The sequence below is a fragment of the Nomascus leucogenys genome, chromosome 12 (genome assembly GCF_006542625.1).
Source record: "Nomascus leucogenys isolate Asia chromosome 12, Asia_NLE_v1, whole genome shotgun sequence".
NCBI lineage: Eukaryota > Metazoa > Chordata > Mammalia > Primates > Hylobatidae > Nomascus > Nomascus leucogenys.
Genome location: NC_044392.1, coordinates 78,222,175 through 78,294,263, shown reverse-complemented (window position 1 = coordinate 78,294,263; position 72,089 = coordinate 78,222,175). Strand labels below are relative to the sequence as shown.

The following is a 72,089-nucleotide window of genomic DNA, read 5'->3' as shown; positions in this document are numbered from 1 at the left end:
CTCCCACCATTTAACTCTAACTCTAAGACACTCCCTCCTTTATGCCTGGATTATAGATGTCAATCATTGAATATTGCCTGATATTTTCTATCTATCAAGAGTGGATTATCACTTGAAATGTATTAATTCCCTCCTTTGGGTTTCAAGGTTAGGTAGAAGATTTGAGTGGCATAGCAGTGTATTCATTTATTCTTTTATTGAACAAATATTTAAGAAACTGCCACTATGGGCCAGGCACTGTACTAACAACCAAGAATTTAACAGTGGGCAAAAAAATCCCACATTTTCTTCCCAAAGTTTTTACTTTAAAGCAGAGAGACAGAAATCCATTTTCTCTTGGCCTAGGATCTTTTACACGGTTGCTTAAGTTCCTCAGTATCTGATATGGTTTGGCTGTGTCCCCACCCAAATCTCATCTTGAATTTCCACGTGTTGTGGGAGGGACCTGGTGAAAGGAAATTGAATCATGGGGGCGGGTCTTTCCCGTGCTGTTCACGTGATAGTGAATATGTCTCATGAGATATAATGGTTCTTAAAACAGGAGAGTGAATATGTCTCATGAGATCTAATGGTTTTTTTTTTTTTTTTTTTTTTTTTTTTTTGAGACGGAGTCTCGCTCTGTCGCCCAGGCTGGAGTGCAGTGGCGCAATCTCGGCTCACTGCAAGCTCTGCCTCCCGGGTCTAATGGTTTTTAAAACAGGAGTTTCCCTACATAAGCTTGCTCTTTGCCTGACGCCATCCACATAAGATGTGACTTGCTCCTCCTTGCCTTTCACGATGATTGTGAGGCCTCCCCAGCCATGTGGAACTGTAAGTCCAATTAAACCTCTTTCTTTTGTTAATTGCCTAGTCTTGGGTATGTTTTTATCAGCAGTGTGAAAACAGGCTAGTACAGTAAATTGGTACCAGGAGTGGGGTGCTACTGAAAAGATATCTGAAAATACAGAAGCGACTTTAGAACTGGGTAACAGGCAGAGGTTGGAACAATTTGGAGGGCTCAAAATAAGATAGCAAAATTTGGGAAAGTTTGGAACTCCCTAGAGACTTGTTGAATGGCTATGATCAAAATGCTGATGATGATATGGACAATGAAATCCAGGCTGAGTTGATCTCAGATGGAGATGAGGAACTTGTTGGGAATTGGAGCAAAAGTGACTCTTGTTATGCTTTAGCAAAGAGACTGGCAGCATTTTGCCCCTGCCCTAGAGATTTGTGGAACTTTGAACTTGACAGAGATGATTTAGGGTATCTGGCAGAAGAAATTTCTAAGCAGCAAACCATTCAAGAGGTAACTTGGGTGCTGTTAAAGGCATTCAGTTGTATAAGGGAAGCAGAGCATAGCAGTTCAGAAAATTTGCAGCCTGACAATGTGATAGAAAATAAAAACCCATTTTCTGAGGAGAAATTCAAGCCAGCTGCATAAATTTGCATAAATAAAGAGGAGCCAAATGTTAATACTGAAGACAATGGGGAAAATGTCTTCAGGACATGTCAGAGGTCTTCACGGAAGCCCCTCCCATCAAAGGCCTGGAGACCTAGGAGAAAATGGTTTTGTGGGTCAGGCCCAGGGTCCCCATGCTGTGTGCAGCCTAGGGACTTTGTGCCTTGCATCTCAGCTGCTCCAGCTCTGGCTGAAAGGAGCCAGTGTAGAGCTCAGGTCATGGTTTCAGAGGGTGTAAGCCCCAAACCTTGGCAGCTTCCACATGGTGTTGAGCGTGTGAGTACATAGAATTGAAGAATTGGGGTTTCGGAACCTCTACCTGGATTTCAGAAGATGTATGGGAATGTCTGGATGCCCAGGGAGAAGTTTACTGAAGGGGTAGGGCACTCATGGATAACCTCTGCTAGGGAAGTGCAGAAGGGAAATGTGGGGTTGAAGCTCCCACACAAAGTCCCCACTGGGGCGATCCCTTGTGGAGCTGTGAAAAGAGGACCATCATCCTCCAGACCCCAGAATGGTATATCCACCAAGAGCTTGCACCGTGCACCTGGAAAAGTTGCAGATGCTCAACACCAGCCTGTGAAACCAGCTAGGAGTGAGGCTGTACCCTGCAAAGCCACAGGGGTGGAGCTGCCTAAGACCATGGGAACCCACCTCTTGCATCAGCATTATCTGGATATGAGACATGGAGTCAAAGGAGATCATTTTGAGGCTTTAAGATTTAACTGCCCTGCTGGATTTTGGACTTGCATGGGGCCTGTAGATGCTTTGTTTTGGCCAATTTCTCCCATTTAGAATGGCTGTATTTACCCAATGCCTGTACCCCCATTGTACCTAGGAAGTAACTAACCTGCTTTTGATTTTACAGGCTCATAGGCAGAAGGGAATTTCCTTGTCTCGGATGAGACGTTGGACTGTGGACTTTTGAGTTAATGCTGAAATGAGTTAAGACTTTGGGGGACTGTTGGGAAAGCATGATTGTGTTTTGAAATATAAGGACGTGAGATCTGGGAAGGGCAATGGGTGGAATGACATTGTTTGGCTGTGAACCCACCCAGATCTCATCTCAAACTCCCACTTTTGTGGGAGGGACCTGGTGTGAGGTAGTCAAATCATGGGGGCAGGTATTGCCTGTGCTGTTCTCATGATAGTGAATAAGTCTCATGAGATATGAGGGTTTTTAAAATGGGAGTTTTCCTACACAAGTTCTCTCTTTGCCTGCCGCCATCCATGTAAGATGTGACTTGCTCCTCCTTGCCTTTCACCATGATTGTGAGGCCTCCCCAGCCATGTGGAACTGTAAGTCCAATTAAACCTCTTCCTTTTGTAAATTTCCCAGTCTCGGGTAAGTGTTTTTCAGCGGCATGAAAACAGATGAATACAGTATCTAAATAATTATGAATGTGAATGTGAGGCTTCAGGTACCAAATGAAATGTTATCATTATTTCGGAATTTCTCTAGCTTACTTTCTGTATCATTAGTTTGGAATATCTCTCACATACTGTTAGTCATAATTTCTATATCTGTTTTATTTATCTGAAGAGATTATAAACTCCTGGAGGACAGCAGCCTCATTGTGTCATGAAAAGCCTTTCAGGCAAGAGGAAAATGCTTCTTATTTTGCAGTTTTTATTTAGGACTTCTTTTCAGGAGCCATTCTGAAGATGCCTGCTGCAACTGTAATACATCAAGAGGGGTTCATTCTGATTGAATGAATTATTTTTTATGAACTATAAAAATAAAAATGGGGAGCCTTATTTCCAACTGATCTTATGAAATTCCATTCTCAGAATTTCAAAACGTTTAAACATTAAATGAAAAGGTCTATACATTTTGGTGAGTATCAATGAAGAATCATCTAAAAGAAAATATAAAATAAGGAGTACTCATAGTCCAGTGGAAAGACTTCAGGATCATGATAGGGGAAATGTGTAAGCCAGAGATCAGACCCCAGAGATTTCATTTGTTCATTCAGCAAGATGGTCTGCTTGGATCAGGCTTCAGGGAAGATCAAGATGAGGTCTCTGCCCTTGCAGGACCAACAGTTTAGTGAGTTGCCAATATAGCAACGCTACCTCAATGGATGCACACGGCCATGGCAGGAATGACACAGAGCAAGTGCTCTAGACCTTCAACACCTGGGACATTTCACATCCAACCTATTGAAGAAGGAGTGGTTTTTAACCACTACATCATAGAGAATATTCCAAGACATTCCTTGATTGGGAAACGAGTGCTCTCAGCTGTAAAGAAGGATGAATTAATTATTTATTGTTAAAACCAGTCCATCCAAAAGGTCAGTTTTACTAGTTGTTCTCTCTTTTGTTGAGGAAGAATTGTTAAAATATTATTCTGACATGTAAATATTTTAAACTATGGTTTTTAAACTTTGCTCCTAGGATCCCTAAATTTTTCAGATGTGCCTCTGGGGACCCTGTGTGGTAGCAGGTTAGGGTTAGGAAGAGGTCTGCCTTAGTCTTGCCACCCCTTCTTCAACTTAAGAAACTCCATTTAATGTTTTAGGATTGCGGGGTGGGGGGGGAATTAATTTTACAGTTTAATATGAAATGGGTTTTCTTTGGCGGTGGGTGGACCCTGCAGCTTTTTACAGGGTATAAACCAGTGGTTTAAAAAAATGGAAAAGTGAGATATAAGCACATGTTTTATGTATTTCTATTTGAGAAGCATGTTGAATTTCAATGATGTACAGCACAGGATGCAAGGGGAAGTTTTTTGTTTTTTGTTTTTTTGGCCTTCATTTACGCAAGTTAGTGTCCTGAAGATTACTTCTCTAGTAGGTTGGGGTGCTAAATGATACTGTGGAATAAACATTTAGGAAATGCAAAGCTACTTGTCAAAATAACTTAATATCATTACTTAGTTTTCTCCAAGAAGATCCAGTGGAACTGGACATCATTGTCAAATACCATTTCCTTGCACTGGCAGCAGCACCCATATTGAAGTAAAACATATGCCAATTTTGACAGGAAGCCTACATATATAGAGTGTTTATGTAAGATAAAGATGTGTTCATTTCCAAAGGTAGTTTAAAATTCAACCAAACTAAAATACCATATGATATGGTTTGGCTCTGTGTCCCCAACCAAATCTCATCTTTAGTTGTACTCCCATAATTCCCACGTGTTGTGGGAGAGACCTGGTGGAAGATAATTTGAATAATGGGGGCGGTTTCCCCATACTGTTATCATGATAGTGAATAAGTCTCATAAGATCTGATGGTTTTATCAGGGGTTTCCGCTTTTGCATCTTTCTCGTTTTCTCTTGCTGCCATCATGTTAGAAGTGCCTTTCACCTCCCGCCATGATTCCAAGGCCTCCCCAACCATATGGAACTGTAAATCCAATTAAACCTCTTTTTCTTCCCAGTCTCGGGTATGTCTTTATCAGCAGCATGAAAATGGAATAATACACAGTACTATTCATTATTTCAGTTCTTTTAAAATTGTTATTATTTTTTTAATTGACATAAAATTTTATGTATTCATTCACACACAACATGATGTTTTGAAGTATACATACATTGTGGATTAACTAATTTTAGCTAATAAACTTATGGATTACCTCACATAGTTACGATTTTTGTGGTGAGAACACTTAGCATCCACTCTCAAATATATCAGACACAGAAAGTTAAATACTGCATGCTCTCATAAGTGGAAACAATAGTGTGTAAATATGAACATAGAGAGTAGAATAATAGACACTGGAGATTCAGTAAGGTGGGAAGGTGGGAAGGGGGTGAGGAGTGAGAAGTTACATAATGGATACAATGTTCACTATTTTTCTGGGTGTCCAATCTTTTCACTTCCTGGGCCACACTGGAAAAAGAGGAAGCATTGTCTTGGGCCCCACATAAAATACACTAACACTAACAATAGCTGATGAGCTAAAAAAAGAAAAAAAAATCTCGTAATGTTATAAGAAAGTTGACGAACTTCTGTTGGCCCACATTCAAAGCCATCCTGGGCCACATGCAGCCTGCAGGCTGAGGGTTGGACAAGCTCAGTTTAGATGATGTTTACACTAAAAGCCCAGTCTTCATCATTATGCCCTATATCCATGTAACAAACTGCACTTATACCCCCGAAAGCTATAAAAATAAGAAATAAAATTTTAAAATCCACTCTGTTAGCATTTTTCAAAAATACAATATATTGCTATTAACTACAGTCACCATGTTGTACATTATTTGAATTCTCTCATGCGTTTTTACTCCCTTCCAGTGCCTACTGTGAACTATTGCTACAGGGGAATTTAGATGTGTAATTGCCATTAACAATATGACAGAAATAGCAACTGTGTAGCTAATTCCCCACATTGTATGTATCTTCCGCTCACACTACATCTAACATTTTTCCTCATGATTCTGAAAGGAAGCAAGCAGCACACCACCCCCTTGAAAAGTGGAGCAAATTCAGAAATTCTTGTGTTTGTGTTGGGTCAAGTCTTGGTCATTGTATGTGCTGTGTGCTGTGTGCCCTATGCTGTGTGCTGCGCGTGCTGTGTGCTGGAGCCATTGTCTTTACATACACGCCGGATACTAATGCTGACATCTAATTATCATTATAAAACTGATTAACTCTCAATAAGGTCAGCACAAAGCAGAGAAATACATCTTTATGCAATCTATTAGGTCATTTGTTTAATACATTAAAATACTTAAGGAAGGAAAATCAGTCTGGCATTTTCTTCAGTCAATTCTCTTTGGCAGATGACTGAATTGCAGAGAAATTCGAAGAGTAGAGGCAACACTACGTTAAAAGCTCCGTAATGAAAACAGAGAGCATAAAAACACTTGAGCATTGTCTAACGGGCCATTTATCATCCAAACAGATACATTCATTAAGGGAAAAATTACCTTCAAATATCAGTAAAACAAATTGGGTCTATTCTGATTTCTTGTTTTTACAGCAAGAGTGTTCCAAACTATGGAAACAAGTATATAAAAGATGCTTCAGTGCAGGAGCAGGACATTTTGGACATTTAAGTTTATTGTGCAAAGCTGTTTGAACTGCTTGAAGATGGTAAATCAAACAAATATGGAACATTCCAACTGATAACATCTTTCTGGGCCAATTATTTCTCTTCTACATTTCGAAGACAGAGACTATTTTGTTATTTCATGGCTATTGTTATTATTAATGCTACAACTACTACTAATAAGAAATCATTTTCTGTTTTGCCTTAGCAACATGGACTCCAATCACTCACCATAGGCTCCACTTCTGTGGCAGGAAAACATCTCTCAAGCACAGAGCCAAAAGATTGGCCCCTCGTGCTGTCTCTCCTTATGTGAATTCTTGGTGCTGAGCTCACAGTCAGATGGCAGAGGGAATCACTCTGTACATGTGGTGGCCTGAGTCCTGTGCTCCATCAATTTGCATTACTGCTCAGAAATTAACACCAAGCAGCAGCGCTGTCATTGCCTTAAGACCATAATCCAGCCACAAACGGAATAAAAAACTTTCATAAATAAACAGGCTAAGCAGTAGCTCACTGAGTTGTGGCCCTCAGGCATGTGCAAAGCTCATCTTTTCCCTGCGGTTGAACTTACAGACAGCTGCTCTAAACTTGCTGGCACTGATGGTAGTAGTGACAATAATGGCTGTTGTTTACAGAGCATCTACTATGTGCCAAGCACTGTTCTTGTGTTGTCTCTAATCCTCAAAACAAATCTGCCTGTGGATATTATTATGATTTTACAGATGAGAAACTGAGGTTCAAACTCAGATGCCTGAAGTCTTTCCACTACATACACTGCTTCTCTGCTTATTGAACCCCAACCATAAAAATTTTCTACATGTTGATTAATAGGCTACTGAACATTTAGGTCATTTTATTTTGCACATGATAAAATGGAGGCAGTAATAGGTAAAGTGTACACCATCAGTTTGAAGCTGACCAGTTAAAGGTTGGATAACCCACATGAAGTTTTGGTGCATTGAGCCAGTCTGCTTCTATAGAGAGGGAGGCGTTGTAGTGACAACAGCAAGGACTTTGATGTCAATCTGACCTAAGGTTGCATCTGATTCTGTGATCTTTGGGAAATTAGTTAATTTTTCTGATCTTTATTTTTTCATGTATGAAATAATTACAATAGCTAAAATTTATTGAGCATTTACAATGTACGAAAAACTTTTTGAAGCCTCATTATTTATAATATCTAAATTCATTTCATCTTCTAAACTTTTCTAAGTCTCTTATAATATCTAAATTCATTTAATCCAGGGTGATAATGGCTAGGAAGTGCCAGAAGAGATGTTGTAACTCATATATTCTGACTCTAAATCCCGGGGTTATAGCTGTCTTATACCTCCCTGCCTCACCAGGCTGTTTTAAAGATCGGTGGTTATATACGGTATATGAAATACATATTCACATGCATTATGGCTTATTGAGACCATAGCCATATTTTGAAAACTTTTAAATGCCAATATATCACACATAATAATAATAACTACATTATGGTAGTTGTTTAGAGCAAGCTGACTTTGTAAATGAGTCCAAGAATATGCCACAAATTTACTGTATTAAAGAAACAACAAGCTCCCTAGAAGTCTTTATTCAAAATGTATATATCAGTGAGATAAAATGGTAAGTTCTTGAGAGAAGAAGCAGTGTCTTAAGTATCTTGTTAGCCTAGGAACAGTACTTTGCATTTAGAAAACACTCTGAAAATTGACTCAAGTTGTATTGCACAAGGAAAAAAAAAAGCATAAGCACTGTGTTTATAGTTTAGTCGTCTGGGGATGCAAAGATGAATTTGACATGACTCTCGTCCCTGAGGAATCCATAATCCAGTAATAGTAAAGATATAGATAAAGAAGTAAAATACAAACTTGAAGTGACATAGCTGTGATATGGAGGACTATATAGGAAGGAGTGGCTTACTCTGCCCAGGAATGTTGAAGAAGACCTCTTCAAGGAGGAAATTTTTAAGAACTGTCAAGAAAGATGATTAGAAAATATCTAAGTAGACAAAGAGGACTCTGTGTGCAACATAAATGCAGCTCAAGTTGTCAAAATTTAAAGATGACAATTTTAGGTTATAGATTGGACTCTGCAACCAAGTGTATACATTATTGGAGTAGAAGATGCATAATAATTAGTGGGGATCCAGAATGAGGTTCCAAAATTGACGCTAGAAAGGTAAACTGTGATCATTTTTAAAGAGGTTTTATGTCATGCTAAGGAGCTTATATTCCAACTACAGGCATCATGGATGTAGACAGGGCAGTGGGACTCCTCAGAAACAATGATGAGAATGAAGTGAGGAAGCCCCAGCAAGGCTCACGGCTGCCACTCTTAACCACCACTTTATATTCTCCCTCAGTGGACAAATTACTACCAGTAGTTCAATTTCAGTATTTCAAAATTTTCCTTTTACTTATTTCTATTTTAATTTAATATTTATTATTTATTTTTGAAACAGGGTCTCACTCTGTCACTCACTGCAGCCTCAACCTCTCCCACTTAAGCAATCCTCAAACTTCAGCCTCCTTAGTAGCTGAAACCACACACTTGACTAGTTTGTTGTTGTTGTTGTTGTTGTTGTAGAAATGGGGTCTCACTATGTTGCCCAGGCTGGTGTTGAACTCCTGGCCTCAAGGGATCCTCCTGCCTCAGCTCCCAATGTGCTGGGATTACAGGTGTGAGTCACTGTGCCCAGTCTCTATTTTAATTTTAAATTTACCAGTAACAAAAAAATCCATGAAGTAGTCAAAATAGAGCTATATGTGCTTTCTTCTACACAAACTCTCTTCTTGCTCATCGTACCTTCCTATCCAGTCTCTTGGGCATAGGTGTCTTGTTGATGGGGGGATGACAGAAGACGAGATATAATATGCGTTTTTATGATAACCGAGATTTGATTGGGAATGACTAGGGTAGGGTAGCATATGCAAATCAAACACCCTAATAGTCCCATGAGGAAAAGCCTAAGGACTAGTCTTATTTCTCCTACAAGCAGATGTATAGCCCCCGGTTTATGGATTTGCTACCTGTGTGATAATTGGGCAAGTTTCTCACTTCTCTGGGCTTTACTTTCTATATCTGCACAATGAGGGGCTGGACTGGATGATATCTAACGTACATCATGGCTCAAACATTCTCTGAGGTAGCTGTGGTCATGAAGAAGTTCAAAATCTCAGTGCCTTAACAAACACACAGAAGTTTCTTTCTCACACTCTGCCACATATCCCTCATGAGTAGTCTTTGGAGATTCTGCTCAGCAGAGTCACTAGGACCCAAGCTAATGGCATTTAATAGTCACACTGCCTGAAACATGTGATCTCTCATTGCTAGGGCAGAGAGAAAGAGGGCGCTGAAGGATCTTGCATAGGCAACTAATTTCCACTTACAGCTCACTGTCCAGAGCTAGTCACAAAGCTCTCTTTCCTGCAAAGAGGCCAAGAAGTGCAGTTCTTCCTGTGCTCAGATGGAGAGGACAACAGGAAACCAACAAGCACTTGAATTCTCCAGTATCTGGAGCAAGCAGAAGGAACGACATCAGGGCATCTAGAACATCCTGTGCTCCCAGGCTCTCTGGTAAAGAGATTGTAGAGTGGGTGAACAAGGGTAGCTAGCAAGGCACAGTGAAGAGAATTTTTCCTCCTTTCTCTACAGTCCTCTTAAGGGAAAAAAATTCAAACCATCTGAAATAATTATAGCACTAGCTCTTACTTTGAAGAGCAGCACACTGCCAGTCCGTATTTGGTTTGTTTTAGAGGGTTCATGATTTAAAACAAGCAGGTAATTTCCACTGAAGATTTTTTTTTAGGTTCCTTATACCTAAAGTCCATTTCTAAACTTGAAGGGTTTATTCAGCGTAAGAGCCAAATCACATTTTAGCAAGAGCTACATTGCATAACGCGAAATGCTTTGATTTCTCCCATCTAAGTTGAAAAAGTTGTCACAAAATACCAACAGATTCAAAACAGCTCTCAAAATGACTTTTGTTAAAGGCAGATTCCTGAACTATTCATCTGTGTTAAAATGCATTTTGCCTTGAATCATATGTCATGTTGCCAGCAAAGAGTTGTTTCCATGCCAACTAGTTTGCAACACGAGGGAAAAAAATCAAAGCTACTAACATCTGGAAGATGTCAGTACTGATGTAAGCCACTTATAATGAAAAACACAGGACTGTGAGTGCCTGCCAAAGAGACCCTATATAAGGGGGTAACATTTTATAATATAATTGCCTAACAATGTATTACTATTCCTTTTCTGGCTGTTTTCTTGATCTAAACACCGTTCCAGAAAAGGCTTGCAGAAAGGAAAAATTAATATGCTTCATATGCAGTGTTTTTCTTACAAAGCTAGCACATCTTTCTGACATGAGACTTTTAACAAGCCACTTAATTTTATGCATAGTCTTAAAAGTGGGACACAAAACAAATTGTTTCATTTTCTACACCTTTTCCAGCTATGGTCCTGCAAAGTCTCTTTTTAAATAGTCTATCAGTGAGATAAATGAGACCCGTGGTCTCAACAATGAATTGCATGACCAGCAGTTCCTACATACTTATTTCTCTTTTTATACAGTTCTGCTTTCCTTTGTCTGTGTGTGTGTGTGTTTGCCGGCAGGTGTGCACTGCTGTGCATCTACCTCTACAAATCGTTAAATAAAATGGATTAGTTTCTTTACTTCCTAAATGATAAATAATGTCACCGGCCAGAGTGGCTTCTCAGAAGTGCCATCCAAAGGTCAAAGAACCTAAGAACACTAAATTTTGAGATGACACTGAATGCTGTCAGAACAGCTCAGATCTTTCACAAGTGGCAAGGCCTCACTGACTACACTTACTTGATAATGGAAAAGCATGGGGGTTTTGTGTCATGACTTAAAAATGGAATATAAGTTTGTAGTAAACTTTAGCAGATAGTAAGCACAGAGAGGTTCATGTGAACAGAAATCATTTGTATTCCTTCCCCAGCCTTACTCAGGCAGGACTTCAGAGTTTCCTCTTGTCCTGCAAATACTTCTAGGTGTCTGCAGAGCATGCCTCATTCATGCACTCAAGAAAACTCTGCTCAGCTGTACTGTCAACAGTTCTTTTGCTCTTCTCCTGCTTTGCTCACTTTCATCCCTAGCAGGTGCCACCTCCTGCCAGATGCCAGATCCGCCACCCAGCATTGCTGCTCCTACCAACAGGTTAGGGTTTCGATGGGCCAAAGCTGCACCACTGTCTATTTCAAGGTGGGGAAGAATTTCCTGGTGGATGTTTTTCTCCAAAGAGATTCTACTCAGTGTTACTTGTTGTCAGAATATTTGGTGAAACAATTTTTAAATTTTTATTTTTATTTCAATAGTTTTGCCAGTTATATTAGTCTTTTTTCACACTGCTGATAAAGATATCCCCGAGACTGGGCAATTTACAAAAGAAAGAGGTTTAATGGACTCGCAGTTCCACGTGGCTGGGGAGGCCTCACAATCATGGCAGAAAGTGAAAGGCACGTCTCACACTGCAGCAGACAAGGGAAGAGAGCTTGTGCAGGGAAATTCTCCTTGGTATAACCATCAGATCTCGTGAGACTTATTCACTATCATGAGAACAGCATGGGAAAGACCTGTCCCCATGATTCAATTACCTCCCACCAGGTCCCTCCCACAACACGTGAGAATTCAAGATGAGATTTGGGTGGGGCACACTCAAACCATATCAGGGGTACAGGTGGATTTTGTTTACATGGATAAGTTGTTTAGTGGTGATTTCTGAGTTTTTGGTGCACCCACCACCTGCGCAGTGTACACTGTGCCTAATATGCAGTCTTTTATCCCTCATCCTCCCCATCCTTCACCCTGAGACCCCAGAGTTTATTGTATCATTCCTACGCCTTTGCCTCCTCACAGCCTAGCTCCCACTTATAAGTGAGAACATAAGATATTTGGTTTTCCATTCCTGAGTTACTTCACTTAGAATAATGGCCTCCAGCTCCATCCAAGTTGCTGCAAAGACCGTTATTTTATTCTGTTTTATGGCTGAGTAGTATTTCATGCTGTATAAATATCACATTTTCTTTATTGTTGGTTGATGGGCATTTAGGTTAGTTCCATATTTTTGCAGTTGCGAATTATGCTGCTATAAACATGTGTGTGCAGGTGTCTTTTTCATATAATGACTTATTTTCCTTTGGGTAGGTACCCAGTAGTGGGATTGCTGGATCCATAGTAGTTCTACTTTGAGTTCTTTCAGGAATCTCCATACTGTTTTCCATAGTGGTTGTACTAGTTTACATTCCCACCAACAGTGTAAAAGTGTTCCCTTTTCACCATATCCACACCAATATCTATTATTTTTTGACTTTTTAATTATGGCCAGTTTTGCAGGAGTAGGGTAGTATCTCATTGTGGTTTTAATTTGCATTTTCCTGATAATTAGTAGTATGGTGAAACAATTTCTAAGGGAAAAAAAAAAAAGCCTGCTACTTTCCATAGAACTCACATATGATTCCAGTGGAATCTGGGCCTGTGCTAATCCATGAGATAGATTCCCAGTGATACTCACTCTACTGCATCACCCCTCTGCCCTGACACTGCTGACATTTTCAGATTCCCTTCCTGAGTCAACCTACTCTTTTCTGCATTCCCTTCATTTTAAATAAATTCTTTATGAAAAAGCTCATCAATCCCTCTTGTGAAGAGCTCTCCAGCAGGCCCAGCCCATCAGTTCACCAAACATACCCAGGTAGGTCTAAATGGCAGCTTAACTGCTAGATGGGAATCAGCTACAAAGTGCTTAGGACATCTTTTGCTTTTCAAAGGCCCAAAGTCTTTTGAGTCATTTTCAGATAAGACTTTTCCTAGGAGCAGCCTGGGATTACTCCTTCAGGCCCTCCACCCTGTGCTCTCACCAGCAATGAAAATGGATTGTGGACATGCTTCCAGTGTTCTCGATATTAATATGTTTTTTTTTCTTGCTAGAAAGATCAGCAGTCCCTCAAGCTATTCTATATTCTTAACATATTGACTTTCCTGATCTCTCGCTCACAGCTGAATTCTAGCCGAAGTTCTAGCTAGTTCTAGTTCCTTCCTCAACTCACAGGCTCAGCCCTGTCTTAGGCTTCGGGGTTATGGCTGCTGTTATTGTTGAATGAGAGCTAGTGGGTTATAGAGCCCTCATTCCATAACCCAAGTGACTTTGCATCATGCCATTTATTCTAAAATCACTTCTGTTCCACATCTGAAACCAAGTCTCCAGCTCGCAGCTCTAGGTCATATCTATGCGGCCCCTCTCAATCCCTTTTTCCTCTCAGAAATCCTCCTGCTAAGCGTGTGCAGGCAGGCCATCCAGACAGATATCCACTACCTTCTCTTCACCACGCCGAGTCTGTCCCCATTGTCTGCCCCCACACCACAGCCTATCCCCTCTGTTAGGTCTTGCTGAGTTCCTAACATGCCCTCCGAAACATCTGCCCCACCTGCTGCTAAGTTTTCACAGTCCCACTGCCCATTCTCAGGGCTGTGCCTACTTTCCAGTTTCCAGCCTCCATATCTAGTTCCTCCCACTGCTGACTGAGCTCAGAATACAGATTCATGAAGTCCCTTGCATTCCAACCTAGATATTCTCCTACTCTTAGCTGATTAAAGCAATGGAGTACTTTAGAGAAGCCGGATCTAGAAGAAAGATCACAGAAATCATTGGGCCACCTTCAGCTGACAAAAGGCTTTATTTCATCCATGTGATGTTTTAAAAATATTTGTGTCAGTCATGAAATTTAATAAATCTCACACAAAGCCCCTGGTTTTTAGTTTCTTGTGAGAAACCAGAAGCTCTTACACTATGCTCAAATTATCCTATGGTGACACTCAGCTGACGCTGAGCAGGGTCTCTTCCAAAGGACAAATGTCCACCAGCGTATAGTCATCAGTGCTCCCTATGGCACAAAGGTTATTTAACATCACCCTGGCACTGATGGTTTTCTAATAGTAGAGAAAGATCTCACTGTGCCCCTGTCTCTATCAAAAGTAGGAAAATAAACAAAAGAAAGAGAAGTCCATGTATTTGAAGAAACATGCAAGAGAGAGACTATTGTGCCTCTGTGTGTGTGTGTGTGTGTGTAAGAATAGTCTTATGTGTTTAATAAGTAGAATGTGTAAGTATCAATGTTTTTATTTAAAACCCTGTCCACATCAGACATTTACATTTATCTTGATTCAGCCCGTGCCCTGAAAGATTGATAGAGCATCTGCAACCAAGTCAGATTCTATAAATATTTCAAATAAATAGCAACTTACACATAGTAATTTAAGGACCAATGAAAGTTGGTGTATTCATCGAGAATCTCCTGAACATCTGGGTCATGCTTTATTCCACTTCCTTACCAATAGCACAAGTGCAATTGCCACTATTAAAGTCACATTTTAAATATGGAAACAAGAAGCTACAAATTAAAAGCAAATTTATTGCTTGAAGATAGCTTCTAGTCCCTCATTTATTAAACTCCTTCAACTAATATGTATTAAGCTTCTGTATGTACTTGGCACGGTATTGTGCACTTTATGTAACTGTATTTGCTGTCATTCATGGAGGGCCAACTGTATTCTGGGGGTTCTACCAATCCCTTTCCAGATACTATATTATTTGTAATCCTCCAAGGTAGCAATTATTTGCATCTTATAGTAAGGAAAGTGGTGCTCAGAAAGCTAAACAACTGGCTAGGAATAGTGGCTCATGCCTCCAATCACAGTACTTTTGGAGGCCAAGGCAGGAGCATCACTTAAACCCAGAATTTTGAGACCAGCCTGGAAAACATAGCAAGACCTCATCTCTGCAAAATAATAATAAGCTAGACATGGTGGAGCCCGCCTGTAGTCTCGGCTATTCAGGAGGCTGAGGTGGGAGAATTGCTTGACCCCAGGAGGTCGAGGCTGCAGCGAGTCATTATTCCGCCACCGCACTCTAGCCTGGGCAGCAGAGCAAGACCCTATTTCGAAAAAAAAAAAAAGAAAAGAAAAGAAGAAAAAAGCTAATACTAAACAACTGGCCTATGGACACACCTTGTGTGTGGGATACCAAGACTCAAACCCAGGCCAGTCTAAATTCAAACGGAGATGGAGAATGGAGTCATCTGAGAATTGTTTGCTTAGATGGGTAGGTCATTTTATATTGCTCAAAGCTGAATATTATACACCATGAACAGCAAAGATGACTTAGTATGAAACTCTGCCATTCCCCCAAATAACCTAGAAGAGATTTGCCTACAGACAGGAAGAATGGACTCACCCAACAAGACCCAGCATGTTTGTTTTAAAGCCTTTATGTTTAATTTCTAAAATATCCTCAGCACTTTATAATATGAAAAGCAGCTAATATTTTGTTGTAACCTGACTTCAAACTGCATTCTCCATTGCAGGACTTCGCTTAGCCTTCCATAATTTTATGATCAGATCTTACAAAAACTTTAACCTCTACATGTTAATAAATAGCAACAAAAATTCATATGTAGTGGCACAATGAAAAAAAGTAATAAAGCTGTTCATTACCCTTGACTCTTCTGCTCCTTTACCCTTGTTTTCCCTCTGCACGTGGTCAGAAATTGAATTGCTATTGAATTTTCTTCACTTGTGTAATACTATTCATACACGCTTTTGTAATTCATTCACTTCACTCACATTTCACCTTTTGTCATTTCAATCACTTTAAATCTGCTTTGGCCTTCTTCACATTCAGTCTCCTAAGTTGCTGGGCATGAGTAGAGGATTTATTAACTTTACTTTCTGGGTTTCTGGTTACAGTAGGAATAATCTCATCAGGCGACAGGTTTAGATATTGACAACACTGCTAAAATAGCCCTGAAATAAGGCCTCAAGAGAAGATAGATGCCAGCCTTTCTTGGGCTGGACTTTCCCAAGAAGGCATACAATCAGAAATTGTGGCCTTGTAGCCTTCAATGACAGTGTAAGAAGTGGCTAAATATGTGGGTTCTATAATCAGACAGGCAGAGTTTGCATCCTGGAGTGCCAGTTCCTACCACAGGAACTTGAGCAAGTTACTTAGTCTCTGTGTGCCCCCATTTCCTCATCTGCAAAATGCATATAGTATCAATCACATAGGATTGTTTTGAGGATTAAATGGGGATATCTACATCAACCATCTACTCAGATGTGTTCAATAAATATGCATTATTATTATTATGGTAGAGCTATGAAGGTGTAGAACTAATCTCCTCTCTTTTAGCATAGTCCGATGAAAACATGAAAAAGGCATAAAAATAACACTACTTAACAAGGTAAAGAGTATATAAACAATAACAACCAAAAAAACAAGCCTCATATAAAGTAATAATTTATTCAGGCCAACAGTCTAATGCCAAGAGTTGCCTTTAGTGAAAAAGCCTGGTTGCCCTTCAATACCATCTTCAAATGTTAACAACACTGAATATTAATAAATTTCCTTTAGCGAATAATGAATCCAGCCTTCCTTAACTAAATTCAAATTCTTTGAGGGCGCTCTTTATATTTGTCTTGTACAACTCTGGGATAATAGTATTCCTAGGGCCTGCTATTTGCTGTGAAAAGGGCAGAATATTTTACTCCTCTAGTTCTTAAATTTTAGAAATTTAATGAATGAATCACAATTTCATAGACTTATCAGTAGCCTACTTTCCCTTTCTCTTTGCTCACAGAAGAGTGCTAATTTCTCAGTCTTGGGTGTAAAGGCAAAGCTGGTGACCAAAGACTTGATGTAACAAAACAGTCCGAGGCCCAGGCAATGTCATAGAAAAGACATAGTTGACTTCCTGGGATCAAAAACTATAAGAGCACTGGCATGGGTCTGACTGATCCAGTCCTGCTTACAGTAGGGATAACAGATGAGGAGACACTGAATCCAGGTAAGCTTCAGATTTAAACCAGGTTTAGCAAACTGGGTAGATTAAAAGAATCTGGGTGGAAAATTCTAAAGGCAGCTGGTTGCTCTAGCAAAGATAGAAAGTAAAGGAATGTTCTCACTCATAAGTGGGAATTGAACAATGAGAACCCCACACCTGTTGTGGGGTGGGGGGAGGGGGGAGGGATAGCATTAGGAGATATACCTAATGTAAATGACGAGTTAATGGGTGCAGCACACCAACAGGGCACATGTATACATATGTAACAAGCCTGCACGTTGTGCGCATGTACCCTAGAACTTAAAGTATAATAATAATTAAAAAAAAAAAAAGTAAAGGAAATTTGATTATCTGGAGGCAACCTCGGTGTTTTTCATCTTAAGAAACCAGCGACTGTTAATGCAGGCCTGAATCTTAAAACACAGAAGTGATCTCCCCATTCATTCAGGATCACTGACACCTACATGTGTGGATAAAGCTACATGTGCCAACCAGACCCAAGGATCCTTTGCCAGCCAGACCTAAGGATCCTCTCATGAATCTAGTCCAATAGAGGCTGCCCTATTGGAGTCCTTATATTACATTTATCAAAATCTTCCCTTGTTATGCATGTTATAGGTGTTGCTCTGATAGCAAATGCCTTCAGATGAGGCCATAATACTAGACATTTTTGTTTGGTCTTGTCAGGAAACTATTCCAAAACCTTTATCAAACAAAAACTGCCCATCTCTCACCCCTTTCCAGGTCAGTTATTGCTTTTTGGAAGTGTAGTGACCAGAACATGTTCTTCAAGGGTAACATTATACTTTCTATTTTCATTCTAATACCCTGCTTGGTGATGCCAAGAACACTCTGGCCTTTTTTTTTTTTCCCCCCTTACTGCTACAGAATCTTAAAGACCTGAGACTCCATGGTCTCTTAGAAGCAGTTCAATCCAGCCACTATTTATTGAGCATTTAGAGGCTACAAAAGAAGCAAAAGGCTCAGTCTTGGCAAAAAGCTCAAGTACATACTATACTCATGAAGCCATAAACTTATGGACATCTTATATAAAAAACAGCAACATATTATTAGGTGCCAGACACTAGATTGCAAATATTTCAGAAATTTAAAAGAATCCAGGTGCTTTTAAAGCAAACATGTTGCTGGGATATAATAATGGTAATGTAATTATTCCATAAATGGGACATACATAATAGAACGAATTCAGTGATTACTTTTCTATTAGTTGTGGTTCAATGGCAAGATATTTGCCCAAGATCTTATTGCACATTCTCAAGGGACATACACAGGAGGAACACTCAGGCAAATACAGATTAATATTAATAAGAAGCCTCGGTGCTCCTGGCCATGAACCGGTGGACCATCTCACATATAAGCTGGAGGAATTTCTTCTAAATCACTGGCCTAAGGCCTAGGCCAGAGATGGCAAATACATAGCATAAGGATTCCTCTGCTTCCTAAGACAAAGATCACAGTCTTTTTCTCGCTGAGCCCAAAAGTGGCCACAGAAATTTTCTCAAGTCAGCGCTGCTGTTGACCATCACCAAAAATCAGAAATTGGCCATGTAGACCTGTTTGTCAACCTGACCTCCGATCTAAGCATGGCTTAACTCGTATTTCAGCCTGAGTAAAGAGGTAAAACCTCTACCCATGTCCTAATAAATTCTTGGGGTGCTTTCTATCTTTATGATTCTAACAATCTTGACTCAGTAATAATTGCAGACCCTTATTTATGGAAGATCTTCATTTCTAAATAAAAGTGGAAGACATGGGTATAGTTTTGGTTTAACATGCCAGCTGTGTCAAGAAATACATAGTATGCTCTGATAATGGAAAACGTGTTTCTTGAGTAACTGTATATTAAAAGGGCACTGTATTAGGGTTCTCCAGAGAAACAGAACTGATATAATTAGACAGAGAGAAAGAAATTTGTTTTAAGGAATTGGTTCATGTGATTATGGACACCAGCAAGTTCAGTATCTATAGGGTAGGCCAACAGGCTAGAGACCCAAGAAGAGCTGATGTGGCGCTTCAAGTCCTAAAGCTGTCAGTCTGGAGACCCAGGAAGAGTCCATGTGGGAGTTCAAACCCAAAATTCATCTACTGACAAAATTCCTTCCTGCTCAGGGGAGGTCAATCTTTGTTCTGTAAGGCCTTCAACTGATTGGCTGAGGCCCATCCACATTATGTGTGCTTTACTGAAAGTCCACCCAATTAAAATGTTAATTTCATCCAAAAAACATCCTCACAAAAAACATTCAGAATAATGTTTGATCAAATATCTGGGCATTATGCCCTAGTCAAGTTGACACATACAATTAATCATAGGCTGTTATAAATATGAATTACTAAATGAATTATAAATTAATGTGAAAATAGTATTAGTTATTTCCAATTCATAATCTGCAAAATCTGAAATCACCTAGTATGAATGAAGTGTCTTCACAGCCACAGTGGATGATTTGGTGAGGGTGTCCTCTGCCCTGCAACTTTGCTTTCGGCAAAGCTTTCATTCTTTTGAGCAAGAGTGGCCCATATCGAAGACTATGAAATGTAAACTTAACTATTGCAAGAGAGTAATATTATCTGAAATTTTACAGTTGATGTATCCAAACAAGGAAGTTTATTTATAAATCCTGTAGTAAATGCCATCAAAAGAAAAAAAAAATCCTATCATCAAAGTAAGCAAACTCATGCAGTCTCACTGCCAAATAGGGTTAAAAAAATAAAGCTTCAAACAGTATGGAAAATTATTTTTTATTATACTGACTTTTTGTATTTTCTTTTAAATGCTAACATATAAAAATACTGTCTAGAATAGAATCCAGAATATAAAATAACTCCTCCAAATTAATTTTTAAAAAGCAACCTAATAGAAAAAAAAAGGGTAAAAGATGTAACAATGAAAAAATCTACTAGTGTTCAGAGAAGTACAAATTTCCACTATGCAATAACACTTCACATCAGAAATATTGTCAAAAATGTAAAATCCTGGTATCTTCAGATGTTGGAAAGAAAATGGAGCAACAGTAATTGTTCTGTACAATGAAACCACATAGGAGAACAATTTAATTACATCAAGCAAAGTGGAAGCCGCATGTCCTTCTGGCCAAGGAATTCCAATTCTAAGAAATTCATGCACACATGCACAAAGGGATATACTAAAATATTTGTAGCAGCATTTTTTTTTCATGATAGCCAATAGACTCCTACTCTTGAGAATAGGAGAATGAGTAAATGACTTGTGGCATATTCAAGTTATTTTTTTAATCTCAAAAATATTTTGTTAATGAAAAAGGTAATTGCATAAGAAAGATTTTTAAAATACATGACAACACTCTACATTATTAATGTACAGACTGGAAGTAAGAAAATAATAAACATTCAAATTAACCAGGGAGAGAAAGGAAAAAAAATGAATCAGGATGAGGTTTAAAGAAGCTTCAATTAAAACTGAATTTTTTTTTTTTAATTTTAAAAAGAAACTGAGTAGGTGCAGTGGCTCATGCCTGTAATCCTAGCACTTTGGGAGGCTGAGACTGAAGGATCACTTGTGCCCAGGTGTTGAAATCCAGCCTGGGCAACTTAGCAATGCCCCATTTCTTTTTTTTCTTTTTTTTTTTTTTTGAGATAGAGTCTTGCTCTGTTGCCCAGGCTAGAGTGCAGTGGTGCTGTCTCGGCTCACTGCAACCTCCGACTCCCAGGTTCATGCCATTCTCCTGCCTCAGCCTCCCGAGTAGCTGAGACTACAAGTGCCCGCCACCACGCCCCGCTAATGGGGTTTCACCTTGTTAGCCAGGATGGTCTCAATTTCCTGACCTTGTGATCCACTCGTCTCGGCCTCCCAAAGTGCTGGGATTACAGGCATGAGCCACTGCGCCCGGTCCCATAGCAAGGCCCCATTTCTACAAAAACTAAAGAAATCAGTCAGACATGGTGATGTGTGCCTATAGTCCTAGGTACTTGGGAGGCTGAGGTGGAAAGATTGTTTGAGTCAGAGAGGTTGAGGCTGCAGTGAGCTGTCATTGTGCCACTGCACTCCAGCCTTGGTGGCAGTGTGGGACTCTTCCTCTAAAAAAAGAAAGAAAGAAAGAAAAGAAAGGAAGGGAAAGAGGGAGGGAAAGAAAGAAAGAAAACAAGTAAATGTGGCAAAATGTTACCATATGTTGAGTCTGGGTAGTGGGTACACATGTGATTATTCAAATTTCTCTAGATTTTCTGCTATTTGAAATATTGTATACTTATTTTCCAAATAATTTTTAAAGCATAAGACTTTTCTTCTGGGTTTGTTTTGTATAGTTAAGACAACTTTTACAAAAGAAGTAAATACAGAAAAATGTAACTGTATGGGAAATCTTTCAAATCAAGCTTTGGGTTCAGGAAAGAAAATGTCATTTCTGACCTTCTTGGAATGAGGCAACAGTGTCTTCTCTTCCACAGAGCTCTATTCTTTCCAGAACCAAGGACCTCTTTTTTGTATTTGTTTTAGTTTTTCAAACCTCTGCCTGTAAAATTACTTACTTTTTCCGTTCATCACCAGTGACTGTGGAAGGGATTTTCTCACATCCTTTCCACAGCTCCTGTGGCTCTCTGCATGACTTCAGTCCCATGAGTGTTGGGTTGATATCAATGTGCAACATTTGACTAGATAGGCAGTAAGAGAATTTGGATTCCAGGTGTAAGGCTTTACTGCTGTGTGGACTATTTTCCTAGCTATGCATGTTTTTGGATTATACTTAGGTTCCTCAATTCCCACAAGTGTAATGTGGAAATGACGTCATTTCTAACTGTAGAGGAGTACTTGTACATTAGTACAATAAGAAGAATAAATTTTCTGTAAGAGCACCAAACAAGCCAATCTCCTTCTTAATCTTACTCATTAATCCCTGACCTTGTTCAATCCATTCCTTTGATTCATCCATTAATTCATTCAATGAACAAATTTTCATTTTGTACCTACAATATGCAAAAAATAGGTAAGAACTCAGGAATTCTCAAACATGCCATGCCATTCTTTTTACACAATATATGAGCTAATGGAAAACACACAAACTCTTCAGAAGGAATGAAAGATGTTTGATCTGAGAGGACACTTCAAACACATAGAGTAGGCTCTAAGACCACATGCAGTTATAGGTGGGAACAAATTTAAAAACTGACAGAAGGCGCTGTCCAAAGCACAAGTAAAGAACAATGCTGTAGATGACAGGACAGCACATTTTATTCTTTGCTATATAGCGGTGGCATTCAGGCTTTGTGATTTTGATTTAATAAACTAATAAAATTTCCCTCCCAAATTATACATGGTGGCCAAATTTTATTTTCCGAATATAGTCATTAAACTAACAACGAAACAAATCTTACCATAGTGTATCATCAAATTTAATTAGAAGAAAGTACATAATTATAGAGTAAAAACAGTCCTTTCAGTGGATGAACTATTATTTTTCTCATTTTGCTATGATTTGAAAAACCCTACTATAGTGTCATAGAATGATGCAGTTTCATTGATTTAATAAATATGTTGACCTCCTACCATGTTCCAGAAATCCTTCTAGGCATTTGTAGTACATCGTGAACAAAATGAAGATTCTTGCCCTCATTCTAAATTATGAAAAAGAAATAAAGTTTATGATGATGGTTAATTTAGCCTGAAATAAAAAACCTGCTCTTCGTGTTGAATTATAGAATTTTCTACTAAAATTAAATGCAGATCTTACATTAAAGCAAACAAACCTGCTCCTTTTTGTAAAATACAATGGGACTTTTCTAAAATTAAAGGGAAATTTTGATACTTCATTTCAAGTTAAACAGTAAATTTAAGGTTGAAGACAGAAAACTACGTTCAGTTGGCTGAATATAGACGTAGAAGTTTACTTTGATAATATTAAAATCTGCACTACTTTCTTGTCCTTTTTTAGTTAATATATGCATATTTGCATATTCCTGGCCAAGCAGTTTTTTGGTTGTTTGTTTATTTGCTTTTTGACATTGGATCTCACTCTGTTGCCCAGGCTGGATTACAGTGGTGCCGCCTCAGCTCACTACAGCCTGGACCTCCCCAGCTCAAGCAATCTTCCCACCTCACCCCCGAGATTATAGCCACGCACCACCACACCAGGCTAATTTTTTGTGTTTTTTGTAAAGATGGGGTTTTACCATGTTGCTCAGGGTGGTCTTGAACTCCTGAGCTCAAAGGATCCACCTACCTTGGCCTCCCAAAGTGCTAGGATTACAGGCATGAGCCACGGTGCCCGGCCTGGCTGAACAATTTTAATAACTCAATTATATTAGCATCTTTATTAAACCTGGGATAGGCTACTTTCTGATGTACCAATATGATAACAAATTTTTTCCATTATTATTATCTTCGATTTACCTTTTGGTCAAATTGGAACCTTATTTTTTATTAGTCATATCTATTTCCTAAAGTTTTGAACATATTAAAATCTGCACTATGTTATTACCTGATTATCTTCATATATATTTCATTTGTTACAATTAATCTTGAGTCAATTTGTACTTGCTTATCTAAAAATTATCAAGTTTGGCATATGCAATCTACCAAAGTACATCTATCAGAATTTCCTTAGCATCTTTAAAATGTATAGATTTTCAATTAACTGATATGTTGTGTGAGTTAAGAATATGCCTAGGTATTCAGCAGTCTCTGAGTTCTCAGCTTGCACTTGTCAATAAAACTTTTCTCTACCTATACTTCATTCAGAGGTGATATCCCCATTTCCCCGGTGTTGAGTCTCAATACTTTTCCTTGGTCTTAAACCAAAGATATGCTCTTAAATGCCAACAGCAGCCAGAATGGTAATAGAATCACGAACTGAACACCTTGAAAGATAGTAGGAAATGATGGAGGCTAAGGTATACCCAGAGTGCATACGCCCTTGTAAAGATATTCCAATATGTATTGTTTTCTTCTAAGCATTGTGTATGGTCAAATCAAACACATCTGCAGACATGGCCTGCTGGCCTGCACTTTGCAGCTTGTCTTAAACATTATTTGCCTAGATTACTATAATATACTTGGCATAAGTCATCCTGACATAAATCCCCAGTTTCCAGTTATTGTTACATGAAATGAGTACTATTAAGTAACCAATAAAGACGTATTTTATTGTTCTGGTACTATCCTAGTTACCATGATTAATCAAAAAAAAAAAAAAAAAGGTATGGCATCTTTCCCTAAGGAATAAGAATAGAAAGGAGCAATTATTTGGCACCTGCTATGTGTAAAGCGTTATACAAATATAAAAGAACACATTTCTGTAGTTTAGTGGTTATCACATTTGCCTAAAAAATAAAAAAGAAATTTTTTTTATCTATACAACTTCACAAGTACCTATTATTCATTGTAGTTATCCATTCATTCAATATATATTAAGTATGACAATATGGTTAAAGACTGGAATTTTAAAGGTGAAGGTAATGAAAAGCAGAAAGATCAGGAAATGTATCCAAGGACAAGGACTGAGCCTCTTACCTTTCTCAGTCCAGTGCCCATGATCTTCCCCCCAACCTGCCTTTTCAAAAGAAGCACAGACGAGTATGAGCTCCAGTAAATCTGACATGGTTTTGAATTCTACTCCAGCACTTTATAGCTACATCTCTTTCTGTGTTGTACTTCTCACTGTCTCTCTCAGAGTATTGTGGCAATGGAAAGGGCTTTATAAACAGTCCTGGCTTTTTGATGGATAGAGAAAACCTTCCAAGCTGAATTTGAACTGAAATTGTTTTCCCACTGTGCAAAAGACATTGATTCTATGGTATTTCTTATGTAGCCATATGAAAAAACTCCCTGCCTTCGGAGACTAGTGTTTTGCTATTTAGCTATTTGCTATTCTAGCATATGTATGTTTCACTGATAAATATGTAACCTAGGAAGTTTTCTTATATTTGTATATGTGTCTCTATATAATGGTTATTATCAGCAAAGATCTGGCCATTGTTCAACATGAATAAAAATGCCCAATAGTTTTCAAGATTATTGTTTCGGGATTAATATAATCGATTCAGCTGTTTTATCAGTGATGTATATATATTTTGGAGTACACCAACTATTAGCTATCAATTGAATGGGTTCATTTGTACCTTACCCTGGTATGCTGTTAACTAAAGACCAAAAATTATTTAAAAGCAGAGGCTGGAACTCCTTTCACTTATTTACTTATTTTTAAATTCCCCACAGCAGAGGGAGAAGAGTTCAATGAATGAGTGGGGGTGTAGGTAAAGAGGCTAGTCCTTCTCTACATGGTCTCTAAATTTGAACAAGTCGCTTTTTAAGGGAAGCCTATATCTTAGGGATTCATTTTTGCTCTCATTTGACAAATTTCAAATGTTTTAGGGTGTGATGTAGTGTCCTGGCATTCAATCAAGGTTTGATGGATGGTGAAAAGAGGGTATATGTTTGGAACAGAAATACTTGTAATTGAATACTGTATTACTATTAGTAAAGTTCTTTGGCCTAGACATTAAAGAAAATAAATACACATAAAAATATTAATTCCAAAGTGTCATTTTAGAAAGTTACCTAAAAACTTTGTCTAAGAGAAAGGACGATATATTGCTATTTTACCTGCTGGGGGAATTTACTAGTACCTACACTTGAATTTTTATCAGTCATACTTTCTTGATCATACTTAATATTTCTTAACATAGCATTCTGTTCATGTCCTTGAGAATACATTTCATCTGGTTTATATTGAGCTAATTGGCAATTTTACTCTGTATTGACCTTATTTCTCATCTGCAGCCATTATTTGCAACTACCTCTCTTTGAACTCTAAGTTGTTTGGATAGTGACCCTGATTTTGTCTATTAGCCTTTCACATAGAGAGAAATTGACATCATTGCGCTGGGAAAAGTATAACTGCTCTCTGCCCGTTGTCATTCCTGTAGGCCTCACACAATGCACTTGATTCATTTTTTGTTCTTGTTTTGCCTCTCCAGAGCGAAGCAGTAAAAGCTGATTTGCCCTGAGCTGATTGAACACCAACACTGCCAGGAACTTTCAGATCTTCTATTGCATTTAGCTTTGGTCCCATACTAGGCTTTACATCTTTTTTTCTTGATGTATACTGCAGCTATACTGATGTACATAGTTTATTCCTAAATACGCTAAGCAATTTCACCAAGATAATAACTAATATTATTGAGTGCTTATCACAACTCAAGCACTATTCCTGGATTACTCCATTTAATCTTCACAACAACCCGAAGGGGTAGGTATTATTATTATTATTATCATCCCCATTTTACTGATGAGAAACCATGTTCTTAACACTGCTATGCTTGCAGGGCTCCTATTTCAAGCCTTCGTGCCTTTACACACATTCCTTCTGCTCATCGGCTGAAACTGCCCTTATTCTCCCTCCACAGCCTTGCAAACTTCTATTTACCCTTTAAGACCCATTTCAGATGCTTTGTCTGTGAACTCTTTTTAAATCTACTTCACAGATTTGATCATTACCTTTTTTGGACCAAAACTATAGCAACTACAAAATTTAGTATTGCTCATCTCTCACTTCACAGCATTTTTTTTTTTTTTAATGAGACAGGGCTTGCTATGTCACCCAGGCTGGAGTGCAGTGGCATGATCACAGCTCACTGCATCCTCAACTTCCCAGGCTCAAGCAATCCTCCTGCCTCAGCCTCTTGAGTAGCTAAAACTACAGGCGCATGCCACCAGGTCCAGCTACTTTTTCAATTTTTTATAAAGGTCTCATTATGTTGCCCAGGCTGGTCTCAAACTTCTGAGCTCAAGCAATCCTCCTAGGCTTCCCAAAGTGCTGTGATTACATGTGTGAGCCACTGCACAAGGCCGGCAATTTTTTTTTTTTAACACATCTGCCTCCCTTAACAAATTGTAATGACCTTGAGAGCAGGAACTTTAAATCCTTGTCTTCTACACCTAATTCCTGGCCCATCTCAGAGTTAATCTCTATCTACTGCTTTGCTTCTTGACTATTAATCATAATTTCCTGGTTAAAAAAATGTGTTGGTAGTCTAGCAATTTTTGATTGAATATTGAATCGTTGCTAACTCATTGTAGGAACTCAATTCTGTCATTTTCTTTGGAAGATGATTGATTCTTATGTTATCAGTCAGTTCTACTGCTATTTGATCACTATGTACTACAGCAACCTTGGTTTGTTATTAAGATCCATGAAAAACCTAATGTGTTTCACAAATGTCTTTAACTTGCCAGGACTGAACATCCAAACTGACCTTTGTCTCCTCTGAAGATCTTGTTGAATCACAATTTTAGGTTTTGTTAAGGAGGGTCTAGTGTAGGCCTTACCTGAAGTTTTTCCCCTTACTCCTAAAGTGCAGCTTTTGTGTGTCTTAGCTGCATGCAAGGGTGTTAGCAGGAAAGTATCGAGTAATCTCTCCACTCTGGCAGGGCCAGAATTCCAGTGTTCTCAGGCACTGCTCTTCCCACAGATGCTCACCCACTGGTGTCTCTGCTTTTCTCTCTAGTGATCCTGAAGTCGTTCCACTCTCCATATGTATAACCCAGTCGTCAGCCACAAATCCACAGGGGATCCCACACAGAAACTTCTGGGTCCTACTCTGCACAGTTCCCAATTTCTGATGCCCTACCCTGTAGATTCCAGCCATTTCAGTTGACCCAAACGTTGATCTTGGTCTCCTCAGCTGAATGAGGCCACAATGCTCTGCTCCGACTCCAGCTCTTCACACCATGCCCAGGGAATGGTCTCCAGGCAGAAGGTAGGGCAGTCATGAGGCTCATCTCTTGTTTTCCTCATCCCTAGGGTGGCAAGTGTTGTGTCAACTATTGTCCAGTGCCTGAAAATAGTTGTTTCATGTATTTTGTCCAGTTTTAAAGTCACTTATGTCAGGAAAGATAGTCTAGTGTCAATGATAACAGCATAGCCAGAAACAGAAATCTCTCTTTGTGGCTTCCACTTGTAATTCCAGTGTTTTGTGAGGCCAGGGCGGGAGGATTTCTTGAGGCCAGGAGTTCAAGACCAGCCTGGGCAACATAGTGAGATCCCATCTCTACCAAAAAAAAAAAAGAGAGAGAGAAAGAAATCTCTTATTTATCTTTATAATCCAGACACTTTTTTTTGTATTATTATACTTTAGGTTTTAGGGTACATGTGCACAATGTGCAGGTTTGTTACATATGTATCCATGTGCCATGTTGGTTTGCCGCACCCATTAACTTGTCATTTAGCATTAGGTATATCTCCTAATGCTGTCCCTCCCCCCTCCCATAATCCAGACACTTATAAGTGTCTAGCAAACTGTGTCCCCACTAGTCAATAAGTCTTTATGTAAGAAAGTGTTGAATGAGTGATGCCTTATAATGAGCTATACAGTTCTAGCTAGGTAATGTTTTTGTTGTCCCATGAGATCACCAAAATAGATTTTTATTCTGACATAAAATTAATTTGCTGAAATTAATTAGAGGGGGGTGAGCAGACAATTTTCTCTGCTAGTCTTCAGTTGCTTCCATTTATTTATAACTAACACAATTTTCTAGTCCTTTGATGGTAGACAGATAAATACTTAGGCAAATTAAAGCAAAAATCTAGGTTAACAAGAGTGCCTCAGAGAAGGGAATTATCTGCTAATGTAATTTTCCTACCTAGTGAGGGTTAACAGAAAATTCTTTCTGTTTTGATACTTATTGTTGAAAATGTGTATGAAATAAAAGAATTCATTTTCCTTTAGAAGATGTAGTCTTTGAACAACCAGCAAATTTGAGATAGATGAATTTTTCTTCAATAACTCTGAATACCACTCCACTCTGTTCAGTCCAGACAATCCCTAATACTTAAGTCCAGACAATACCTAATACCATATTCAGGAAGAGGAAAATCTCCGGGTAACTCCCCTAAATTATGGCTACACCAAATTCTGATCGTTCCTAATACGGCAAATAAATAGGACTCCATCCCCAACTTCACGTGTGATTCCAGAAACAAATGAATATTCTTTCACAACACCTCCTGTAGGAAAGACTGACTCTACCCCAGCTATTTGTAGAGCAACTTGAGGGAACACATGCCCTTTCTCTGTTTCATGCCGTGATCAGAGGAAAACCAATACGCAAACCGTCAATGAAATCTCTAATGATGCAGAGCCACAGTTGAGGGAATCCTGGACCAACGTCTGAGAAATATCTCCAGACTGCCGCGTTTTCTTTCTTCTCAGTCACATTCCTTGAAAACAAGGAAACCAACCAGTCACTTTCCTGGTTGAGGAATCAAGCTTATTATCTTTCCTTTATTTATTTATTTCTTTAAAGTTATACCACTTGGGATTTATTTGACTTCTCAGGTCTGTGAATTGTATCTTTCACCACTTCTGAACAATGTTAATTGTTATTTTCTTCAAGTATGGCCTCTGCTACCCTTTCTTTCTCTTCTCGTGCTCCATTCTCCATTATTGTTTATCTCTCTCTTTTGTATTTCCTTTCTTTTTATATTTCCTGAATGCATTCTGAATAATTTCTTTTGACCTTCCTTCTAGTTTATTCAGTCTTTCTTTAGCTGATTTAAACTGCTGTCAAACCAATCCATTGAGCTCTTTTATTTACAGTAGTGTTATTCCAAGTGTGGTCTTCAGACCAGCAGCATTAGTATCATCTGAGAGCTTGTTAGAAATGAAAATTCTTAGAACTGACCTCAGAACAACTAAATCAGAATCTACAGGAGTAGGGCCCGTAGGAATCTATGTTTTTACAAGTTATCCGGTTAATTTTTACGCATGCTAATCTAGAAGAAGCAATGATTTACAGTATTATATTTCTAAATTTATAAATTGAATTTGATTCTTTTTAAGATATGCTTTGTAATCTCTTGTTTTCTGTTTTCTAGAATATCTTTGTCTTCTTTAGGCATATTTGTTTTGTGTTTCAATATTTGAAACCTTAGAGGACCTGTTTCTGCTTTATCTAATTTCTGAAGGTCTCATGCATGATGACATGTTTCCTTCTGTACTTAATGGTTTTTTTTCTTTTTTTTTTTTTAATTGAAAAATGCTAAAGCTACTTGTGGATATACTTTGAAGTCTGGGCTGAAAGCGCATTCTCCTCTGGAGATAATCTGCATTTTCTTATGCCAAGCGTGTGGAGATACTTCATGTTTACAAGTCTTTTGGATCGCTCATGTGGGCTACCAATCCATTTGAGGGCTGGCTAGTGGTTAAAACTTCTCAGAGGCAATTTGCTTTCCCCCTTCATCTGATTAGCTCCATAACGAATTTCCACTCAGTCTCCAATGGCAGGATGAAAAGGAGATATTCCTTCTGATTGCACTGAGGATGTTTCTCCTGGACTTTTTTTATGGGGAGATTGTCTCTTTTTAGGCTTCCTGCCTGTATGAGCCTGAGGCTTAGTCAGCCATTGCCCAGGCCCAGGAGGCAACACAGTTCAAAGCTGAACGTCATCAACTTTAGCAAATGTCCTCAAGACAAAAGTGGCACCAATGTTTAAGTAACTTTTATTTAGACTTCATTCTAATAAATCATCACTATTTTGTCAGCAATTTCATGCATTTAAGATTTTATGTGTTTATATATACATATATGAATAGTCCATATATTATTCATGTATATACATATATATAAAAGGTACACACACACACACACACACACAGTGGTGTGCTGGAGCTGGCTTATGCTGTATCCTGAGATTGAATTGTTAACATCTCTATCCAAATATGCATTCAATGATGTCATCTTCGAACCTTAAAATCAGCTATAGTGAGAGTATTTACACCATAATATTCAACAGCAACAACAACCAACAAATTAAGGCTGTTTTTTTTCTAGAAATCTGATTAAGCATTTGACCCAAACAGCAATACACATATACAGTCCCATGTTTTTACTTGCATTCTTCAGGAGGATTAGTCTGGCTATCTAATAAATGAAACTTTTTTCTCTCTCCTCTCTATTGCAGATTTTGCTTTCCCTAGGGAGTCATTGTTTATACTCAAGACACATGCCGATTTGCTTTCGCTTTTTTTTGTTCTTCATACAACCATGAATAAATGTTCCAAATAATTTAACTTCAGATCAAGACAATCCTTTTTGGTGTTCTGATAATTTAACTATAGACCTCAGAAATATCCTGCAAAATTGTTATTGTTATTTCTCTATTTTATAGATGAAGAAACTGAAGCCCAGAAAGATTATGTAACTTGACGAAGTTTGCATACCTAGAAAGGGCTAGAACTGAGCTTCAAATGCAGATCTATCTAATTCTAAAGCCATGCTGCCTCAACTGACTCTATCTTTTCAATTAACCAAATGGAGTGGTCTCCCAAAATTATTTCCTTCCTTAGTCATCCTTTCCTCCTTTGTAGTCTTTATAATAGCTACCATTTTTTTTCCTTCAGTTATAAAAGGATTAGTTCTCAAAATGTGTTCATGCAAAATAAAAGGGAAGTGGGGAACTGAACCTTCTTTTTATGGTGATAAAATATTTCTGGATACTAAGTATCCAGATACTAAGTATATAAAGTAGCTTGGTAATTGTTGTGAAATCAGGAATACATTCATTGATCTTTGTCTCTGTTTCTGGCACCAGGTTCCTAAAACTCATGGAATTTCCTAAGTGATAGGAGAGTCTTGTTATTCATAAGGAGTCTCTTTCAATCACACCTAAGTTTATGCTAATGAGGTGACTTAGGGCCGGAATCCTAGGTAGCATCAAGGTGGTGCTAGTCACTAGAAAGACCAAACCATTAGAGAGAAGTGAAACTGCTCCTATAAACTTTACAGAATTAATCAGGGAAGAAGGGAGGGAGAGAAAGAAAATAAACCAAGCTTGCAGCACTAAGCATTAATCATTAGGCCAGCTGGCTCACTGACCTGCTTCCTCATGGTTGTTTGGTGACTGTTTCATCAGAATCATGTAGACCCTGTCACAGGATCATAGTTCCCCTTGACTGCTCTATATATAACAACTTGAACACTGTGAAACTTTAAGTTATGGCTTTGAAATATTCTTTCAATCCTGCATACCCGTGAAACTACTGATTCCAGCTGGTCTGAAGAATTCCCCAAGAAGCTGACTCACAGAAAAATGCAGTTTCCACATCCAGACGATTTCATCCCCCTTACCTAACTAATCAACAACTCCAATTTTCTAGCCCCTCACCCACCATGGTCCCCTTAAAAGTCCTAGCCCAGAACTCCTCAGGGGGGACAGATTTGAGGGTCTCCTCCCATCTCCTCACTCAGCACCATGCAATTATTAAATTCTTTCCCTGCTGCAAAGCCTGCTATCTCAGTGTAATTGGTCTGTTACTGCAGTGGTCATACAAACCTATGGATCCTATGACAATAGGAATTTTCAGACCTACACCTGACCTCCAGGGAAAGGAGGGGCTGAAGATTGAGTGCTATAAAAGCTCTTAAACAAGAAGGTTCGGAGAGCTTCCAGGTTGGTGAACATATTAAGGTGCCCAGAAAGGTCATGAAAGCTCTGTACCTCTTCTGTCATATTTTGCCTTCTGCCTCACTTTCATTTGGCTGTTCTTGAGTTATATCTTTTATAATAAGCCAGAAAAAGTGGATAAAGTATTTTTTCTAGGTTCTGTGAGCCATTCTAATAATTATCAAACATGAGGAGAAGGTCATTGGAACTGCCGGTTTATAGTCAGTTAATCAGAAGTGGAGCTGGTTCAAGACTTGCAACTGGCATCTCTAGTAGGTGGTCTTGTAAGACTGAACTGCTTTAGCTTTAATTTGTGGGATCTGGAGCTAGCTCTAGGTAGATAGTAACAGAATTGAATTGAATTATTGGACACCCAGTTGCTGTTTAAAGAATTAGAAAACTGGTTGTTGGTATCAAAAAGCATCCTAGAATTTTGAATGCTGTATTCTTTTTTTTTCCTTTCTCTTTCTTTTTTTTTTTCTTTTTTTTCCAAGATGGGGTTTCACTCAGTTACCAAAACTGGAGTGCAGAGGCATGATCATAGCTCACTGTAACCTCAAACTCCAGGGCTCAAGGGATCCTCCCACCTCAGCCTCCCAAGTAGACACTACCATGTCTGACTAATTTTTTTTTTTTTGAGGCGGTGTCTCACTCTGTCACCCAGGCTGGAGTGCACTGGTGTGATCTCCACTCACTGCAACCTCTGCCTCTCAGGTTCAAGCGATTCTCCTGCCTCAGCCTCCCGAATAGCTGGGATTACAGGTGTGTGCCACCATGCCTGGCTAATTTTTGTATTTTTAGTAGAGACAGGGTTTCACCATGTCGGTCAGGCTGATCTCAATCTCCTGACCTCGTAATCCACCTACCTTGGCCTCCCAAAGTGCTGGGATTACAGGCATGAGCCACCATGCCCAGCCTGGATGCCGTATTCTTAATGAAGGACTTACCATCAAATAATTTGTAAATATGGACAATAATCTTTCTTAAAAGCAAATGTATCAACATAAGATTTCATAAAAACTTAAAATACTAAAATATTATAAATCTGCAACATAAATTATTATTGAAGGGACAGCATTATTTAATAAAGCAAATTAACATCTCATAAAATATCCAATCTTTCTGTTTCATGAATTTAACCTGAAACTAATATTCTGCCATGTAAACATTATTAAACTTTCAGTCTTTGCCTTCTAGGACTTTAGAAGAACTTCAGCTATTGGTAGTATTGGGGCTTAAAAATGATACATCAAAATATGGTGTCTTGGATGTTGAATGCTTTGAATTAAAGGAAATTAAAAGACCTCAGAAATAAGCCTCAGAACCAAGGTCTTTGATCTTCCTCCCAAGCCCTGCACCTGTCTCTCTGATCCTCTTTCTTTTCTGATGCACCAAGAAGGACCCTCTCTGGAATTCCCTGATGTCACTAGGAAAACCTTTTTCCAAAAGAAATGCAATTGTCTTAAGACCCCCTCCCTAGGAATCTCATCAAATAAACAGGAAAATTTTAATACCAGAAAAAGAGAAGACACTGAGAATCTTCGCCATGCTCAGACACACTTTTTATGTGTTCTTCTGAGGCAACTCAAAAAGATTACCTGGAAAACTTTATCTGCATAATAAGACAACCTTTGTTCACAGTGAAGTTTCACCCCGCACCTTCCCACCACTTCTCCCAGAGCTCAGAGGAACTTTGTCCCAGGCCATTGTTCTTTAAGCTCATTCATTTTCCGGCAAAATTATTTACTTCTACACTTCCGATCTCCCCTTGCCCTATAAAGAAGTGTATATAAGCATCTGAACATCATTGGATTAAGGAGTAATCACACTCTTGTGATTCCCTTGTGCCTATGCACATAAAATAAATTCATATGCCTTTTTCTCCTATTAATTTGTCTATTATCAGTCATTTCTGTGAACAATCAGAGAGGGGAAAATGGAAGCTTGGTTTTCACCCCTACTGTAGAAGTCTCCGAGTCAATCATAAATTAGGTAAGTGTGGTAATAGGATAACTCAAAGAATCTGAACGTTGCTTTTACTTAAACATTTATTTTAATCATTGGTACTATAACCCTATAGCTTCTTTTTATTATCAATGCAGAGCATATCAGATCTGTCCTGTTCTTTTGTGAGCTTCACACGCAAAGTAGTATTATTATCCTGATGCTATTAAAAATATGTACTCTGAGTTTCAAACAATCAACTGAGAGATGAGTTTTGGAACATACGAATATTGAGCTGCCAATGTTGAGATAAAGAAGGAGGAGGCAATTTATCCAAATGCATACTGAAATCACTCATGTATGAGTGTATTGGCTTGAAAATTATCCCCACCTTTTTTTAAAGATAATAGACTCTGGTTAACAGGAATTACTGCTCAATTGAAATTTTACTATACTTTGAAATACTGCAACTGGAGCTAATATTTTTAAAAACTATGCTAAGATCACACATTTTTTGTCTCCTTAGACTCTTAAAGGATATTATTTCCCTACCCATATTTTAATATTTGACCTTTGCTAGGTGATAAATTAATCTAACGATCTCAGGATTATCAATTGAGTCTGGACTTGCATTTATTTGAATATTCTTCAAATCTTTTTTTAGTTTGTAAGTATTTCTGCAAAGAAAAAACATCCTTTTGGTTCTTTAATTGAAGCTTTTACCTGGATTCACTTTTTTTTTCAAAATTTTGTTTAATTTCTATCATCTTTGGAATTCAAGAGAATTATTTGTATCTCTACTAGTCTACTTAATTGGTGAATTTGCTACATTTAAAAAGATAAATTGGGGGCCGGGGGGTGGCTCACACCTGTAATCCCACCACTTTGGGAGGCCGAGGCAGGCAGATCACCAGAGGTCGGGAGTTCGAGACCAGCCTGACCAACCCTGTCTCTACTAAAAATACAAAATTAGCCGGGCACGGTGGTGCATGCCTGTAGTCTCAGCTACTCGGGAGGCTGAGGCAGGAGAATCACTTGAACCTGGGAGGTGGAGGTTGCAGTGAGCTGAGATTGTGCCATTGCACTCCAGCGTGGGCAACAAGAGCAAAACTCTGTCAAAAAAAAAAAAAGATAAATTGGGCCCGACACGGTGGCTCATTGCACTCTAGCCTGGTGACAGAGCAAGACTCCATATTCAAAAAAAAAAAAAAGATAAACTGATGGAACTCAAGATAACTTATCATGTTATGATTCCAGAGTTGTACTTCTGGCTGTTTGTCTTTTTCATCTTTTTCACATTTGTTCTTTCCTTCTGGTGTCTGAGGCTTCGGTCTTTGCTCTTACAATCAAGGTCAGACAGACTTACTATCTCTCTGACCTTGTCCCTTTAGGTTTTCTTCACAGATATCTTTATCTTTTCTTTCTCGTCTTATAGCTAATGATATTTCATCTTCGATTTCTTGGACTTTTTCCATGTAACTTTATCTATTGGTCACCTACATTATGTGCAAAGAAAAATAGCTAATATTAAGAATATACAGAAGATATTCTATTTACCTAATCAGTTTTTACCTATTAGATTCAGACTGAAGATTCTGAGTTGCCTCTGCCTACAGTCTCATAATTTGGTGGGCCCAATTCAATCCAGATATAGCGTTAGTCATTCATAAGTTATTCCATTACAAAACCGAATGAAAATACTGTCATAAAATTGAATGATTTATCATCAGTTGCCATCTGGATTCTTCTTCTTTTTTTTTTTTTTAGATGGAGTTTTGCTCTTGTTGCCCAGGCTGGAGTGCAATGGTATGATCACGACTCACTGCAACCTCCGCCTCCTGAGTTCAAGCAATTCTCCTGCCCCAGCCACCCGAGTAGCTGCGATTACAAGCATGCGCCACCATGCCCACCTAATGTTGTACTTTTAGGAGAGATGGGGTTTCTCCATGTTGGTCAGGCTGGTCTCAAACTCCCAATCTCAGGTGATCCGCCTGCCTTGGCCTCCCAACATGCTGGGATTACAGGAATGAGCCACCACACCTGGCCTACCATCTGGGTTCTTCTAATGAGAGAACTGAAGCTTTCATCATAATAGGATGCTTACTATCAATTGACCATTCTTAAATTTCAGAATTAAATGTATGCGAGTAAAGTATCTATTATGGTTCTGATAGCTGTTTTCCTTTTCTTTGCTTATTTAGTTCAACTGTTGGCATGACCTAATGATAGGGTTTCTCAATATTGAAAGTTGACACCGTTTAGATCTTTGGGTACCTACTGATATTTGTTCACTTTTGAATTTATCATTATGCTGATAAAATCAAATATAATTTGACTTCCCCACTTTTTTTAAAAATTATTATTATTTACTTACTTTTCTTTAGAGACAAGGTCTTGCTATATTGCCCAGGCTAGTCTTGAACTCCTCAGCTCAAGCAATACTCCCACCTCAGCCTCCCAAAGTGCTAGGATTATAGGCATGAGCAACCATGCCCAGCCCATCTGCTCTTAAATGCTATAATTATAATTTTCTGTCACTGACCATATTTTATTTCTGAATAAATTCTTGGAAATTTTCTTTGTTCTTTAAGTGTAATTTTAGATATGAATCATGACTGTTTCTCAAGACCACCCAGAAAATAGCCTGATTACTGTCTAGTCCTTCAAGTATTTAAAATATTTAGTAAATTGATAACAATTGTTTTATTCTTTATTTATGATTTAATTATTAACATTATATCCCCTGAAAGTTTCTAGTTGAAGTAAATGTGATGCTTAGATGCAATGTCAGAATTATATTAATAGCAGTAACTTTTACTGAGTGCTTATAATGTGGCAATAACCCTACAGATATTTCATTCTTAAAAAAAAACCCACTGTGGTTTACAGATAAAGAAGTTGCCTAAAGCTCATAGAGATTACTTAACTTGCTCAAATTCAGCTAGTATATGTAAGATTCATAATCTGAACCTGGATTTGTGCAACTCCAAAGCCTGTATTTTTTTTCTCTGTTCTGCATTTCTTCTTCATTATACAGGTGAGCTGTCTCTTCAGTGGCCATATTGTCTGATTAATATCTCACCTCTCATCTCATTTTTACTCTACAGATTTTTAATGTATGGTAGAACTAATGAACTTGGTACAGCAAATCCATGTATTTACTGTCTGCATGACTGATCTATATTAGATCACTAGACTGTCAGATCACTAGACAGTTGCTAACACCATGGCCATTAGTACATATTGTAAAGATAACTGAAATAAATGAATCAGCTCTGAGATGTGGGCATAAGTTATGGGCCCAAGATATTGCCCAGACTATGAGGGTGATGAAATTCAGAGTACTAAGCTTGGGGTCACAAGCTTGAATTGAGATTCTGCTCCACCACTTACTAGACAAGTGACATTTCACAGCCCACTTAACCTCTCTGAGCCTCCTTTTTCACATCTGTTAAGTCGAAGTATAGGGATACTGACCTCATAGTGTTGTCAAGAAGATTAAATGAGATGTGTGCAAAAGGTTATTACATTCTGAAGAAGACTCTGTAAATTCAAGCTATAATCATTATTTTATTAGAGCAGCATTCACCGATAAATTCTTGATACTGAGACTACTTGGGAAAAGAGAAAATATGTTGCATGTTACTGTTCTATTATTTAAATCTCTTCACACTTGGACTCCTACATTGCTTTACAGTCTGGATCGTGCTTAACTTTCTGTTTGCAACTTAACATCCTGCAAATGATGTATCACTTGCTTTACCATCTGTGTCTTCTGCAAAATCTAGGTTACATTACAGTATTTTTGTGTACTTCATGTCCTACTAAGATTTGACTAAATATTTTGGGGATCTTCTAATGCATGTTTAAGTCTTAATTCTTCCATCTATGATATTCCTCACTATCTTGGTATGAATGAGAAGAAATATATTAATTAATCAATAATAGTTAATAAGCTTTTGACTGTGACATATGCTGAATACAATCAAGTCCTGGAGGGCAACACATGCAGCATGTTACAAGTCTGTCACTATTTGTATGACTTATGTATATAAATAGTTGGTCATAATCAATCTTCATTTAAAGAAATCACATATTTATAAAACAAAATAAGCCAGCATTTAATATTACTTCCGTCATCAGCAGTTGTGTTTGAAACTTTCCTACTGTACTATATAATTAGAATAATCTATTATTGTATTTACAGAGAAAAACTTCGTATAAGAAATTTCAAAGTAAGAAGGAAATAAGATAGGGTATTACTTTTTTTTAAATGGCATACTTTTTCTTTTATTCCAAGTAAAATACACAATGAACAATAATTAAGAGGGCAATTTGATTGTCCATTGACAAATTTTAATGGGTCCATTTTCCATGGAAAGTATACAGAGTTGAAAAATACAAAATCTCTCTGTGTGTTTTAATTAGTGAGATTTGATAGTATTCATTATAATAAATTATTTCAGCTGTAATATTAAAACAAAGATGTAGCACACAAAGCAAAATTGAACAAAGGTCCAAATGGGATATTATTAAAATGTCAAAGTGAGTAAGCAGATGGAGTTTGTATGGCTCAATGGATTAGCCACCAGGCTCCATTACCTTGGGGACTCTACTGAAACCCAGTCTCAGTAGAATGATCAGAAAGTAAAAATAAAGAGTATATGCAGACACAAATAAATAATTTTGTTTGTATTTCCATCTAAAACGCAGAGGTGTTTTTTTTTTTCTTTAATAGCAAGACTACATGAGGATTATAATACTGCTACATTTGTTTTTATCAGAGATTTATTTTTCCACTCTAAGTTTGTATAAAAGAAAATAAAGGGAAAGATTGGAAAGTATGCAGATTTGTCATGCTCTTCACATAACAGAGCACGTGCAGTGCAGTAGCTGGATCAAAGTGTGCACTCTCTCTAATGGAGCTTCAGCACAATGCACAAGTCTCTGGGGAGGCATCATCCAAAGCAGGGACTTCGTAACAATCCCATAAAGAAGAAATTAAGATTGTTTACTTTCTTTCATCTTGGTGAGCTCCCTAAAGCAATTACTAGTGTCTACTCTTTCAGAGATAAATTGAAATGTAAGCGTTTACATTTCTTCCACATTTTGGCAAATCACCTTAACTTTTAGTGTGACTCTATGGTTTAGCACACATCAAGCCTCATGTTCTGTATTAACTGGTAAGTTAAAATTTAGAACGTGAACCTAAATTTAGAACCTACAACCTCAGGAAAAACATTGGAATTGTTAGAAAGTCCTTTTCCTAGATCAAATAAAAGCGTTACTCTGATATTTCATGATAAAAGGGAAGTAATTGCATGTTACATACTACAGTTGTGAAGTGTGCTTTCTAAAGGATGACTTTTTGGTAAGAGCTCAGAACTGTTTGGGTGGCACTGTACTACATAAGATAAACACTTACTGAATACAGATTCCCCCACAGAAGTAGCTCTTGAGACAGCAGCTGCAGTGTAATTGTGAACCAATCATTACTCTGGAGTCGGAAGTCACAGCAAGCTAAAGGAATAATATGACACAACCTAATCTACTCAGGGTACTACTGATATGCATAAATATATATGCAAATATATACATATATATATATACATATGTATATACACACAAACACACACACAATAGATAAGCCCTGGCTTTATTACATAAAGTTATTACATATATTACATATATAATAGATAAGCCCTGGCTTTATTACATAAAGTTATTATATATATTACATATATAATAGATAAGCCCTGGCTTTATTAAAATTTAGTCTGGTCTTTGAGAAATTTTTTGAGTCTACTAGTGCTAAATGCTAAGTTCGTGTGTGTGTATTTACACACATACACAGATATACAGATACAGATACATATAATTCTAAATATATATGACAATATATATGATCAAGATATTGCAATAAAGAACTAAATTGGAAGCAGAACAGGAGTCTTATTGCTACACTGAGCCAATTATATTACCACATTGTTTCTTCCCTGCAAGACTGATAAGAATCTACAAGCGCCCAGAGCCCGAGGGATTTGAACATGCCTGGTGAAAATTGGAAATCAATAGGAGTCTATAATCGCAAGCAAATGGCATCATTTTCATTGGGGTGAAAGATGGCAGGCATCACCGAGCTCACATGAAAGCTGCTGCACACAGGTCCAAAATGCCAAAATCATACCCTCTCTCCTCAGTGTACCTTGAGTGTTCCTAAGTTGAAAATGCCTGATTTTTTGCTTGTTTGTTTGGTTGGTTGGCTGATTGATTGGCTGCTTTTTTTTTTTTTTAACATGACTCTTACAAAAGAAAGAAAATTATTCTTAAATTTTCTTTAGTTAAAGAATACAAAAGAAAAGCAAATCGTTCTTTAATTTTAGGCAACACTAATGTCAAACCTATGTACTAAACTTGTGCTAATTAGATAAGGAATTATTTTCTGAATTCACTGGGAATGGCATAGAATTTGTTTTCTGAATTTGGCATCTCTGTTTATCTGCACTCTTGCTACCAAGTGTGCAAATATTTCCAGGCTTTCTATCAACTCACCACAAATTCATCTCAAAACTGGCTTGAGGTGAATGCCATTTCCAAAGTGAAGAGGTAATTTAGCCTCCAGGGTCATTTGGTTCTGCACCTCATTTGAGCAAAGTCTACCAATTCAATGTGAAAATGAGAATTACCATCCACTAGGGGCCAAGCTAAACCAAACATGTAATTTTATTGTAAATGTCTATTTTGTCCCAGTTGTAAATACAAGTCTCTTTTTTTCTTCTTGATTTTTAGTCCATTACATGATGTGTCCAATTCAAAACTGTCCCTGAGCTCTAGCTCAGACAGAAAGCCACATTTCAGCAATATGAATATGCAGTCATTATGAAAGACATGAAAGTATCTACCCACAGAAAGGCAAGTGGTGCACTCCATGTCAGCCTCCTCCAAACACCAAAAGAGATGTCACTTTTCAGACAGCAGTGCCTTTAAAAGATTTCCAAAATGTTAACCAATGGTAACAACACAATATTCATGACCATTCTGTTCCCTTTCTAGGCAAAGGAAGATGTGCTAAATTTGATGGATGCTGAGCTCAGTTTTCAAGAAAATGCCTAGCCAAACGTCAATTTATTTCCAATATTTTTGAAAATGTAAAATGTGCTATGATTCCATCTTGTTAATGGAAAGTGAGTAAAAGTTTTAAATGTTGCCCATGTGAGATGACAATTACATGGTTGCACTTAAGGGCACTTTTGAGGTTGAGGTGTTCTAACTTGAAGGTTCTATAAATCAGCATTAATTGTTTCTGAGAAATTGAGAATTAACGTGTTCAATGAGGTATAGGTTACTAGTTTGCCAATATCCTGCAGTCCATAAAATTCAGATTTAAGAGAAAATGACTCTGTCTACAAATTGACTTTTTCTACTGCTTCTACATTTCTTTATGTAATTTAGTTTATTATAAGGAAATAGTGGCTCAAAATAAAAATGAAACAAAAAAAGAATAGCTAGTGCAATGTTTTACATGGACAACATGGAAAATAAATATTTGTTTATTGAAAGGCATATGTAGTTTTCCATAGAGTTTAATATATACACTATCTTTTAGCATCCTGGACTTATGCAACATGATTTCTCCTTTAAAGAAAGCTGCCTCTCCCTGCCATGAATTCAGAAATATTTGCTTAAGTGTACAAATTCTATAAGCAGAAGGCTGGTCCTTAGCATAAGCAGAACGGACATCTACTTATGTACTATGATTTGGTAAGAATCCAAGGACTTCTCTCCCAAGGCTTTTGGAAATCACTTGATTTCCTGCTCTGGGTTTATCATCGTATTCTCTCACAGAAATTCTTGCCTCAATTGTACTAGTTATTTGGTGACTGTTTTACTTCACAAAGCTCTGTGTTTGCATCTTTACATTTTCCAAGCTATATGTGTACACCAGAAAAGTCATTATTCTAAGTGTTTTTTTGTGTGTGTGACTTTCTTCCAATATTGTACATACATTGAAACTATGCTTTACGGTAATGAGTAATAAAAATATAGACTTTGGAAAAAATCAAATTTAAAAAGTAAGCATAATAGGATGTTCTAATGGAAAGGGAAGAGTATAGGGCAAGAGATTGTTTTACATTTCAGTTCATAAGTTTTTGGCAGAGCCCAACAAAGGCCAAATGTACCCAGCATGCTCATTGACTGGGAGGATTTCCACAGGGTCAAGTAAGCAAATCCAAACATGTTAGATAAGTTTTTTTAAATTTTCACCCTTGTAATAGGCGTTTTTGTTTTTGTTTTTAGACGGAGTCTCGCTCTGTCGCCCAGGCTGGAGTGCAGTGGCACCATCTCGGCTCACTGCAAGCTCCGCCTCCCAGGTTCACGCCATTCTCCTGCCTCAGCCTCCCGAGTAGCTGGGACTACAGGCGCCCGCCACCAGGCCTAGCTAATTTTTTTGTATTTTTAGTAGAGATGGGGTTTCACCGTGTTAGCCAGGATGGTCTCTATCTCCTGACATCGTGATCCGCCCGCCTCAGCCTCCCAAAGTGCTGGGATTACAGGCGTGAACCACTGCGCCCGGCCTAGGTGTTTGTTTTATAGGTACTACTGCAATATAAAGTATCACTTCAAAACATACCAAATAGAAAATAATTTATTTTAATTTCATTTTACTTAATGTTTATAACCTAATCACCATTTTATGAACTTGCTTACAAAAGTCTATACCTTCAAATCTACAAAATACAAGTTTACTACAATGAGCATTTAAAATTTCATAACCATTTTCATCTACATTTCCAGTTCATGCAAATACTTCCAATGGGCAGCAGTGTTTACAAACATGCATTAAACTGCACAACATGATGTCTTCTGTTAAAACCTTTATACAGTGTCTTGGGGAGCTTAACCAGGAAAATGCTTATAGCTGTAATCCAACTCTGAATACTGCTGATAAGGTTATCAATATTAAATCTTTGACCAAAGAGTTTGATAGAGTTGAGTTGAAACCTTGTCTTAAATAATTTATTAGTGTTCACTTATATAAAACATAGTCAGCAAGGTAACATTATAAAATACAGTTTCACGGCCGGGCGTGGTGGCTCACACCTGTAACCCAGAACTTTGGGAGGCCGAGGCAGGCGGATCTCGAGGACAGGAGATCAAGACCACAGTGAAACCCCGTCTCCACTAAAAATACAAAAAATTAGCCAGGCGCGGTGGCGGGTCCCTGTAGTCCCAGCTACTCGGGAGGCTGAGGCAGGAGAATGGCGTGAACCCCAAAGGCAGAGCTTGCAGTGAGCCCAGATCACGCCACTGCACTCCAGCCTGGGTGACAGAGCAAGACTCCATCTCAAAAAAAATAAATAAATAAAATAAAATATGGTTTCACTACAAATACAAATTGGCAGTTGGATTTGTGTTTTTGGCAGAAAAAAACATGTCTAACTTTTTAAATGAATATGGTTTAAATAAATTATTCTGGGAAATTAGACAAAATAATTTCATTTTTATTTAAACACTATGTAAAAGGTAATCAAAAAAGAAAACCGAATATTTTAATCTGCAAAAAAAGCTGTTATTATTGTCTTTCAAGATAATAAGAGTGGTTTTCTACAGTTAAAGTAGAGCTATTATACCCAGAGTTGTGGAGTTTATGAATTTTGACTATAAACTTGATGACTGTCTTTATCTTATATACAGAAACTTGCTGCACTGAGCAACACACAATTTTCTACTACCATGATAGCGTTCATTTTAATGTTCATATGCAGAAAAAATGAAACAGTAGCCACTGATAATGAATTGTATACTCCAGAGCCATCTGGTGATTTGTGCCTTGGGTTAAGAGTTATTGGGTTGTCATCCAATTATCAAATATCTTTTTATTTTTCTTCATCTTTTTGCTGTTCAGCTCAAGGACATTCATCACCCCGTGGGTGGTCCCTTGCTAAGACTTCACCTGCTCTGCAGTATGCTCTGTCTCTTCTCTCCACCCCTACCAGGCTGCTTCCTTCCGCTTGGCTCTAGTACTGTCCCACCCTCTGCTCACTGATGGTGTCATCTTTGGTGATCATATGAGAGGCAGGAGTCCCTACTGTGGGCCTCGAGAATCAAGTCTGGACCAGGGTCTGAGGACTGATCCCCCAAGGAGGTGGGGGCCCCTTAGAGCCTACATAGCTATTCTCCCAGCTTCAAACTGGCCTCTAGTCATCTTCCTTGTTGAAGACCATGGCCATCCCCTTCTCTGAGGTCCTGTCATGCCCCCACCACTTTCTCCATGAGTAGGTGCAACCTAAATGGGCTAAGGATGAGTCTGAAGGTACGTCAGAGAAAGGGAGTAAGTGGGGTGGGCCTTGAACAGCGGAGGCAGGGGACTCTAGGCAGCAGCTGTGAATGGAGGGCAGGAGGTTTGGTGTGTGTTTAAATGACCAGCAGGACCAGACCAGAGCTGCAGTTGGGTTCTGGGCATTGGGTAGGACTGTGTGCAACATGTCCCCATCAAGAAAAAAGACGGGGTTTCTAAGGGTATGTATGTGTCTATTTATCTTTCTGGGCTGAGGGCTCAGGGACACTTGGATAAGGTACTCTCTCACCAGCAGGCACCTCTCCCACCCTCATCCCCACAGCCAGCTGGTCCCATTCCCCACTCAGCCTTCCTTCCTAGTCGCTGAGCCTCAGAGGCCTCCAGCCAATAAGAGAATGAGGCTCCAAGGGTTCGTCACCTCCTCCTCTCTCCTGAATATCTTCCTCCTTCTCCCCAGTCCTGCCCTGCTCCTGACTGGGCTCCTCCACACCTCACAGCCACTGTAGGATTCCTCAGAAAGCATTCACAGGAAATCACTCCTCCCCTGCTCCCTGGCCCTTGCTTTATTTCTATTGATGACTCCCAGACTGGTGTACCCCTCTCTTCACAAACACTGACCTCAGATGCTCCACTCATGCCCCAGACCCTGTGCCTCCAGCCTGTGGTCTCCCTCTATGGCCACTCATTGTGTCCCCCATCCTCACAGTGCTGATGGTTTCCTCTCCCTACCCCTGCCCTTCCCTGCCCCCGTTCTTCACCCAGAGGGCTGGAAGAAATTTGAACCCTTCCCTTCCATGTTGTACTCTTTCCCCCTTCCCCACTGTGGCCACTAAATTATGTATATTTTGTGGAAAGAACTCTGTATTGCAGGGGATGAAGGGGCCTACTTTGTTTTCCTATCTCTGTGTATAAACATACTATAGATCATTAGAATAAAAGTCACTTAGATTGAATTTTTCACCAGCTCAGCAAGGTAAGGGATTGAATTTGAAGTTACGTGAATTTTTTTTTTTTTAAGTAAATATAATACTTCTTGCCGTCTTGAATTTGAGGACGAAGTTCAGGGTCTGTACATATGGGAGCCAGGAAAGATTTCTTTTCACATAAGAAGATAAGTTCTAGGAGGGAAGGAACACATTTGTTTTGTGTATCATTTCCACAGGGCAAAAAGTAGGCAGTAAATTAATAGCATTTAAATAAATGAGTGATTAGATAAACACATTAGTACAAATGTCATTATTAGTTAGTTATTATCCAGCAGAAGGCACAGAGGAAGAACAAATAAGTTTTGAGTCCAGAAAAGAAAATTTCCCAAACACTGGAGGACCAGAGACAAATGACCGACATATGGCAACCTTGAGGATACAAACATGCTCTGTTATACAGAGGGCTGGTAGAGGAGTAGGCACTTGGTGTTGGATTGGGGGTGGTAGGGGTGAGGGACATTGAGTAAGAATGACAAAGACAAATTTGTTCCCAATGTTATCAAATTGATGGAAGAAAGGGTTGGAAACCTATTGCTATGAAAGGGGACCTTTGAGCCTTTTAAGAGAAACATCTTAGAAAACTTTTGCAGCCATATTTAAGTCAATCTCTCCAGCTGCAAATTTCTCTTCAGCCCCCGTTTTTCCATTTTTTTGCGCTGTTCCTCTTTTAAGCAAATATGAGCTCAAAGTGAAATGGGAGAGTTCCCTGACCCCCCTCACAGGACATGTGACAGGGATGTGGTTCTTCTGTTCATGCGCTCAAATCCCTTACCGGAAGGGGAACCTGCAGACACTCAGGCGCAGGAGCTATGGCGAGTGATTTTGGTCGCCGACCCCATGGTAATGTCTAGGGGTGGGTGCCTGCGACTCCCAAGGCCCAAGTGGGTGTGTGTCACAGTGTGCTTTTTAGCCTTTCCATCTGCCAATGGTAAACAGCTCAGTGGACCCTCTGCCTTTTCACGAGGGCAGAGGGCCAGCGTGACAGCTTTCTGTATCCTGAGATCTTGTCCAGTGTCCAGGAAAAATCAGGTCACACATGGACTTGAAGGATGGTGAGTTTGGGGGTTTTATTGAGTGGTGGTGGCTCTCAGTGGGATGGATGGGGAGCTGGAAAGGGGATGGAATGGGAAAATGATATTTCTTTAGAGTTTGGCCACCCAGAAGCCTATCCCCTCTCCCACCATCCCCAGTCAAACTCCTCTCGACGTTCAGACGCTTCTTCTCTTCTCTCCTCTGTCATTCTTCTGCTCGTCTGTTAATCTGTTTGTGGAGGCTAGGGTTTGAGGTTTATATGGGTACAGAATAGGGGAACATAGCAGGTGAAAAGGCAACTTTTGGGTGTGCAAACAGGAATACCTGTTCCCTTTTAGGGCCATGGGTTTCCAGGCTTGAGGGTGGGGCCTTTACCAGGAACCACTGTCTTCTACCCAGTATTTCCCTGTCTCTTGTCCATATCAAAAGGCTCTCCATCATGCACCTGGAATCTAGCTAGGCAGCTGGTAACCAGGAAGGCTTTTAGGAAAACCCCAGAAGGGAGGCCAACTAGGGACAGCTTTTCAGTCTTTCCTACCATCCAGTCCTGATGTGGCCTGCTAGAAAACCTTTCTCACAACTGCTAGCCAGTGGAGACAGAAACTTTCCCAGAACTTACAATAAGAGGTCACATGCAGGTCAGGTCCTAAAATAATCTGAAAAAGTACCTACCACAGAGGTGATTTTCCTCCTTTCCATGAACTCAGACACTCCCCCATTCTTCCTTCTACATCCTTCTAGGGAAACTCAACAATATCTTCTCTTTCATGAGACAGCAACAAATGATCAAATAATTCATAAGACAAGCGACATATTGCAGTGAGGTATAATTAAAAGGTGCCACACATTTACCAACTGGCTCACCTATAGCCCAGCATATGGGAAAAATCCTTCATTTTGCTGAATGTATCAAGCCGCCTGCTGAGAAAACCGTGTCAGCCTGACAGTGCCTGACTTAATTACTTCGAACTTAAAATAATTAATAAGTCCCTCATTTTCCAACAGGAAAGCACTTAATGCTGTTCAATAAAATAATTCATAGCCTACGTAACTTGCTGCAGCCAGGAGGTGTTTTTTTTCTTTTTTCCTGTAACTTTGGGTAATTTATCCACTACACATTTGGAATGATGTTTTCTCTCTGAGCCTCCCACAGGTATGTGAGTTTTGATCATTACATTTCTTCTAGTAAACCCAGTCTTCCTCAAATGCACCAGGGAGAGCCTGGCTTTCACCTCTTCCTCCCTCTTGCTAATCCTTCTGAGTCCTGGGCTGCATTGTAAATGGTCTGAAGAGTCTTTTAGCCTCAAAGCCTAAATATTTGCTTAAAATAAATGTAGAAACAGGTATAGGGAGGTGGTCGAGCGAAAGGAAAAATGTGTGCCCAGGAAACAAATGCAAAAGAAGAGAGCACAATAGTGAAACGTTGATGAAGGATGTACAAAATGAAATTGAATTTCACCTTCTTCTGGTAGGCCTTCATGTGGTATCTTTGCAGGTGCCTGCTTGAGGTAATATAGATGCACAAGGCGGTGAATCTAATTTTTGAAACTGTTTAAAGAGAGGTTTTTTAGTCTGTAAGCACATTTCTTTTAAGGGGAGAAATTGTCTTTCAATATGCTTAATGGAGATCAACAAAGAAAGCTGTGGTTTCCCAAAGGTCCTATATTTGATTTCTGCCCTAAAAAGAATGTTTATTCCATTCTAAGTAGATCACTTTTAATGGCAAATTTATTGTTAGAAGTTCTGTAAGACTATTCCATAAATGGGTTAAAGACAGAGTGGGACGGGGGAAGGAGGACAAGAATAAAAAGCTAAAATGTTTGCTCTTTGTGAAAGCAAAACCTTTGCCAGGAGACTCTAGGTGCCAGTACACTGGTTCTCAAACTTAAGTGCGTGCATGATAACCACCTTGGACCCTGAGAAAACGCTCAGTGCTAGGAGGTAATATCTACAGAGACTCTGATTCAACAAATCTGTAATGAGACTTGGCAATCTGCGTTTTTGAAGACTCAGATGATCAGATGTGATCAATGGTCTCCACTTTGAGAAACACTGCTGTTATCCGCAATGCAGGAGTTGAGAGTTGCCCTAAAGGACCTGAGAACTTGAGAATTTGCTGCTAAGGAGAAGCAACTGAAATTAACAAACAGTTACTATTATCAAATGTCCTTAAGTTAAAGCCAAAGTTTTCTGTGACCCTTCCAGTAAAATAAGCTGTATATAAGTCACCGGTGGGGGGCGGAAAGCAGTGACATTAAAAATTTTCACTTAAACTTGATTTGTTTCAAAGTCCTGCTTGCTCCTTTGATGGAAAAAAAAAATGATAAATAAGTGGAGGAAAGGTCTCACTTTGTATTCCAAACAATATTGTTTTAAAGTTGTAATTAGACATCCTCACTGGTGCAGACAGAGATCTTCTCCCTGGAAAAAGGATCCCTACTGCCCTTCCCTTTGATAGAAATTTTATCCTCACAGGGGCTTTACTGAAAACTGTGAGAAAAACCTCTTCGTGCCCACCACTTTGTAAGTGACCCCAGCAGTGGATTCATGAAGCTGTCCGCACAAACGAGGAATCCCACCTTAAAGAGAGGGATGAAAGCACTGAGGGCAATATTGGAATATGGCTGGGCATTGTTTTAGACAGAGAGTAAGGGGAATGGAACTCTTTGGTCCCACTCTCTTGATACCCTTTTCATTATGATCAAAATATCAAAGTACAAACTCTTGCCCAAAGAGGGGAGAAATCTCTAATTTTGACAGATCTATAATAATAATGATGAGTTTGCATCAAACTCTCCAGATAACCAAAAGTTACTCCTTATTATAGCCTGGTGTACAACACCAAGGCTTTGGCAACAAGCAGCTCAGGGTTGAAGCCCAACTCTGCCCTTCACTGTCTGCATGATTCAAGATATGTCATATACTTCTCTGAAGGCCAGTTTCCTTATCTATAAAATAGAGATAATAATAAGTCTTATTTCACAGTGTTGTTATGAGGATTAAATGAGATAGTTTGATAGAGTGGTTGGTACAGGGAAAAAATGTTTTCAGTGTGAGTTATTCTCACTCCCCCATGAATCCATAAGGGCAGTAGTTGTGGCTATACTGTTTGTCACTGTAATCCCAGCATGGACTCTGGTTTCATAAATACTTTTGGAATAAAGAAAAGAAGGAAGAAAGAAAGAAGAAAGAAAAGAAGGAAGAAAGAAAGAAGAAAGAAAAGAAGGAAGGAAGGACAGATTTGAAAAAGCAACTAATTCCAAGGCAAAAAAGTGACAAGTGTTCAGAAATCATAGGTTGTCTTAGACTCTGGTACAGTAAAAATAATATATAAAAACATATGTCTTGCTCCCAAAAAGTCTTTTGCAGGTCCAAGCAGTGAGTCGGGATCTGTCCAAATTCCATCTGGTGGCACTGGCCTCCCAACATGAGTCTTCCAAGGTAACTGCAACAAGAGAAAGGAGTTCTGGAGAGCCGTGCCCAGGGAGTGACTGTATCACCCCTGTTCGGGTCCATTGGCTAGAACCCATCACATGACCTACCCAGCCGCGGGGCAGTGGGAGATGGAGCCTGCCATGCTCCGAGGGACAACAAGAGGGCCAAACACAGGGGAGCACTAGCAATGTCTACAGCAGCCAGTGTCCTGTCCTGGCATCCAAGTCTAAGGACAGGCAGTTGGCAAAGGGTGTATAGGAAAACATTCTAAAAAGACACAACAAAAATAAATACATTAAATAATCTTTTTTTTTCTTTACAATGTCATGGGATTTTCATCTGGTGTCTGATATTTTCAGGTGTATAAGAGAACTCTCAAGGAAGTATACTACAGTGTGAACTGAGTTAAACCTTTTATTCCCTCTCTTTCTCTTTCTCTCTCTCTCAGACGTAGGCAAACACACATATGACAAAACACACAATGTCTATTTTTTCTGTTCAGGCAGAAGTCCTCTCCATCCACGATGACCCGGACCCTAGGAGGAGAAAGAGAGGAAAGATGCAAATGTTTGTTGATATCTAATTATTGAGAAGCATCAAGAGATATTAGTAATGGGTGGATATATATCTCTGGCATGTTAACTGTCCTGAAAAAAAGCCTTAATTTTCATTCCACTGGATAAACAAAGCATGGCAGCTTGGACTTTGAACTACCAATTGACTTGGACCAGATCTGTACATCTAGGACAATTAAATTACGGCAGAGTTATTCCTTTTGGTAACCTAAACACTCAATGGAGATAGCTGCACAATTAATTCACTAAAATTTTTCAGTATCCAAATCTGGCCAGAACAACCCAAAGGTAATTTGCTCACAGTACATCTCGACAATGTTACATAACTTGAGCTTGTAGGATTCTTGGACTAGAACTATTTCTTTTTTGGGTCGTAAATTTCTGTGCAGTTTGTCACAACTTTTAGTGCCTTAGAATTAAGTTACTGTAGTTTAATGCCACGTAAAGTGTTTTAGTTAGCTTCACTATGGTGAAAAATCAACTTCCAAAGTCTCAGCAACTTACAACAACAGACATGTTACATATCGGCAGCTGTAGTCAATTGCTGTGGCTTTGTTTAATCTTTTCTTTCCAGGACTGAGATTAAAGTCAGGGTTGTGTTTCAGATTAAGAGCAGCTCCTTTTTGAGATATGCCATTCTCAAGAAGAGACAAAAAGTAAGAATGTTGCTAGAAACACACAGTGCCTCTCAGATGTAGCATGAGTCATGTCCACTCACAGGTCATTGGCTAAAATTAGTCACATGGCCAAGAATAGAGAAATATACATATTCCCTTCCCTCAGGACACACTGCAAGATACATGGCCACAGGCAGGAAGTATAATCCTCATATAGGAAAAGGAGGGAATATTTGTAGCAATATAATCTCCCAAAATACTGAATCTTTCTCATCTTAATACCCCTAGGGCCTAGCACAGGTGTCCAATGAATATTTATTAAATTGCATTGAATATTCATTGTATTGAATGAATATATCATTTCAGCATAAGTCAGTCATCTGAAAGAACAAGTATTTTATCATTATGTCTGTCACCACTATTATCATCAAATGGTATTTTTTAATTAGCCATGTATACCTAGTACTTATCTGAGCATTCTACAGGTAACAATAGATTTTATTGATTACTTTTAGTAGTATAGCAATCTAAAGAAAAAAATAATGGCAAATAATTCTTTAAAAGACATTAGCATACGTTTTCATTAACACAAACTCACAATTTTCTTTTTGAAAATACTGTTGATAATGCCAATCAAATCCTGATAAAAGTAGAATTTGTTTTTCTAAAACTTGACTTTGGTATTTAAAATTGTATTTCTTCTGCTAGAAACATTTTGGAGGAATGCCAGAAATAATGGGTGAAGATATGAATGATTCTTCTCCACAATGGATGCAGAAGTTAAAAGTCATCTCAAATTTGTTGATTCTGAAGGCAGCCACTGAAATAGTTACAGGTTGAAGTACAAAATGGCAATTGCATGCTCAGGCTGGATGAACTCAAAATATAATAAAAGTTTGGGATACATTTGAACAGGGGCTGGTTATGCTGCTTTTGGATAAGCATTGAGGCAAAATGAAATTCTGAGACTCTGCCAGCCCCCTCTTAAGAATCTGGGTATAGAGTCTACGCTACAGCACATTCACTATCACAGAAATCACTCATTTTAATTTGCATCCATTTCAGGAGTTGGTCACGGGCAAATTCACACATCCAGAAACTAGCTTTTCCTCAAAGATACCAGTATACTACACGTTACATTACAAGAATCAGGACTAATACCTTTATCCTGTGAAACAATGCAGTCCCCTCCTAATTGCAACTGGAAATTGTACCAAAGTTATCATTTGTGCTCAGTGAGTTTGCGAATTAATTCATTATGCTGTTAGAATCCCAGCGTCTCTTATCACCTGCCGCTTTAAACACTCTGGTTGCATTAACAGCGCTGCCCCGTCAGCTGCCAACTGCAGGAGCTGGAGGCAGCTAAGAAGTGAATCCTTGAACTGAGAAATTCCACCTAGGGGAGGAGACGCAGCTTTGACTTGCAAACAGGGCCCAGGAATCCAGCAGAGCTATCTGGAGAACCACCTGAATCATCGATCCATAAAACCATCATGAAAGTCAATGTCTCCTCCAGCACAGATCAGAGTCAGGCTTAGATAAAATGCTGTCGGTAATGATAACCCTGTTCTCTGACCGTGGACAAGACTAACGGATCAGTTGTGCCTTATTTTGAGGAAACCTTGTGCAAATACTAACTTGAAAATAATAGTCAGAAAAGCCATGCACCCCTTGTTTTGAAATCATTTTCTACATATATGTGACTTGTACATTTAAAGGTTGATGTTACCTTTGAGGAAATAAGCCAGTATTGCTGATTAAAATAATATTTATTTTCTACAGTGCCACCATAAGCCTCCTACATTTGCCTGGCTGCCAACCTATAATTAATTTGCTAGTGTGCACTGCCTGTCCTGAGATTTCCACAGAGCCACACTAGTATTTCTCATTAAAATGAATCCTGAAGGCACTTTGTTATTGTTTAGTCTCAGAGAAATATTGACAGTGGCTTTCTTTTTCCATCAACATCATTGTTTTATAAACACTAAACGCAAAATAATTTTTTGCACACCTTTGAAGTATTCCTTATCAATAATTCATTCCAAATCAGAAAGGAGCAAAATAGCTGGGTGGCTGAAACTGTAGCAATGCTAGGAAAATCACATCTGCTTTTAAATCGTCATATTATTGAGTTAAAGCTTCATTGAAGGCACAGTAACATCCACAAGCCCGTTGGTTTCTCTTTGTGCTCAATTCAGCTGTGCCTTTTAAGTCAGCTTTAGGGGGTTGTTTCACCAGTATTCCACATGACAGCACTGGGGTGTGGGCACTCTCGCCTCCATTTTTGTTTAAGATGCCTCCTAAAAGAGCAGAGCACCTGTGTCATGTTCTGCCTCTGCCTCGTATCGTGGATAATTATCTCTTAATATTGAGGTTTGGTTTGCCTGATTTTCATACTATGCCCACCAGGAAGGAATTACTCATACTCTCTGATATTCAATGCAGAGTCAAATCTATTGCCACTACTAAATAAATGTTAAATAATAAGAATCATATGGTGCTGCTATGAAGACTATCTGTTTAAGAAAAGAAGAATAAAATTGAAACCTATTACACATGTGCCAACGATATCCTCTACAGGATTCAGATATAAAATATCAGACTCTCCATTTTACTTTTAGTGTTGGATGAAAAGGCCATGCTATTTAATTATTCCAACCATAGGTTAAAGAAAACAGCCATTAGCTCTTTTGTTAAAACATTCTTCTACTGTCCTCATTGATTTGAAAGTTAATAATGCCAGTGGTTTTCTATGTCACGGCATTGAGTTTTAAAATTACTGAACTTTATTCCTGAAGTCTAAAGTGATGGTAAACCATTACAGAGAGTGCATATCACAAACTAAGATATATCTTCTCGAGACTGTTAGGCATGTTAGAGCTAATGTTATTTTAGAAACTATAAAAAGGGAAATAAAAATGATGGCTAAGGAATCCTGCTTATAAACTAAACCCGAACGGTTATCTTTTGGCACACTCAGAAACCCATTTAAACTTTCTCTGGAGATTAAATGAACACCCTTCTGTATGTCTACTCACTACCCAAAAGCAATGAAATCTTATTTAACCTGAGATAAATCTCTAATGTCACTTTATCCTCTCATCCACAACAAAACATAGCATTGTGCAAAATTAGCTATTGAATTAAAAACACCAATCATATTCTTATAATTTGATTTCTTGACTTCAACAAAATCTCTTACTGACAGAGATTTTAGAAACTGACAGCCAAAGAAAACTGAAGCCAGATCAACCTTTCACAAGTAAAGCTATAAATGAAAGCTCATCTCCTCAACCGTTTATTTAGTTCCGGGTTCTCAGCAATGGCAGATGGTACTTGGGATATACCTAATACTAGGTTTAAGAAAAGCAAGGTTTTATTCTATTTCATCATGTATAGAAACAAAAAACTGTAGGGTGCTGTGGTGTGTGCCTGTAGTTCCAGCTACTGAAGAGGCTGAACCAGAAGGATTGCTTGAGTCCAGGAGTTTAGCACACTAAGACTCTAGTGCACCAGGACTCTAGTGCACGAAGCCAATTGGGTGTCCACACTAAGTTTGGCATCAGTATGGTGACCGAGGAGCAGGGGACCACGGTTTGCCTAAGGAGAGGTGAACAGGCCCAGGTCAGAAACCAAGCGGGCCAAAACTCCCATGCTGATTAGTAGTGGGGTCAGGCCTGTGAACAGCCCCTGGGCTCCAGCCTGGGCAACATCGTGAGACTCTGTCTCCAAAAAGAAAGAAACATTAAAAACTCAGCCAAAGATTTCACAAACTGAGAAATATGAATAGATTAAAACTGTGTATTATATTAACTCAAGAATACAAGATCGGCTGGGTGCAGTGGCTCATGCCTGTAATCCCAGCACTTCGGGAGGCTAAGGCAGGCGGATCATGACGTCAGGAGTTCGAGACCAGCTTGACCAACATGGTGAAACCCCGTCTGTACTAAAAATATAAAAATTAGCCGGGCGTTGGTGGTGCATGCCTATAATCCCAGCTACTCGGGAGGCTGAGGCAGGAGAATTGCTTGAACCCTGGAGGCAGAGGTTGCAGTGAACCAAGATCATGCCACTGCACTCCAGTCTGGGTGACAGAGCGAGACTCCATCTCATAAAAAAAAAAAAAAAAGAATAAGAGACTAATGGTGATCAATCATAAATGGCCTACAAAGTAAGCTAAGACTAATACATCTCGTTTTTTTTTTTGATGAGATAACATTCTGGCATAGAAAGACATATATTGATCAAATTATCTCACAATATCCTCAAAGATAATAATGTATTAAATAATTATTAGCCATTCATAATTATTAGCTAATAATTACTAGCCATTCATAATTATTAGCTAATAATTATTAGTTATTAATAATAAAGACTATTCATTGAATATTTACCATGTCAGGTACTATTCTAGAGGAAATTTTATATATGTTATATATGGATTTGTTTGTGTATATATGCATATAAATTATATATGTTATATATGTATGTGTTTGTGTATATATGCATATAAAATCTCAGTATGTTCAATAATCGTTTGAGATTGGTATTACTATCCCAATTTTTTAGTGAAGGAAATAAAGCTGAAAAGTATTATATAACGGCTGGGTGCAGTGGCTCATACCTGTAGTCCCAGCACTGTGGGACTCTGCTTAGGGGCCGAGGCTCCCCCTTGCCCATGTGGTGAGATGGAGGGGTGTACTTCCCTTCCTTTATCAGCTTATCCCACTGCTTCCTGATGGTACTCAGATGTCTCATCGTTTCAAAGTATACACTCTATGAAATAATCATATTCTATTTTGCACTCTTTCTCTGCCCAAATACCACCAATTCCATGTGCACATTCTATCCATTCTTTTTCAAAAGGATGGCAGCGAGCAGGAATCTTGCAGGGCTGTTCAGCACTCTGGATTGTCAACCACCAATCTATGTTAAGGCCAGACCTTTTCTGCACGTCCAAGAAAGTCATGGCGTTCTGATGCTCGTGCCCTTGTCTCTTCTCTGGCTGCTGTTTCAGGACGATTCTACTTTTCAAATTTTTATATGACACAAACCTGAAAAGAATAGTTCACTAATATGTTAGATTGTTAAATCCATTTTGACAAAGAGCTCAACACACAGGAATAATGTACCCCAATTAGATACATTTAATATAGACAAGCCTAAAGGGGATGACTTACTCTAATCTTGGTTTCAGTAAGAAAAAAAAATTTACAGATTTTAGTTGACCACAGACAGCACAATAATGCTGCCCCCAAATTAATGATCAGGTGCCTTGTTACCCAGATGGAGGAAAACAGTTCTCTCATTGAACTTTGTAACTGTCAGGTAATATCTACAACATGAAAAGTCTCCAGAATGTGAGACAGCTTGTGAGGGTGGGCCTCTTGGAGAGGGCTTGGAGAGGGCTTGGAGAGGGGCCTCTTGCAGTTTTCATCTGGGTTAGAACATAGCAGGTTCAGCTGGGGAACTTTTCTGAAAGTACCAGGCCAGGACAGCCTCCTTCTGATAGCCTCCATCCACCCTGGATAGTGCCATACCTATCTGATATGATGGATCTGTTCAGAGGCATCAGCTGATGTATTTTAAAAATGCTTCCCCAGGGATTCTAGTACATTACTATATACTTTGCATCTCATACTCCCCCAAATGTTTCCCAATATCCCAAGTAAAAGCCATTTATCTATCAAGGCTACAAAGTAGAAACAGATACTAAAAATTACATAGTGGGAGAAAAACGTCAATTTATCTTTGTATACAGTGACCAGAATGGAGCAACATATTAGCTTCAATATCTTGGCATAAAATCAATAATTGAGAAAGCAGGGTTTAAGCATTGTAATAAAATGTTTAAATGCTTAAAAGCTAAGATTTTTAGAGCTAGACAGATTGAGAGATCTTTTTTTTTTTAATTTCTGCATTGTTCTTTGTCAGTTTTTTGTTTTGTTTTGTTTTTTGTTTTTGTTTGGTTGGTTGGTTGAGACAGGGTCTCGCTCTGTTGCCCAGGCTGGAGTGCAGTGGCACAATCATGGCTTACTGCAGCCTCAACCTCCTGGGCTTAAGCAATCCTCCTACCTCAGCCTCCCATGCAGTTGGGACTTCAGGTGCACATCACCATGCCCAACTAATTTCTGTATTTTTAGCAGAGACGAGGTTTTGCCATCTTGAAACCAGGCTAGTCTCAAACTCCTGGGCTCAAGTGATCTGCACACTAGGATTACAAGTATGAGCCACCGCACCCAGCCCCTTTACAAGGATTTTAACCTTGGTTAGCTTAGTGACCTCAGTGACCTCAGCCTCTCTAAACCTCAGGTTTCTCATCTGCAAAATGGGACAGTAATCGTTCCTCAACTTGAATCTCAGCTTCATCACTTCTAGCTATACAGCCTTGGGTAGATGCTTAACCTCTCTGTGTCTTAATTTCTTCATCTGCAAAATGGCACAACAATAGTATCTACTTCATAAGGCTATAGAGAGGAATAAATGAGTTAATATATGCAAAATAATTAAACCATGTATGGCTTACAGTTAACCTTCAACAAATCACAGCTACTATTTACCCACTCTTCACAATGGAGATTATATAACCTGCCCTATCTATTTTATAGGACTCTTAGAAGAATCATATAATGTGGTGAATGATTATTTTCCAAATTGAAACTCCAACTGAATATTAGCTAGTATTTGTATCAGGCATAAATTCACAAAGTTTTTGTATAAACTTAGAATTTAATATTTCTAGTTTGTGTAGTTAGCTCATTTACCAAGCATGTTTGGGCACTTGCAATGAATTCCAAAATGATTTGATAAAAATTTTACATATGTATTGCAAATACATACTAAGACATTTATATTTTCAGAAAACTTCAGGAACAAATCAAAAGGTGTAAATTTTGAAACAATTTTTTTAACGACCTCCCTTTCAGGGCTTCAACGTTGAAAGCAAACAACTGATTCTGATTTTGTTTCTGTTTTCCTGATCATACCTGAAATTGTTTTTAATTGACTTTACTTACTAACCTTAGAAAAACGAAATCATTGGTGCACAGAAAGTAACACCTCTGAGATTCCAAAACCACTGCCAGCAGAGATCTTTTGCTAGCCATCACTACCTGAAACGTCTTCTAAAACATGACTTTGAGTTGCACTTTTAGAATCAATCTTGCTATGTTTTTTTGTTTTGTTTTGTTTTGTTTTTCGAGGCAGAGTCTCGCTCTGTCACCCAGGCTGGAGTGCAGAGGCGCGATCTTGGCTCACTGCAAGCTCGGCCTCCCGGGTTCACGCCATTCTCCTGCCTCAGCCTCTCCGAGTAGCTGGAACTACAGGCGCCCGCCACCACGCCCGGCTAATGTTTTGTATTTTTTTTAGTAGAGACGGGGTTTCACCGTGGTCTGGATCTCCTGACCTCGTGATCTGCCCGCCTCAGCCTCCCAAAGTGCTGGGATTACAAGCGTGAGCCACCGCGCCCGGCCAACTGTAGAAGCTTGCTATGTTTTAAGCTTCTACAATGAATTTCTCTGTGTTTGCTGTTTAATAAACAGTATTTTGAATTCATGTTTGAATTCCCTTTAGAATTTCAACAAAAACCAACTACATTAGTTGGTTGGTTGTTTTGCTTTCTCTTCTTCTGTTTCATATACACAGTTCAAAAGCCAAAATTCCACCAATACAACTAAAATTCATGTGGGCTAATATTATCAAATTATTATACATATAGAATGGCTTTTCTAAACTTAGCAAAAAAAGGAAGTCTTGTATCAAATCATCTTTAAAGGACTTGTTTTCATTTTTTGTCATAGTACCCAACCAATGAAAAGTCATGCTGTCGCAAAATTTATTGGATTTACTGAACTGTGTCTTCAAAGAAAAGGTTGCTTTATGAAGGAAAGGAACTAGCTTTTCTTTTTCCTGATCAGAAGATTATCTAGTTTGAAGTGAACTGTTATCTCAAAATAAATGAGAAGCAGCAATATAAGCTAAGTGAAAACCCAGGAGACAATGCTTGCTTTGAACTGAAAGTGGAGGCAGCATTATACAATGTGTAAATGCCTAGCAAGACCATCAGACACGGGTCTCTTTCAGCGCAATGAAGCATGATAAATTCACACCCTATTTGATAACCACCAAAGCCTCAAAAAAGGAAATTTGTTTTCAGATGCTCCGGGGTGTCAATGATGCCCTTAATTTCACAGAAACCAAAAAAAAAAAAAAAAAGCTATGAAAGAAAACTTTTTTGTTGTCTGTCAGTTGTACAAGTCCAGTTACATTGCTCAAAATTATCTCCTAGTAGATTACAAATAGTTATAATCAACTGGTCATTGGGAAAGGAAGTAGGTATTTAATGAATATTACCATCAAAGACCCCTTAAGTGGACAATTTAAAGCAAAGAGCAATCATAAAGACTCATAAAGACAAAAGGCTCATAAATACTTTTTTTTTTAACCACAGAAGGTAGGTATTTGAAACGTTTAGTCTACTTTTTAAACAATTTTCACATAGTCACTCTCGGGTCACCTATTGCTAGAAAATGAAGGTTTAGACTACCTTAGATTAAAGACGGATTGCGTCATTTAGATTTGCCAACCCTTTACTACGGTAAGAATAAGACTAGTTATTCTTGAAAAGGAAGGAAAAGAAGAGAAAAATCATAGCTACTCCAAATCCATATATCCTGCTTCTTCCTGTAGCCATTATAAGAGTCTGCCTTTTAAACTGCTGAAGTTATCCTCAAAAGTTAGATCATGTGGCTTTACCAAAAAAAAAAAAAGTCTTTAAAATTGTCTTTTTCTCTTATAAAGGCAAAATGCCCATTGAAAAAAGAATCCTATGGCTCCATTCCCCCCAAAAATAGGAGATAGTATCCTGAATACAGAATATATCCACTCCAAAGCTTAAACCGGAATAACTTTGAAATTTTCCCCAAATAACTTTTCAAAGAAAGAAGAAAAGCTAGAATTACATATACGCTCCTCAGTAAACAAGAGAATAATATTTCTGCTGAAGGTAAAAATACTCTGTGATTGGGTCCAATTTAAACTTGGACTTCCAACAACATTTTGCCTCCAGGAAATAATATGTTAAAATGGAAAGAATGCCAATTTAAGACATCAACATTTAATTCTCATTACCAAAATTATAATCATAGGAGGGACAGCTTCTAAAATTAGAACCCAAAATAACTATTGAGCTGAACTCATCTTCAAAGGCAGTACTAAGCATTTAATTAGGCTATTTCTGCAAGGAAAGAGCTGGTAAATCAATATAATCTAAGAAGCTTTTGGCCAGGGCAAGGGAAGAGTGATCACAATTGCTTGCCATGTGTTTACTCTTCAGGCCTTTTTTTGGGGAAGTTCCACTAAAGAACAATACAATCATAGGGGAAGGAGCAGAGAGAATTTTTTTAATGGAAAAATTTTGGCTTCAGGACACTATTTTATGTATTGAAGATATATAAACCTTCTTTGGAAATTCTCCCTAACAATATAGTTTGAGCTTCATACCTTTGATAAATGCCTGTTTTTTCTCCAACCTATTAAACAGAGAGAACAGGATGACCTGAACATTCATGGTTTTAAAGTACAGCACGTGAATCTGTGAAAGTTAGCAGCTTTTCTGATTTGATTCACTATAGCACAAAGAGGAACTGGCTTACATTGCAACCAGAGGAAAATATTTTTAACTTTAAATAACTCACTTTGCTTTGTCTCATTTTTACTGTTTGTAAAACAAAAAAGTTAGGTTTAATATTTGCTAATCTTGGCCGGGCGTGATGGCTCACGCCTGTAATCCCAGCACTTTGGGAGGCCAAGACAGGCAGATCACGAGGTCAGGAGATCGATACCATCCTGGCTAACACAGTGAAACCCCGTCTCTACTAAAAATACAAAAAAATTAGCCGGGCGTGGTGGCGGGCGCCTGTAGTCCCAGCTACTCGGGAGGCTGAGGCAGGAGAATGGCATGAACCTGGGAGGCGGAGCTTGCAGTGAGCCGAGATTGCGCCACTAAACTCCAGCCTGGGAGACAGAGCGAGACTTCGACTCAAAAAAAAAAAAAGTTTGCTAATTTTGTTTGCTCATATGAGTTTGGCTTATATATATGATATATATCATATATATGTGTGTATTATATAAAGCAAATATATAGATAGATAAAGAAAAAATTATTCTGACACTTATTAAAACAGTAAGAAAGACTTTATTCAAGGCTATTGCAATAGGTGTCAAGACTATTACAGCAGAGGTGAGAGATCAGACTCAACTCACTGATCGTATAGCAAAAACAAATGGAAATTTATAGCCATCAATCAAAATAAGGAGGTCAATGAATGAAAAGTTACTAAGAGGAGATATGAAGAGTAGGGGTGATTTTTTGCTACATCAACCTAACAGGATTTTTGCTGAAGGCAGATCGGGGTGATCAGATATTAAGAATTTGATCAGATTTTAGCCTGGGAAATTCTCCCTAACCTGACTCAGCAGGATTCTTGCTACAAGTGAGCTATGCAGACCCAACAAAAACAGGGACCAACACCTAGTAGAGAAGAGGGCTCAGAGGAGCATGACTAAAGTTTGGTCAGGGAGAGAGTCTTTGTCAGTTCTTCTTGTTCAAAGAAAGAAGAGACATTTTTCTTTCCTCTGAACAATATAAATTTATTTACACTTCTTTTTTTTTTTTTTTTTTTTTGAGACAGAGTCTCGCTCTGTCTCCCAGGCTGGAGTTCAGTGGCCCAATCTCGGCTCACTGCAAACTCCGCCTCCCGGGTTCACGCCATTCTCCTGCCTCAGCCTCCCGGTAGCTGGGACTACAGGCACCTGCCACCATGCCCGGCTAATTTTTTGTATTTTTAGTAGAGACGGGGTTTCACCATGTTATCCAGGATGGTCTCGATCTCCTGACCTCATGATCCTCCCACCTCGGCCTCCCAAAGTGCTGGGATTACAGGCGTGAGCCACTGCGCCTGGCCTATACTTCTTTTGTTCATTAAGCACCAGCTAAACCATCTGTTGGGACTTGGTAGTAAAAAATATTTACTGGATAGCACAAACCATCAGACACTTAATGAGGAGAAATTCTATGAAAATAAAAAAGAAAAAACAAGATTAGTGGTTGGAGCAGTCTACAAGCCCAGTTTCTAAGTCCATAGTGCAACCAGTCAAAAAAATTTCTAGATGTTGGGCTTTAGATGGTAAAGTGAGGACAGAAGTGACAATCCAGCAGATTTCCTGGTTTGAAGTTTGAACGTCTTTGGTGGTACCACAGACATCAGTGTCATAGCCAGGGTTATATCCCAAGCAGAGCATGGGAGAGTCTAACTTCAGCTCACCAGGCTTTTTGGATAGTCCCAATAAGGATCTGAGCAGTCAGGTTTGGATTCTGCCATAAGCCTTTCTGTGCATCTCTGAAACAGTTCCTTTTTATTGAAAACAAAGCATTCTGACCTGTAGCTGATTGCAAGCACTTTCAGGAAAGCATCAGAATAAAATAATAACTATCTATGATGACTTAGATAAGACTTGCAGTGGCCATAGTTAAAGAGTTAATGAGAGTTCATTTGACAAGGAAATTTGGTTATTTCTGTAGCATACAACATTTCAGAATAATACCTGGGTTGTGACTAATAAAATTGTACTGACTAGACATATGATAGACAGCTAGGTTATTGACAAGTTTCTAAGAACTATACAATTTCTAACATATTTGTATTAATATCATGTATCCACACAAATATGAATGGTTAACCTAGGGAAGAATAAGAATCTCTTCTTATTTGACAATGTTTCTCATGCAATTTAACATATACAATAAACCTCATTTTTTAAAAAATATTTCTCCTTTTGCAAGGTGAAAGAATAAATCCTTTGAGACTTTCCAGGGACCCTGTGTAAAAACTCAAAATTATTAGGATTTTATTTGAGGAAAGAAGTATATCAAAACTGTCAAAAGTCTTGAACTCTTGACTAAATAAGATCCTAAGTCACTGTGAAACAGTACTTAACTACCTATTTAACCAAAGTGACAATACAAGACTTCAAAAGTAACTATAGGAGGTAACATGATTGTAAAAATATCTTAGTTCTTTTATTTTATTTATTTTTATTTATTTATTTATTTATTTAGACAAGGTCTCTCACTGTCACCAGTCTAGAGTGCAGTGGCGGGATCTTGGCTCACTGCAACCTCCGCCTCCCGGGTTCAAGCAATTCTTCTGCTGCTGCCTCCCAAGTAACTGGGATTACAGGCACCCACCACTACGCCTGGCTAATTTTGTATTGTTAGTAGAGATAGGGTTTCACCATGTTGGCCAGGCTGGTCTCGAACTCCTGACCTCAAATGATCCGCCCTCCTCGGCCTCCCAAAGTGCTGGGATTACAGGCGTGAGCCACTGCGCCTGACCAATCTTAGCTCTTTTAAAAGTGAGAAACTTGGCCGGGCGCCGTGGCTTACGCCTGTAATCCCAGCACTTTGGGAGGCTGAGGTGGGCAGATCATCTGAGGTCAGCCTGACCAACATGGTGAAACCCTGTCTCTACTAAAAATATAAAATCAGCCGGGTGTGGTGGTGCATGCCTGTAGTCCTAGCTACTCAGGAGGCTGAGGAAGGAGAATTGCTTGAATCCAAGAGGTGGAGGTTGTAGTGAGCCGAGATTGTGCCATTGCACTCCAGCCTGGGCCACAGAGTGAAACTCCCTCTCAGAAAAAAAAAAAAGGCAGATCACCCCGATCTGCCTTCAGCAAAAATCCTGTTAGATTGGTGTAGCAAAAAATCCCCCCTACCCTTCATATCTCCTCTTAGTAACTTTTCATTCATTGACCTCCTTATTTTGATTGATGGCTATAAATTTCCATTTGTTTATGCTATACAATCAGACACTTGGTTCTCTTAAACAGTCAAGGGCATGATAAAAGTTAACAAAAAACACAATAAATTATTCTGATAAGGCACAAAATGTTTGTTTCCTAGGTAGATTACTCAAAAGGTAGAGAAAAACCTTTTATAACATAATATTAAGAGCAGACCAATATTCTAAAAAAACTTCATCCAAGAAAACCTTATAAATAAGTCCATCAAATTTTAGTTTGACCTTATGAGATCACTTTTCCCCAGCTTCCTTTTCTGTAAACCTTCTACAACTTAATAATAAATTTAAACTTATTTTTATCAATCAGTGTTTTAGTAATTTATCTTATAAATTAATAATAAATATTTATTACATAATTTACTTTAGCATAGGTCAAAGATTGCACATTACTAAAATGATATTGGAAACTTTTTAGTTTATAGATACTATAAAACATAATTATGTTCAAAAGTCTCCTCATAAAACTTTTATTCCACTTATGTCAACTTAATACATGTTCTTAAAAAATTATGCTTAGATTGCTCATGAAAATTTTATGAGACATTAAACAAAGCTAGTCATCATTTTGAGTCATTTCCCTGTTAACTATTTTTATAGTACATGCATGTTAGGAAAGAATCAAAATAATCACAATAGAAAAAATCCTTAAAAATTAAATACATGTGCCTATGTTTTATTTACTACTATGCTTTGATATATATATTGAGCCATTTATATTCATTTTTACTGCATCTTTACTTGTCCACTTGTTCTTAGGTTGAATTTATAGTTTTTATAATCTTAAATATCTAGTAGCTATAATATCACCTTATTTGACTGGTAAACCCAAGTAGGATAAAAATATGTGCTCATATTATACTTTATTCTGATAACTCAGAAGGCATACCTATTTTTATTAAACCAACAAAACCAAACTAGTTGTATTAGTCCATTTTACATTGCTATAAAGGAATACCTGAGGCTGGGTAATTTATAAAGAAAAGAGGTTTATTTTGGCTCACAGTTCTGCAGACTGCACAAGAAACATAGTGCTGACATCTGCTTCTGGTGAGGCCTCAGGAAGCTTCCACTCAAGGTGAAAGGGAAGGGGAGCCAGCATGTCAGATGATGAGAGAGGGAGCAAGAGAGAGGAGAGGTCCCAGTCTCTTTAACAATCAGATCTTGGGTGAACTCATTATTGTGGTAAGGGCACCAACCCATTCATGAGGGATCTGTTCACATGACCAAACACCTCCCACCAAACTCCAACTCCAACACTGGGGGCCACATTTCAACATAAGATTTTGAAAGGGACAAATATCCAAACTATATCAGTAGTCCTACTCAAATCACTTAAACTTGAAAAAAATTTGGGTTACTTTCCATATTTCTTGAGTTGTAAGAATATTTCATTTCTAATACATAATTACTTAGCCTTCAGCCAATTTTTTTAAGGAATTACTTAGGCTTCAGCCAGTTTTTTTAAGGAATTTTATAAATAAACTTGCTAATACCATCAGGAGGGAGAAAAATATCACATGTACATAACCTACCTACATGCACATATAAACATACAGGCAGACACAAATGGAGACCTCAGACATTTCATTCTAAAATTTTAGGCACAATGCAGGTAAACACAATAATACAAAACTTACTGGTTTATGTATGATAGCTGGCTCTCATCTTTTTCTGAATTGTGTTTTTGGCAAATGAAACAAATTAAGATGACCTGCCTAATAGGACAACTAGTTCTTTTTACCACTATTTATAGAGGAAACTCTTAAGATTTTCATTTGCTTTGATATGCAATCTTATGGAGGCTGTAGACTAAATTTTGGGTATTGGACCTTTTGGAAATACCAAGTGATTGGTTGTTTCCAAAGTCCATCTGAGGGGGTAAAATATTTAGCCTGCTTTAAATTAGCCTTTTTTTCTCTCTCTCTCATTTAAGCTTCAGGTGGTTGTGTTGGGGGCTCCCAAATCCCTTGAGAGCCCCCTATGGGGACAAGGGACCCGAAGTTCAAGTGACTATAGGGAGTTGAGCAGCTGGACTGGAGAGGGAAAAGTCTGGCAGGAGCACACAGAGAAATAGAGGATATAGGGTCTTTAAAGAGGGGCATATCAAAGGATTCAAGAAAGCTGATGGGAAGATCGAAGGTAGTAAAGGAGAAAAAGAAGAAAAGAGAAGAGGTCTTAAATGAACTTAAATGTGGGTAGGTAATAAGTGAATGAAGTTCCAAATTATCCTTAACGAAATTATGCCAACAAGAAAGGAAGCAGACAGAGTTGGTGGAGCATATCATTAGGAGGGTTTGAGGAGGTGGTTGAGTTTTAGTAGACTGAGAATTTCCTATGGGAGAAACAGGATGAAATAGAACAGAGAAGCCTCAAAAAGAGAAAAAAAATTTTTTCTAGCCGAGGAGTCAAGGAGTGAATCTCCACTTGAAATAAGGAGCCAGGAAGAACTTCCAGCCCAGGAGATAACCTTTCAGACACAGATAGCATACTCAGAATCTTAAGAATCAAAACCTGTCCTTTCTGTGCTTCAGTGGTCAGTGGTCTGGAGCACTGGCTCCAGAGTGGGACTCACTAAGGCTTCCTGAAAGACATCAAAGATGTGCAGTTGGGGTCTTGAGTGAGAGACCTGGGGGTTCAATCAGCAATCTGATCCCATGCAAGTTTGGGCATTGTAACCGTTAAAGAAAATCTCAGCCAGACAGTAGTTAGAGAAGTTAAAACAGATTTTATTAATAAAATATTGCAATAGGAGAAAAGAGACTATACGATGGAACTGAATATAGCAAAGGCAAATGGAGAGTCACAGCCAACAAGCAGAATGAGGAGGTCAGTGAATGGAAAATTACTACAAGAAGTCATCGAAGGTGGAAGGATTCTTTCTAAACCAATTTAACAAAATTATTGCTGAAGGCAAGCAAGGGTGATAAGATATCAAGGTTGGGGGATGAAAAACTTGATCGGATATAGAGGGTGAGACTTTCTCCCTAAATTGATTCAGCAGGATTCTTGCTACAAGTGGGCTATGCAAACCCAGCAAAGACAGGGACAAAAGTCAAGGCCCAGTAGAGAAGAGGGCTCAGAGGAGCCTGACTAAAGTTTGGTCAGGGAGTCTTTGTCAATATGTAGATTGGGGCACTAAGGCAGACGGGAGATTGGAATTAAAAGAAGCAACAACTACACTTCAGCATTAGAAACACATCAGGATGCCTCCATATGAGAGGTGGCAGACAAAGCAAATGTTTTTTCAAGCACCTGAACAGAGGACAAAAATTTGAGCTAATTCAGAAGTCTAAACTGGATGCAGAACTGAATCCATTAAAGTGTGAAATCACAGCTAACTAAGCAACAGCACAGCAGTGTCAGGGAACAGAAAAGTGTTCCTGTTCTGATAGTTAATGGGTTCAAAAGGAAGTCTGAGGGGTGTTGAAAGATAAATTTATGCATATTAACATTTTAAAGAGTTTGCTTGAGTAGACAATGATTTATGAATCAGGTGGCTCCAACCAGAAGTGTTTGAGAGGCTCAGCCCAAGGGCACAAGAGAAAGGCTTTTATGATCAGAAACAAGGCCAAGAAATTATTCAATTGGTTAAAGTGCAACAGCAACCTGATTTCCATCATTCCACTAGGAAGTCACTAGTTAGAGGTTGGTGGTTTCTGATTGGTTAAGCTTAAGTTTTGTTTTCCTAGAATAGTTATACTGAGTTGGGTTTCAGTTTGCTTAAGTAGAAACCCAGAGCCCTGGAGCTGCTTCAATCTAATGCTCTCCCAATTAATTTAAGGCCATGATGGAAACTTTTTTATTTTTTATTTTTTGAGACAGGATCTCACTCTGTTGCCCAGGCCGGGGTTCAGTGGTACAATTAATCATCACTCAGGCTGGAGTGCAGTGGTACAATCATGGCTCACTCCAGTCTTGACCCCCTGGGCTCAAGCAAGCCTCCCACTTCAGCCCTTGAGCAGCTGGGACACAGGTGCATGCCACCATACCAGCTAATTTTTAAATTTTTTTTTTTTAGAGATGGATCTCACTATGTTGCCCAGGCTGGTCTCAAAATCCCAGACTTGGCTGGGCAGAGTGGCTCACTCCTGTAATCCCAGCACTTTGGGAGGCTGAGGAGGGTGGATCACGCGGTCAAGAGATTGAGACCACCTTGGCCAACACGGTGAAACCCCGGCTCTACTGAAAATACAAAAAATTAGTTGGGCGTGCTGATGCGTGCCTGTAGTCCCAGCTACTTGGGAGGCTGAGGCAGGAGAATCGCTTGAACCCGGGAGGCAGAGGTTGCAGTGAGCCGAAATCATGCCACTGCACTCCAGCCTGGTGACAGAGTGAGACTCTGTCTGAAAAAATAAAAAAATAAAATCCTAGGCTCAAGTGATCCACCTGCCTTAGCCTCCCAAAGTGCCAGGGTTACAGGCATAAACGGCCACACCAGGCCTGAAGGAAACTTTTGCTATCTTTTCTATGTTCTGTGAAAAAAAAAAAAAAAAAAAATGATCAAAAGCTCTTAAGATTACTTCTGGGCAGAGATTAGATGAAGGGAGGAGGCTAAACAGCCTCCACTCTGTCTCTGCACTTAGACCTTCCCCGTTTTCCAGCCACATTCTCCTACTTCTGATATCCGTCCCACCTCCAGGTCTGCCCCTAGGGGCCGCTGTCACAGAGAAATAGCTGTGGTTGTGTTTCTTACATGACTTCATTGGAGTTACTGTTAAATGAGGACAAATGTAGAGTGCAGCTCACTGGGTGGCAAATGCTGCATCTTGAGCCAGATTCACCGGAAATAAATCAGTCCCCAACTTCATGCTACACCTGATTTGAAACACAAATTCCAGCTTTAGCAGTCTTAAAATTGTACTTGTCATGGGCCTTCAAGGACTGTCTAGTCCAGAGTTACTCAAACTCTATTGAGCACAAGAATTACTGGGCTACTTTTCAAAATTGCAAATTAATAACTCCTACTCCCAGAGATTCTGAGTAGGTCAGTCTTGGTTGGTACTCTGGAATATGCATTTGTAATAAGACTTCCAGGAATACACATTTTTAAGAAGGCTTCCAGGAGATTTGGATGTGTTCTCTGAGAAATCCTGCCTAGTTAAAATGACAAATGTCAAAAACTCCTTTGAATTCCAATAATCTGTTATCTAGATCGAATTGAAAGTATTAGACCTATTACAGGACAGTGCAAAATGGAGGAGTAAAAAATCACATGAGAATAAATCCAACTAGGATATCTCTAAACCATGAAAATGTGGGAATACAATTTACTTATAAACCTCTTTTATAAAATGTAAGTTTTGAGAGTTTTTCTTAAACTGAAACCTCTTGCCATAATTGCAGGGAAGGAATGTGGTTGCAAAGCCAACAATTGAAACCTCTGCTATGTACCACGAGAGTAAGGTTCCTGATCCACCACAGCCAAATGTATTTTTCAACTCCCCAAATTAAGACAATCTATAAAGAAATGTTCATTTATTAGCAACTTGTGTTTGACAGTTTATTTCATGTCAGCCTCCAGCTTTCCTTTGCAAGCTTATTTGCATAATGTGTTATTATGTCTAAATGGAAAACTAAATGCCTCCATGTGGTCTTTAAATGACAAGTGCTTGTCAGCTTCATGCAATATTCAGAAGTAATAGATCCAAATCACAACAGCACTCACTGAGATGTTAAAAAAAACTTGTTGTGTATCCTTCCTTGACAAATTTACACTTTGGTACAGAATTGTCAATTAGACATTCCATGTGTTAAACAGTTTAGTTCAACTGTGAAGGAATTTACTGTAGCTTTATTCTACAGTGTTCTAAGTAATTACAATTCACATTACAATTTTTTTTCATTATTTCAAAGCAGCTCAAGAAATAATCTCCAAATGACCTTGGCAAGATAGCTTCAAGAACTTCCGTTTAATTATTTTAGAATATATGAGAGTTTATGATAATGTTTTTAGGAACTCTGAAAAATCCATTGTGGGAATCTAAAAATGTTTTGGCCTTAAACTTCATGTTTTAGGATCAGCAAAATGGTGCTAATTTTTGGTATTTAACAAGAAACACACTATTCTAAAGGAGTTTTTACTGCATCAGGTTTTTTTCCCCACATATATTTAGAATAGTTCTCATTTTAACATACTGATTTAACATTAACATTTAATTTAACATTCACACCAACAACTGAATCCATGAAACTTCCTCCATGTAACTCACTGAAAAGAAGTAATTTTGTCTCAAGGGCCTTTTTCACTGGGAGACAACAGAGAAGAGAATGTAGCTACAAAATACACATTAATGCAGCTTCTCCAGCTCCATGCTGTCTTCCTCCCCTCCCACTTGGATGGTGCTGCAAGAAGAGCTCAAGCCTGAGGTTGTGGATGACTCTTAGTAAACCCAGTCCTGGAAGATTCCTATAAAAGAGAAACATGCAAAGGTAATAGAGGCTTAGGACCCCTGGGTTAGAGATCCCAAGGATCTTAGCCAAGAGGAAGCAGAACTGAGGCTCCCTTGGGGAGACAAGATTGACCTAGACTCTAAAGAACTGTAAAAGGAGGAGGCCTGGTTTAATCTACATGCATCACTCAGACCCTCTCCATAAACTGAATGGCCAGGAATGCAATGAGAAAACTGACAGTCTGACTGATTTCCCCAGCAGATCCCTCAGGACTTAGTTGATTTGGGACTTTGAGTGATGAGAGTCTGCACCCCAAGTGCCAGTTGGTGGGAAATGTGCTTTGAGGGCTGTTTGACCCTCATCCTGACCCTAGGAAGTGATGATGTATTCAATAGGTTTTGTTTGGAAGGTCTGGAGACTGGTGATGGATGGCAAATGAGTGGGCAGAAGCTGACCTCAGAATAACAACGAGGACTCAGTGAATCCAAATAATAGCCTATTGAAGTCAGTTCCTAAGAGACTCAAAATGTAGCCACACAGAAAGAATTCAAAACAGTTGTGATGAAAAGTAAGCAGTTGGAGAGGCTGATTTATAAAGGAGGAAAATAATGGATCCAGAACTGTGGGAATTATGGTGCGTTAAATACAGAAGTTACCTTCAAAACATGTTAGTCCAGTCTGCTTATTTCACAGATAACAAAAGAGAGGTCCAGAAAAGCGAGTTACACAATGATTTACCCAGCTTCTTAACAGCAGAGTTGGACCTGGATTTGGATCATGTAGTCAACGGTTGTAGTTGCTTTTACCATGCCTTGTTGGTGAAAATATCAGGTTACCCAGGCCCTCTCCAATGCTTTAGTCATAAATTAAAATAGACTTAATGGACAGACAATAAATCCAATCCTGTCTCATTTACTGTCCAAGATGTTCTTGGCAGTTTATATTCTCTTGTTATTTTATTAATATTAATATTATCTGTTATAAACATAGTATCAACAAAAAATGGTCTATTCCAAATGGTGAGTGAAATTGCTCTTTTTTCAGAATCTTGTCAAACGCATCTGATTACAGTACATATCTGCTCTATTCTCCCTTTAGCAGAACAAAAACGTAAGATTAATGTGTTAAAAAATTAGCCAAAAAATCAATAGTTATTTTTTTGCACCCACTTTACTCATTCATTCAACAGAAACATATTCAGACCTATTACATGCCAGGCAT

The 72,089-nt window shown here is 38.7% G+C and overlaps 1 pseudogene; it reads right to left on the bottom strand.

Annotated features, from left to right (window-relative positions):
• Nucleotides 1-29,363: 29,363 nt before the first annotated feature.
• On the bottom strand, nucleotides 29,364-56,587 carry LOC100607564 (annotated as a pseudogene).
• Nucleotides 56,588-72,089: the final 15,502 nt, after the last annotated feature.